The 72,089-nt window shown below is 47.2% G+C and overlaps 1 protein-coding gene across 1 annotated transcript; it reads left to right on the forward strand.

Annotated features, from left to right (window-relative positions):
- Nucleotides 1-29,631: 29,631 nt before the first annotated feature.
- LOC144097580 (uncharacterized) lies at nt 29,632-43,136 on the forward strand. The gene is made up of 5 exons (XM_077630253.1): nt 29,632-29,842; nt 30,308-30,362; nt 32,653-32,747; nt 41,859-42,298; nt 42,904-43,136. Exons 1-4 carry the CDS (start codon nt 29,694-29,696, stop codon nt 42,154-42,156), a joined length of 597 nt encoding a protein of 198 aa, XP_077486379.1. The 5' UTR covers nt 29,632-29,693; the 3' UTR covers nt 42,157-42,298; nt 42,904-43,136.
- Nucleotides 43,137-72,089: the final 28,953 nt, after the last annotated feature.

Below are 72,089 nucleotides of genomic sequence, written 5' to 3' on the forward strand. Positions count from 1 at the left end.
TTGGCGAAATTGGATAGGGCGGATTTTGAGTCGGAGATAATTTTGGTGGCAGAGGTGGAGGTGAGAGGGAGTGCAATGGCCGCTTCCTCTGAAATTTTCGATGAGTCTGTGGTGACGGATCCTGATGCGATTAGTCGGGCCTGAGGATTAGCGACGGCGAGAACCATGCGGGAGCCCGACGCGTACTCTGCCGCGTCCACGTAGGCTACCTCGGAACTGTTGCCGTAGAGCTTGTGCAGGGCTTTGGAGCGGGCTGTCCTGCGTTCTCCGTCGTGCTCGGAGTGCATGTTCTTAGGGTTTGGAAGGATGGTGAGATGGGAGCGTAGGTCTGGAGGTCGGGGAACCTCCTCGGTAGGATGGGTGATCGGGGTGATGCCTAGCTGACAGAGTAGAGCGCGGCCTGCCGCGGTACTCGACAGGCGAGTCAGCTGTGCTGTTAGGGTGGTTTCTGCCAGCTCGTCGAACGTGTTGTGGGTACCGAGGTTGAGGAGCCGGGTAGTATAGGTGCTGGGGGGTAGACGGAGGGCAACCTTCGTGCAGCTCCTGATGAGCGCGTTGATGCGGTCCCGCTCCATCTGCTTTAGGGGGAGGTAGGGGAATGAGTACGCCGTGCGGCTCGTGATGTAAGCTTGGGTGAGGCGGAGATTTCCGCTCTCGCAGACCCACGCTCCGGTTCGCCACACGCCGAATGAGACGGGTGGCTTGCTGGGCTTGCGTCTGGAGAGTTTCGATGGCGTTGCCATGCGCGCCGTGGAAGAGAATGGCGAGGCCCAGGATGCGAATCTTGGAGACCAGGGGAATTTGGTGGTTTCCTAGAGTGAGTGAGATAGGACGGTTGGCAGGGTTGTGCTGCCTGGGGCGGTAGAAGAGTTCTGATTTAGAAGGGGAGCAGGCTAGTCCGCGCGCGCGAGCGTATGAGTGATGATGCTTAGGGCCGACAGGAGGTTGTGTTCCATGTCGGCATCACTGCCTCGATTAGCCCTGATAATGATGTCGTCAGCATAGAGGCTGAAATGTATGTCGGGTATTTGGGCGAGTTGCGGTTGAGGGGGGGGGGAGTTGGAGAAGGCTATTATAAAGAGGATAGAAGACAGTACAGCACACTGAGGGATTCCCCCGCGCTCCCAGTGAGACACCGAACAGCCGGTGGTCACCCATGGTGAGTGTGGCTGTTCGTTAGGAGAGGAAATTGCGGACGTAATTGTACATCCGCGGGCCTAAGGCTAGGGCGTGGAGGCCTTCTAGGATGGCTGCATGGGTAACGTTATCGAAAGCTTTTGTTAGGTCGACGCCGAGGATAGCCTTGGTGTCGCCCGCGGGAGAGTAAAGGATGTGGTGCTTGAGCTGTAGAAAGACGTCCTGGGTGGATAAGCCCGGGCGGAAACCAAACATGCACGAAGGCATACGGTTGTTGTTCTCCAAATACCGGCTGAGCCGGGCCTGGAGAATGCGCTCCATGAGCTTGCCCACACACGACGTAAGAGAGATGGGGCGGAGGTTAGCGGGGAGAATGGTTTGCCGGATTTGGGAATAAAGACTACTTTGGCGTCCTTTCACTCAGGTGGGAGGGCGCCGCGTGGCCAGCATTCGTTGAAGTAGTCGGTTAGGGCTTTGACGGAGGGAGAATCGAGGTTGCGGATTGTACACTCCGTCGGCCAGGAGCTGAGGACGCGTTGAGACGTTGAAGTTATGCCCTCACTTCCGCCTCGGTGATCGGTTGGTCGAGAAGGTCGTTGGGTGGTGGTGGTGAAAAGCCTTTATTTAATGAAAGAGGTGAGGCTCTTTAAAGATCCCCGCAATAGGTGGAGTCCTTATTCCGGGACCTCATTGGCCGAAGCCGCCAGCTTAGCCCTCTTAACCAAAGCCTTTTGGGACTGAAGGTCCGAACAGCCAAGCAGGGCCGCCTCCCATTCCTCTTTGGTAGCGTTAGGGTGGGGGGAGAGAGCTGAGTTGCGCTGGCAAGCCCAAACCATGTGGTAGGTGTCAGCCACCTCCCCACAGTGTTTGCACCTGCCAGTGAACGCGGGATCGAAGTGTTTTAGTACTGCCGGGCACAGCATTGTGTTCGTGAATAATCGGAGTAGAACGCGTTCGTTTGCTTTTTCCAGTTTCTTTGGAGGGGCCGGGTAGAGGCGATGCCTATCCTTATAATAGGATGTGATAGCTTTGAAGGAGAGTAAGTAGCTACCTTCAGGTTCCAGGTGCTCAGGAGCCAATGGGAATGCCAGGCGAATGAGTGCTCGGGCCGCCGCGTCTGCAGCTTCGTTTCCTGCTAGGCCCTAATGGCCCGGAGTCCAAACCAGGCAGCGGGGTGTAGGATCGGTATCCTGGCTGCAGTTCCTTAGTATTCGTTCAGCTAGTGGAGTTATCCAGCCAGCCTCATAATTGCGACATGCCGAACGCGAGTCTGTTATTATGTGTTTGGATTTTGAATCAGAAGCAGCTAGGGCGATGGCAACCTCTTCAGCTTGTGTTGTGCCTGGGGCTCGAAAGGAAAGCCCATCCACCTGTATTTCTTGATGTATGACCGCGGCCGTGTACCACCCTCCGTGGGTAGGCCCAGCTACATCTACGTAAAAGACACCATGTTTGTTGCCATAGTGGTGCGCTAAGGCTTCCGCCCTAGCCTGACGACGACCACTATGATCCTCCTTGTCCATCTTAGTGGGAAGGGGTCGAACTCTGACGGCGCGTACGTCTCCAGAGTTCGGGCACTCGGACCCGCTCCTGAATGTGAAAATCATGTTGGATGTGAAGGCGGGCTAGCAAGTGCCGATTCGACTTCGTTTGGGCTAGCCTCGTGTATTTATTTGTGAGATGGGCTTCCTTGAGTTCCTGAAAAGTGTTCACCACTCCCAATGCAAGAAGTCTTGCATTGGAGGTGGACACAGGAAGGTCATGTGCCCTCTTCATCATTTTGCGGAGAATTACCTCAACTTTGTCTTCGTCGTGTTTCCGCAAGGGTAGATAAGAGACCGAATAGAGGATTCGGCTGATTACGAAAGCATGGGCCAGCCGCACGGCATCCCTGCTTCGCAAACCCCCTCTCTTGTTGGAGACGCGACAGTCCTTAAGACCTACTTGGTCTCCAACTTTGCGGAGTTTGTGCAATGTTGAGTCTACGCTTCTTTGGTTATGGATAAAAAACCCGAGTATTCGAATCTCTTTGGCCTCGTGTATGGGGCCACTTGTTAAGGAGAGATGTATTTGGGTAGTGTCCTTAGGGGATGCCCTAAGGTGCACAAATTCAGATTTGTTGGGTGCGCATTGGAGACCACAGTGCCCTGTTTAGCCCTGCGTAGACAGAGTTGCAGCATGCTTGTCAATCTCCTTGTTGAGCCGAGCCAGTCGGCGTCTGAGTGTTCTACTCCAGCACTGATGCCGCCAGCTCTGTTCGATACCCGCCTCTGCTTCCCATAGGTGCAGGAGATGGGAATCCATCGCGTTTGCAGGGCAGTCCTCTGGGAGTTGGCGACTCACGGCGCGGACGTCACGCTGGAGTTGGTCGCACCAAGTGGCTATTTCTGAGATGATGTGTAGAGTGCGGGCTGCTTGGGAGGTGCTGAACTAGTCCCACTTTGTGATGGTAACATCACGAGAGGGTCTACGTGTTGGACGTGCTTGTAGGAGAATCTCGATAATGTAGTGATCCCTACTCAAAATTTTCTGGGTGTTCCACCACGTAGCGTGAGGAAGATGGTGGGTGAAGGTGAAGTCAGGAGTAGTGTCGGCGCAGACGCTGTTCCCGGTGCGAGTAGGGGTGGTGGGGTCTGTGAGAAGGGAGAAGCCGGCCTGCTGAGCTGCGAGCCATACCCTGCGCCCCTTGGGGGTGTCGGCTGTGTTGCCCCAGGCCGTGTGCGGGGCGTTGAAGCCCCTTCCAATAAGGAGGGGGCATTTGTGTGCGGGTCGCTTGGCAAGCGTGAATAGTCGGTGAATAAGAGGAATAAGAAGCGAGAATAAGAGGATGATGATGGACTCTGTCGAGCCCATGCATCTAAAGGTAAGGATGGGAGGGTTCCGCTCGTGACTGAGACGGTCCTTCTTGTCTTCGTATGAGTGGTCAAGAGGGACCTCATGGACCACGCCGCGGGCGCAGTCCTCCGGTGCCACTTGGTAGGTGTATATGTCGTAGGTGGTCCCTTTGATCAGTATGGACTTGATGTCGAGGTAGCGGAGTCTGCGCTGCAGGTCGGGAGTGTTGATGAGGATGAGATATTGGAGGGTGTTCATGATTACAGTGTTGGGCTTGGCCTCCTGAGGTCCGAGGCGGGCTGCTTGCACAATGGCATCGCGAATCACAACGCCATTCACGCTCGGAAGGTTGAGGCCACGTAGGGAAGACAGTTGCGGCGGCCGGTGCTTGAGGCAGATTCGGAGTAACAGTGGGAGGGGATTTGCGATTACAGCTTCTCTTGTCGTGCGCTGATTGCCAGCCGTTAGTAGAGGTAAGTTCCGAGGGAGATATGTCTTCTCCCTCTACTACAATGGGTTCCATGCCGCCATCGAGGCACCGACGCGCCGGTGCTCCGAGCGCGAAGCTGCTTCTCTAGCGGCGTTCGGTATCGGCGGCTGCTGCGCCGCGAGGCTTAGCCTCAACGCAGCGAGGTGATGAAACGATATGGACTTGTCTCTTAATGTAGTGGTCCAAATCGGGAAAGGTTGGTATCGGCAGGTAGCTGATGAGAAGCGGAGGCTGATGACACTAGTTTCAGACGGCTAGGATGAGTAAATACGGTCCTAAAGGACAAACCTTCCGGAGCGCATGTGAAGCGCGTCCGCTCGCCTGGCCTCCGAACGCCGTTCTCCCGCTTAGGATGTGCGCTGCGTTGTTCGCCGCTCACCGCGTGATTCCTGCGTGCCCACACGGCCCCACTGCGCCCGAACGAACCGAGCGGGAGGTGCCGCCGTCGCGCGCTATCTGTTGGGCCAGTGGCGAACATCGCTAGGAGGATGAGGAGGAGGCACTTTAAAGCGAGAGCTTTACTGGCCGCCTAACCCACTGTGGTGGCTCAGTGGTTAGCGCACTCGGCTACTGATCTGGAGTTCCCGGGTTCGAACCCGACCGCAGTGGCTGCGTTTTTATGGAGGAAAAACGCTAAGGCGCCCGTGTGCTGTGCGATGTCAGTGCACGATAAAGATCCCCAGGTGGTCGAAATTATTGCGGAGCCCTCCATTACGGCACCTCTTTCTTCAAAATTTTTTTCACTCCCTCCTTTATCCCTTCGTGTACGGCGTGGTTCAGGTATCCAACGATATATGAGAGAGATACTGCGCCATTGCCTTTCCCCCAAACATATTATTATTATTATTATTATTATTATTAATATTATATTATTATTATTATTATTATTATTATTATTATTATTATTATTATTATTATTATTATTATTATTATTATTATTATTATTATTATTATTATTATTATTATTATTATTATTATTATTATTATTGTTATTATTACTGGCCGCGGACTTCCGATGTCGCCGTGGCTGTGCTCCGAGGAGGCACATGACGTCACAACGCGCGCGCCTCTCACCACCGCAACATATATCAAAGCACGAATGAGGCGTCCGCATATCCAGGGAGCCAATTATGCACCCTTCTTTTGCTCAAAGCTATCGCCGTCTAGAATATTGTCGACGCCAACGCCAATGAACACAGTGAATGCCGACACCTTTCGCTTTGCATACCCTAGATTAGCTGAGCTCATCCACATTAGTTTTTTTCCTCACGGCCAACAACGCCTGTGCCGACGACATAGACTTTTCTGTGACACAGTGCACTTAAAGCTGTCGCGTTAAAATTGCTGATGGCCTAGCTCTGTTAGCCCTGGATATACGTAGCGAAAGCGCGGAGACTTCTGCATCGGAAGAGTGCATGCGCTAGATGCGCCTTTATTGACGGTTAACGCTTGAGCCGTCGTGGCGGATTCGCGTTTGAACGCCTTGTAAAATTTCGTTTTGCAGCTGTCATTTTACAACGCGTTTGGGAAGAGTGATTTAGAATGGGTATTTTACTACCGTCTTTTTCTCCTGCGCATACAGTACTTACACCGAAAACTGGTAATCCTGCTAAGCTTAAGCGAGTTACTGGTTATCGGCCGATAACGCTTACCAATGTCGATTATAACATTTTTATGAAGGTATTAGCCAAACGTTTAGTCAGTTATGGACAGCTTGGTTGCCCCCCACCAGACGTGAGGAATTCAATGGCGGACCATCTTCACGAATGTTCATGTCACTCAGGGTATACTGGAATGCTGTGATGCTGACTTTAGGCGAGTCGCAATGTTGCAGAATTTACAGAATTGATTTTGGGAAGGCCTTTGACTGTGTATGTCATGACACTCTTTTTAAAATCCTCAAACATGTCTTTGTTGGGGAAGTTATTTTAAAAGGGATTAAAATGGCTTACAATAGCTGTACCACGAATATGGTTGGTTGTTGACCGAGAACTTCTGTGCGGCAAAGCTGCCCATTGTCATCGCTACTTTTCGCTCTGTACCTAGAGCCAATTTGCCGGACATTAATAAACAGCCGCTCTATTCGTATTTTTGAACTCGAAGCATGTGAAATTAAAGTACTGGCTTATGCCGATGATGTGGCAATTTTTTGTAGCTACAACAGCAGCATAGAACACGCGATGTTGGTTGTTCGCAGGTTTTGCTAAGTAACCAACAGCGTTGTTAATCTGGACAAATGTGTTAGGGCGCTCGACTACTGATCCGGAGTTCCCGGGTTCGAACCCGACCGCGGCGGCTGCGTTTTTATGGAGGAAAAACGCTAGGGCGGCCGTGTGCTGTGCGATGTCAGTGCACGTTAAAGATCCCCAGGTGGTCGAAATTATTCCGGAGCCCTCCACTACGGCACCTCTCACTTCCTTTTTCTTTCACTCTCTCCTTTATCCCTTCCCTTACAGCGCGGTTCAGGCGCCAACGATATATGAGACAGATACTGCGCCATTTCCTTTCCCCCAAAACCAATTATTATTATCGCGAAGCTTCCGACTTGCTGCCCGTTCGTTCGGTATGCTGGCGTTCGTGGCATCGGGTTTGTCGAGGATGAGGTGCCGATTAACTACGACTGCAACTTGAGTCCCGCGAAATTCGGCAAGGCGCCTGGCAGCACTTCTTTGTGGTTTTCCGCTCCGCGCGTCCGTTTCACCGTACGTAGCAGAGCGATTCGTCTAATGGGCAAGGCGTCGCGCCGAACGGGCTATGGCGTTCCGTGGACTCTCTGGCAGTGCTGCAACACGCTGTCTCGTTCCACTCTATAAGGCGAAGCTTTAGCGTCCTCCAATTTATTGCTTCCAACTGTGCCACTGAAAATGTGTGCACGAGATCTTTATTGTAAGACAGCAAGCTTTGTATCACGATGCAGTCTTTGCTGCGTTTTCTTTGTTAGCTCCCACAACTGTTACATATCCAGCCTCGTACTTTAACGGTGCTTGCAAGTGGATCTCATCCTTCCTAAGTGTCACGAAGCGCTCTTAGTCATTTAGTGTTGATGTAAACCTTTTTGCTTAGGAAAGGAAAGAAGCCTCTTGCTTCTCTGTGGATGGGATTACGCGGTAAGACGCACATATGCGCGTTATCGTGGGGGGATTTGGGAGATTTAGCTTCACTGAGCTGCTTATGAATCTGTAAGCCTGAGGAGATATTGTGAACACGAGCCTGCAGAACACAAGCGCACCCACTGGGTAAGTTGGTGTCTTCCTTAAGAGGATGTTGAAGTTCCTGCTTCACAAATTTAACGATTCCTTAGGATGATAGTTGGTCTTGAAGTTCCACTCCATGCTTCAGCAGAACTTCAAGGTGCAGTTAGTTCTTTTCAGCATCACTGATGCAGTCTTCTAGCACGGTTAAAACTTGGTCGATCCGTCTCAAGTCAGAGATTTAAGAAGAAGCACAAGGCTTCCTTGTTTTTCTACACTCATTTCCCCAAAGCACACTCTCAAAGAAAGGTCTGAAGATACTGTCACTGCACAATGCGAGACTGGGGCATCTTGGTTTTTGAAGCGCAGAAAAAGTACGCGTTTTTCAGCAACCGCTATGGTCCAGACATAACTCACAGTGACTCCACTAACAGCTTATAATTGGTCTCGGAATGTGCTGATGACATTATTCTCTTCTTCAGATGTGTTAAGACTCAATCGGCAAGCGTATGCCTGCCTGCAGAGCTTCGCCCTCAAGTCGAGTGCGCTTTTCTTCTGGGATCTCACGAACTAACGTTTCTTGACAAGACAGGTAAGCTGGACAATTCGGAAAGACGCTTGGGACCACACCGGGATTCAATTTCTTCAGCGGCGGCTGCGTTTTTATGGAGGAAAAACGCTAAGGCGCCCGTGTGCTGTGCGATGTCAGTGCACGTTAACAATCCCCAGGTGGTCGAAATTATTCCGGAGCCCTCCACTACGGAACCTCTTCCTTTCTTCTTTCACTCCCTCCTTTATCCCCTCCCTTGCGGCGCGGTTCAGGTGTCCAACGATATATGAGACAGATACTGCGCCATTTGCTTTCCCCAAAGAACCAATTATATTATATAGCGTGAGCGGCACCTCGATTACCTGCCTAGTAATGTGTGCTCACAAAGCTGCAACGTAAGCACGAACAAAGCTGTGTAAGAGGGAGCAGCGATTGACACCAATATAATAACGCAGCAAGCAGCTAACATGGCCGGGTATATGACAGGGGCTGGTCACTTAAACCAGTTATTTACTACGGGAACTGCAATGACATCGCCGGTCACAAAGCAATTTTTTTTCTATAAGGAACTAATTTAGAATACAGAAAATTTTTTCTCCACACTCAAAACGCGCTGAATGATACCCGATTATTCGTAGCTATGCTGTCTTAACTATACGCTAGATATGGGCATTCGTACGCAACTCACCTAATGGTGACATGAACATTCTGGGTAAAAAAGTTTTCAAATTAAAAAAATTGTCAAATACTCTTATTGAAATATTGGAGGTAATGGTTCATTCTTTTGATACGTAGCTAAAAATCTTTCTTTTCGCATATTTCTACCGATCGCACTGAGCAGTTAAAACTGCCATAGAAAACAAATTGGGAACAATTTTGACGATAGCAAGAACGCTAATACAAAACAAAATACAGGATTGCCGCTCAGTGGTCTGTGGATATATTGCTTGTTATATCGAAATCTTACATTATATGAATAAATTGCGTTCATTAACTGTTTCCAGCTCAAAACTGCTATTTTCCATAATTGATGGGTATTATAGCAGCACGAGCATCATGCAAGCAGACAAGAATGCCTTCTTACCACAGTGCACTTTGTTAGTGTGAAGTCTTTCCGCGGCATAGCCTTTGCCCACGCTGTATTTTGAGCCGGTTCCTGCGGGAATCTTCACACGCGTCTCTGGGCTCATTGGCGTGGTCAGAGCGACAGTTTGGGGCAGAGCAGCAACCAGGCATTGTAAACTACCTCGCTCGCAAACGTCTGTGCAGTACTGCTCAGAAACAAACAAACACAGCCCAAAATAACACGCACTGACAATGTGAACCGCGACATGCAACTGCATTCCGAAGTGGCGTTCCGTTTCGAGTTGTTCGCGTTGACACTAGCCTTCCATTTCGCGTTCATTGCGCTCGCCCCGCCCATCTCTCTCTTGTTCTCACTCTCGTGACACGTGACTGTGGAGAGGGGGACATACGCAGGCCTTATAAGGAAGGGATAAGGAGTCAAGAGGGACATTTGACAGCGAGGAGACGCGGGTGTCTGCTTTTCGGGAGACCTGCACGTTCCGACGTCTGGACTGTTCGCGCGACTTGTGCTTTATTTTGGAAACTCTCTTAATACTCATCTTTGCTGCTTTAGTGATGTAAAAGAAAGTGACTTGTAGCAATGACAGCAGTCCCAAGTGATTGGCAAATACAGTGAAAAGGGAACGGACTTATTCGAAGACAAGAAGTGAATATATCGCCGAGGAACGCCCAAGTTGAAACCTCGGTAAGCTGCCCTCGACGATATTCTGCCACAGTGGCCTACATTCTCTTACTCTTTGGTCATCAAGGACACGGTATTAATGCCATGACCGCACAGCGCTGCCTGTCGTGCAAGTTCAACGATCTGGGACTGTTTTCTCGCACGGCGTCCCTTGGTGCCAGTAGCGTCCAGTTCCAAAAGCATCTGGCCATTTCTTTTCAACTTGCTTGGTGGAGCCGTTTCAAAAGATTAAATAGCGATAGCCAAGTAACTGCAACAAAAATACAATTAGAGAAGCTTACGCAATGGAAACAGCCAGCTATTATCTTATTATCGCGAAGAAATCAACGCAGTGATGACGCCCCGCATGACGGAACCACGATTGTGTGTGTGTTACGGGAGGTTTATAGTGAGCGCTTAATTGTGTGTGAAATAGTTAGACACGTGTGTGTGGAAAGGACGCCGGGACATAGCTTTCTTTGGGAGCTCCACCCTTCCAATGGAAGCTCCATCGAAGCACCCTACCAAGGGATGTCGCGCAGCGCGTTTGCGAGACGCCTATCGAAAGCATTCGTCCTTAGTCCCATCTCGCATTATGTTAGGATATAAAAGTTCCAAGGAAAGCATGTCGGTGCTTTTGAAGAGAAAAGTTTCGCTACGCCAGGTAAAGCAGACTTCGGGTAGGCAGCGAAGCAACTTTGAACGACCTTCAGCCCAACCAAGGATAGTTGTGTATGAGCACATGTGGTATGGTTATGGTGTCCAACCCTGCACTTCTTACCTTGGCCCATGACAATTAGTTTACCTTTAACATTGGCTGACCATTGGGTTGACCATTGACCCTAGGAAAAAAACGATGGAGTGATGTGAAGCCGCGTGATGAGTAACAATGTGTGCAGAAACTTTTCGCTGAATTCCAGGGTTAGCCAAGTTAAGCCACTGACAATTTTTTGGTTGGAACACAGACAGCTCTTAAAAAAGGTGCATTAGTTCAGCTAATGCAGGATAAAAAAAACGACAGCTGCCCGAGTCCATTGTGTACATTGGCGTTGGCGTTGACAACGTTCTAGACGCCGATGATTTTGAGAAAAGGAAGTGCTCTTAACTGGCTCCCTGGGTCGGTGGACGCCTTAGCCGCGCTTTGAGGTACGTGGCGGTAATCACAAAGACCGAGAGAGATATGTGGGCTGCATGCATTAGCATTTACAACGTTATGGCAGATACGCGGCACAGCAGCAATAGGCCGCAGCGTTCATCAACCCTCGCGATCAACCATTAACTGCCACCTGCCAGTGTAGCAGGGAGGGCGCGCTGCCTGACATGTGCGCGGAACGCACTCCACGTTGCAGACGCCAAGCCGCGTTTAGTTTCCCGACGCACCACACTTTTCGCTCTCTATCCAGGTTCAGCAGTAGTTACATCGCAGCTAAGTTTTCTGTGCAGAGTGCACGTAAGGACAACTCCTGAAGTTTCGTGTCACCGGATTTTCAGAACGGGGCTTCAGAGCCCTTTCATGGGCTGAACGGTTTCCTCCGCGTCGGCCTCTATCTCGGCGTAGCCGGTAGAGCAAACGAGAAAGGCAGCGGTGGAATAAGGTACGGCGGTAGCAGAGACCAAACGAGTAGAAGAGCGGAAGATGGTTTGGTCCTAGGTTTTATGCGGTTTAACGTCCCAAAGCAGATAAGGTTCAGCAGGCAGTTTTTCTCGTGGTATTATTTTTTGTTAAAGTTTACGGTCGCTTAAAAGTTTAAAAACATTTAAATTCAGGTTTCCCATGTCTGAAACTTCGTAACGAAAGCAGCTTCTCTGTGGGAACCACACGAAAACAAATCTACCAAATTAACAAATCCGCCAACGCAAATACTGCACAAGTTGCTAAACTTGCTGACAAAGCGAAGCTACACATTTGTAAAACCGTGTCAGGATTCCGCGATTCATTCCAGTCTTTAACTTGAAATTCACGGCCTCTAACAAACTAACAATTTTATGCTATTTGCTATCAAAAATTGATGGCCTTGCTCTGTTAGGCCGCGATATACGTAGCGAAAGCGCGCAGACTTCTGCATCGAAAGAGTGCATTAACTGGATGCGCCTTTATTCATGGTTAAAGCTTGAGCCGTCGTCGTGGAGTGGTAGCGTCTCCGCATAAAACTCCAAAGGCCCTGGTTCGATTCCCAGCCTCGGCACAAGTATTTTTTTTATTCAATGAGTGCGCGGGGGGTTTCACTGGCTCCCATAGATGCCGCCACCGAATACGTTGGTTAGCGGTTAAGCGCAGGCTCCGTTAAGGCGCGTTTATACGAGGGCGTAACGGGCGCGCGCGCGCTGCACGGCGACGTCACGTCGGCCAAAGCGAGAGCCTCTATAATCCAACTGCGCATGGCCGCCGACGCGTTCGGCGGCTTCCGCGCTTTCTGACCGCACTGCGGAGACTTGGAGCACGAGACTATTTCGCGCAGAGTGCGGCCAGACCGCTTCGGCACCGCGGCGATGCGCGCGTTGTGACGTTATGTGACTTATCGGAGCGTCGCCAGGGCGAAATCGAAAGTTCGCAGCCAGTAAAGCTTTCGCATTAAAACCTGGAAACCTGCATTGGCAGATTGAACACAAATCTGAGCACACAATGTTTAAGCGCATCATTTCCACGCATTTTCTGTTTTCGAATAGGACAACCAGGATGGGAGAAGGAAAATTGAAAATTGGTTTTTAGGAAAAGGAAATGGCACAGTATCTGTCTCACACCTCGGTGGACACCTGAACCGCGCCGTAAGGGATGGAATAAAGGAGGGAATTAAAGAACAAAGGAAGCAAGAGGTGCCGTAGTGGAGGGCTCCGGAATAATTTCGACCACCTGGGTATCTCTAACGGGCACTGACATCGCACAGCACACGGGAGCCTAAGCGTTTCGCACCCATCGAAACGCAGCCGCCGTGGTTCTATTCGAACCCGGGAAACCAATTTTCAATTTTTTTCGTCGACTGGCCCAGGGAGCCAGTTATGATCCCCTTCCTTTGCTGAAAATCATAGTCTAGAACGTGGTCAACGCTAACGCCAATGAACACAATAAATGCCGACGGCCTATAGCTTTACTGCTGCGATTCTGCCACAACGTTGTTAATGCCAACGCATGCGGCGCACATTTGACGCTACTACTACGTAGCGCGACTGGGGTGTCTTATGCGTCTTTTCTGTGCTTTCGAAGCTTCCGCTCTTTATCGGTTTAAGCGCAGCTAGGCTCAGAGACGTCCCATGGTCCTCCTCGGTCGAAGCCCATCTGAAAAACAATCCGAACAAGCTACGGAAGAGAGTAGTAAATTTTTCACTTTAGAAAGTTACCTGCGGTTTAACTACTCCTGAACCTTGTTAGAGAGCGAAAGCTGTGGTGCATCGGGCAAGTAGAAGCGGCTTGACGACTGCGTTGTTGAATGCATTCCACACACTGGATAGGCAGCGCACCCACCCTGCCGCCCTGACGACTGGCACTTGAAAATTGAATTCTTTTTTTTTTGGTGGGGGGGTATAAATGGTGCAGTGGTCTTTCTCAAAACTCGGCGGACACCTGAACCGCGCTGTAAGGAAGGGTATAGAGGAGGGATTGAAAGAACAAAGGAAGAAAGAGGTGCCGTAGTGGAGGGCTCCGGAATAATTTCGATCACCTGGGGCCCTTAATGGGCACTGACATCGCACAGCACACGGGCGCCTTAGCATTTCGCCTGCATCGAAACGCAGACACCGCGGTCGGGTTCGAACCCGGAAAACCAATTTAGATTTTTTTCCTCCATTGAACCAGGGAGACAGTTATGATCCACTCCATTTCCTGAAAATCATCGGTCTAGAACGTTCTCAACGCCAAAGAACACAATGAACGCCCACGACCTGTAGTTTCCGTGCCCAGTTTCTGCCACAGCGCTTTCGGTGGTGCCAACGCATGCGGCGCTCATTTTACACTACCGCCACGTAGCGCGACAAGTGTCTTATGCGTCTTTCCTATGCTTTCGAAGTTGCCGCTGTTTATCGGTTTCAGCACAGCTCCGGCTCGCCGACGTGGCGTGGTTCTCCTCGGTTCAAGGTCATATGAAACACACGCCGAGCAAGCTACGGAAGAGAAGTAAAGCTTTCAATTTAAACAGCTGGCAAGGCTTGTGGTGAGGCCAGAATTGTGACCAGCGCAACGCCGTCTTCGGCTTCTTCCATCGCCTGCATAGGATGTGGCGTGGCGGACGCCGCGTCGGCGGTAGGCTTGCCGCGGCGGCTGCCGCTTGGTATTTTCAAAGGATCGCTCCGAGCGGGAAAACGCTCCGATTATCGAAATATGGGCGTTGGTTGAAAGCTGGGAACTTGTCGGGAACGATTTTGAAGATATTTTGGGGCGATGGGCAAAATTTCCAGCCTGTTGGGGCAGATTAGACGGAGCTCTATGAGAGGCGGTCTTGCCGAGGTCATGGAACGCCGGAGAGATTTGTGGGCGCATTAAATTTTGCAAGGGATAGTGACTGCGGATGGCACAGCACAGGGTTAATTTCAGACAGTTGTTCAAGTACTAATAAAAGCGCCTTTCAGCCAATGGCCTTCAGGGTCATAAGGGAGAGGCCTTTGTCCTAAATTGGGCATAGACAGGCTGCTGCTGCTGCTTCTAATGGTTCACCCGACCGCGGCGGCTGCGTTGCGATGGAGGCGAAACGCTTAAGCTCCTGTGTGCTGTGCGATGTCAGTGCTCGTTAAAGATCCCCAGGTGGTCGAAATTATTCCGGAGCCCTCCACTAGGGTACCTTCTTTCACTCCTTCCTTTATCCATTTCCTTACGGCGCGGTTCAGGCGTCCAACGATATATGTGACAGATACTACGCCAATTACTTTCCACAAAAACCAATTTTCATTTTTTTTGCTGATGGTTCCTTTCTTCTTTCTTTGCTTGAACAGAGAGAGAGCGGGGCGGAAACGCGCAGCGCAGTGTCGTCTGATAGGATCAGTCGGTGTCGTGTGGTCACGTGCATCGTTCGTGTGTGAGCCGTATTGGCTGTTCGCTCGTAGCTTCCGGCACGCGAGAGATGCTTGGGAGAGAGCGAAAGCTTGAAAAACCAATATAACAAGGCCACATTGGTTTTTTTTCTTTCTGCAGTCTGTATTGCAGTACGCGTTGCAGTAGCTGTCTACAAAGAAGAGAGGCCACACCGTCGCAGAACATGTTGCAGTAGCCGTGCATCGAGGAGCGTCTGTCGCGGATGTGGTTCGTTGCGTTGCTCGCTGGTAAGTGGCCGCTTTTGTATCGTACGTGTTCGGTGCTTTGGTCCTGCTTTTAGGAACGCGCTGCACCATGTACGCACAGAGTGTGGCGCGTTTCTGCCTGGGAAGGCATGCAAGCGCGGGAGGGAGTCGATCCATCCATCCAGCATAGTAAATTCTTTGCCTTCGCGTGAGCAGCGCGTCATAGTCGAAAGACCTTGCTAGGCAGCGTCACGGGAACCTAGCAGACCATTCGTTTTTTTTTTGAGAAATGCGTTTTTGAGGCGCACATCGCTCTGTCGGTGTACGCGTCGTGACAGAGCTGTAGAGGTTGCTGAAGGACCTCCCTAATCGGCTGTACCCTACTCAGGTCTAGGGTGCCTCGATGCAAGCGGTGCGCTACACCGAGGCGCCTTACTTATCTAAAGCCGCTCAATAAACTAGTTTATAAGCTAGTTTATTGAGGGGCTTTACCTTACTGGGGCCTGTAGGGCAGCGCCCTCTGGGTATCGTATGATCGTCCGAGTGTACAAGTAAGGGCACTTGTCCGATTTCAGTGCATGTTAAAGATCCCCACGTGGTCGAAATTTTTCCGGAGACCTCCACTACGGGACCTCTTTCTTCTTTTCAATTCTTTCACTCCTATTCAGGAATGTGTGCGTACTTTTATTCAGGAATGTGTGCGTACTTTGCCGTGTTTCGTTGCCACGTATACACAGCGGGCAGTGTCACTACCAGCCTCTATGCACAGGTTGCGCTACTCTATTAGTAAGCACTCGCGATGCAGCAACGGTGGCCTATGACGCCTGCGTCGCTTCAACTGAAGTCCTCTCCGTCTTGGCGCCTGCATTTATTTTCATGTTTGTTTTCTCCGTCTTGGCGCCTGCATTTATTTTCATGTTCGTTTTCTATTCGGTCGTGTCAAGCACACCAGGTGAGGCCTGTCACAGCCACCAGGTGAGGCATGTCACAAGCACAGCCATTTAATGCATGTGACGAACTGTGAGATCATGATGAAGATGATGATATTAGCGCAAACTATACTTGCACCGCCGCGCGGTTGCTTTTGACGGTGGCTATCCAGAACGACTGACCACGGCGGAAGCGTTTCGTTAGCGTTCCGAAGTGTTTCCTGGCGCCTGACGGCTGTGGTGGCTAGGGCGCTCGGCTACTGAGCCGGAGTTCCGAGTTTCGACTCGGGCGTGGCGGCCGCTTTTCGATGCAGGCGGAACGCAGAAATAAATTAATGTGGATTAGCTCAGCTAATCCAGGATATACAGAACGAAAGATGTCGGCGCTCACTGTGTTCATTGCCGTCGGCGTTGACAATGTTCCAGACGGCGATGTCTTTGAGCAAAGGAAGGGCGCATAAGTGGGTCCCTGGATATCCGGACACCTCATTTGTGCTTTTATACATGTCGAGGCGGTGAGAGAGAGATGTGGCCTGAATGCATTAGCGCTTACAGCGTTGTGGCTGACATGCGGAACTCCATCAATAGCTAGGCCGGAGCGTTGATATGGTGGTCAATCTCTCGCGATCAACCATTAACTGCATGCAACCTCCCAGGGTGGCAGGGAGGGCGCGCTGCCTATCCAGTTTGCGGAACGCAACCAAAGCATGCTTTTGCAGTTGGACACCAACGCCACGTGCTACATGAAAGCGAAATTGAGGTCTCCACTGTCCCACGGAGCCGGTTGTGCACCTTTCCTTTCGTGAAAATGAACGGCCTTTGCAAAGTTGTCAACGCCAAAGAACTCTATGAACGCTGTCGGCTCACTTGTTTTGTTCGGTTTTTGAGGAAAGGAAATGGCACAGTAACCGTCTCACATATCTCGGTGGACACCCGAACCACGCCGTAAAGGAAGGCATAAATGAGGGAGTGAAAGAAAGACATACGCCGGCTCTCTCGAAGCGCGGTGTTGACTAGCGTACTGAAGCTTTCCGCTTCAAAAGTTACCTGCGGTTTAGTTACTCCTGAACCCGGTTGGAGAGCGAAAACTGTAGTGCATCGGGCAAGTAGACGCGGCTTGGTGTCTGTGTTGTTGAGTACATTCCACACACTGGATAGGCAGCGCGCCCACCCTTGCCGCCCTGGCAGGTGGCAGTTGAAGTGAGTGAAAAACTTTATTGAGCTCTAGATTCGCTGGTCTTCTACGGTCTTCAGATGGCTTCGTCCATCTCCTTGTAGAACGGTCGGTTGTCTTTAGTCCAAGGCTCCACTGGATGCTGCTGCCATTTGTGCTCGCCGAATCAGACCCTCTTGGTGGACCTGGCGATCCCTGGAGAGCACTCCCTCCCATTGCTCTGCACTCGGATTTGATATAACGGGTACCACGTGTATTTACTGGCACGCCCACGTTATGTGATACAGCGCGGGTGTTACGTGGCACCAGGGGCATTTGTCATTGTATTGTGTGGGATACATTTTGCTGAGTACGTTTAGGTTCGGGTACGAGCCCGTTTGTAGCTACCTCCACGCGACAGACTCCTCTCTGCTAAGGGAGTTGTGCGGTGGTGGATAGTGCTTTCTGCAGCCCTTGTAGTTATTTAGTATCGCCGAATAGTCTTGGGGAACAGGTTCGGCCCCCTCGAGGTCGCCTATGTTAGATGCTCGGTAATAAGTGTACCCTCGAGCTATCCTGTCCGCCTCTTGGTTCCCTGCTACTCCCGTGTCTCCCGGCGTCCATACTATCGTATGCCTAATTTGTTCTTCGTTTGGTTGTCGTGTTACGTTGTCTCCGAGGCGGAGTATGCGGAGCGCTCCGTGCCCTATTCTGCCGCGTAGGTAGTTGCGGCACGTCGTTTGTGAGTCTGTAATGATTGTTAGAGACCGTTTAGACCAATAGCCCTCCGCTGCCGCTAGAGCGACGGCGTCTTCTTCAGCCTCGACTATCGTACAGTCTTGTAGTGATGCGCCGGTGATCTCGCGTAGGTTGGAATCAATCACTGTTGCTACCGCATTGCTGTTTCTCTGTCCCGCTGCTCTGGCGTATGTGGCTGTGTTCACGTATACCGTCGTTTCTTGGGGTGCTAGTGTCTTTTGTAGGTATTCAGCCCTCGCCTCTCTGCGTGCTTTGTTTAGGTTGGGATCCATGTTCCTGAGTATGGGTGCTATTTTTAGCGTGTTGCGATACTCGTCCGGAATTGTTTCGGTCCTCTGTATCTCGTGAAGTTGATCGGCGCAGCCTAGTTTCTTCAGGAGCTCCCTGCCAGATAAGGTCTGCTGTAGTCTGCGCAGTTGGGAGACTAGTTGCGCCTCTCTCAATTACTCGTAGGTGCTGTGTAGTCCTAAGGCTAGGAGCTTTTCGGTTGAGGTGTTGGGGGGTGGTCTATGCTTTGAAAATTGCAGTTGAAAATTCTAAGCAGTTGAATATTGTTTTTTGCTGGGATGAGGGAGGGAGAGGAAATGGCGCAGTATCTGTCTCGCATCTCGGCGGACACCTGAACCGCGTTGTAAGGGAAGGGATAAAGGAGGAAATTAAAGAAGAAAGGAAGAAAGAGGTGCCGTAGTGGAGGGCTCCAGAATAATTTGGACCCCCTGGGGATCTTTAAGGTGCACTGACATCACACAGCACACGGGCGCCTTAGCGTTTCGCCTCCATCGAAAGAAACGCTTCCGCCTTGGTCGTGTTTGACCCCGGGCACTTGTGATCAGTAGCCGAGCGCCCTGCCCACAGGACCACTGCGGCGGGTACCAATTAATGGTTGCTCGCGACAGATTGGCCACTCAATGAACGCTGCAGCCTGTTGCTGAAGTTCTGCGTGTCCACCACAACGTTGACAGCGCTAATGCATGAAGCCCTCATCTCTCTCTCTCATCGCCAAGTACCTCAAAGCGCGATTCGTCCACTGACCCAGGGAGCCAATTATGAGTCCTTGCTTTTAAAATCATTGGAGTCTTCCCCTATCCTCTCTTATTTCCGCTTCTGCAGCTAAGAACTTCAGTATCGATGGCAGATGCCGGGGCTAGCAAAAATTTTATCTTTCCTTTTTATTATTATTTCAATAAACCACTACTACTTGGAGTCTAGAACATTGTGAACGGCAATGAGCACAATGAACACCGACGTGTTATAGCTTAATTGTCGCATTTCTGCCACAGCGTTGTCAACGTCAACGCGTGCAGCGCACCTCTGTCACTACCGCTACGTAGTTTAAAGCGCAATGAGGTGTCCACCGTCTGAACGGGGCCAGGTACCCAAAGTCTCCTTCTCCCGCGCAGATCTCGGAGAAGACGGCCCGACTTCGTTCTCATGCATGGCCAAGCTCGCACTGACTAGAACAGCGCTGCGTTCCTGTTAGCCAAGCACACGGTGAGTCACGCGGTCATGCGGTGAACAGCTGCGGAGAGCGCATGCGCCAAGCCAGCAGTGGTGCTAGCGCACGCGGCGGCGTCGTTGCGAAGGCTACGGCGCAGCTGCGGTAAAACGAATGCCAAACTGCAGCCCATGGTGAAACTCGGCTGAACTATCAGCATTGCAAAAGGCAGCATAGCGGTACAAGGAGACACCCTACATCCTGTGAACTATCTCTGAGTCACATTAAGGAACTCGCATGGGACTGCAGAAGAGGTTGGCAATTTCTATCTGTGCAGTTTTCAAGCATTCGTAACAGCGTCAGTAAGCATTTTTCCTGACAATCTGTTTAAGAAAGCACACAAAATTGTTATCCAATGTCGCCTCATAGCATCACATAAGGCTTCTATAATTATGAAAATTGTTTTTTTGAGGAAAGGAAACGGCATGGTATCTGTCACATCTCGGTGGACACCTGAACGGCGTCGTAAAAAAGAATAAAGGAGGGACTGAGAGAAGAAAGGAAAGATGTCGTAGTTGGGGCTCCAGAATGAAAATGAAAATTGTTTTTTGGGGAAAGGAAATGGCGCAGTATCTGTCTCAGATATTGGCGGAGACCTGAACCGCGCGGTAAGGGAAGGGATAAAGGAGGGGGTGAAAGATGAAAGGAAGAAGCAGGTGCCGTAGTGGAGGGCTCCGGAATAATTTCGACCACCTGGGGATTTTGATATCGCACAGCACATGGGCGCCTTGACGTTTCGCCTCGAACGAAACCCAGCCGCCGAGGTCGAGTTCGAAACGGGGAACTCCGCACCACCTGGAGATCTCTAGCGTGGACTAAGATCGACTGAGATCGCACACCACACGGGTACTTTTATGCGTTTTGCCTCCATCGAAACGCCAAGGAAATGTTGGTTGTATACTGGACTCTATGAACATTTTCTTGGCAAACAGAGTTTGCATACACGAAGTACCTCCAGTACCCAAGAACATGTCCACCCACTCCCATTATTGCCGAAGGACATCCCAGAGTGAATTACATGAAGAAACGACAGGGAGGAGCGTTAGGGCAGTCGACGTAGACGGAGCCCTATTTCGCTCTCCACATGAGAACACAGCGGTAGCTACCGTAGTAAAATCCAACTACCAACAACAACTCGTCACCCTTTTCATACAGAACTGTACCATACTAGAGGCATAAGTGACTGCGATAGCCCTGGCCATACAGTACGGTAATGCTACCGGCCGATCGTACCACATCGTGGCCGACTCACAAGCGGCTTGTCAGTTCCTCTTTGCAGGCAGAATACATTGCTCCCGCTATTCACGTACAACCCCGAGTCAAATACATCCATCAAATATCAAATAACTTGGACCCCCGCATACTCAGGCTTGGAAGTAAATGAGGTCGTGGATGGCCTAGGTCGAGATTTCACAAACTGAGCGGGCCTTAATCCGATCTCTCCCAACCATTCGCGAATCCAAGCAATGTTCACAGCCTACAACACTAGACTCCACCATCAACGCCTGATGCGTCCATTTCTACCACCGCCTCAAAAACAACTGACTGCTGGAAGGGGTCCTTTGAAAGGGAAAAGCCACTTCTCTCTTGAGTTGTATCCGACTGAGCTGTGTGACTAAAAAAGTCATTGAAGGTAAGAACCCGTAGCGGTCCTTCTATTCAAGCAGTAACAGATTGCTCATGCCCGCTTTTACCGGCCTCCGCCCCACCTTCAGCTCATTGTCAGCCTATACCTGCCTATGTACGGGCATATAAATGACCAGTGCACGCTCTGTCATGAAATGTGTGAGCAAGCAGCACGCGCCTGTTCGCCTCGCACGCGGGAGGCAGAGATAGAGCAAACTTTATCGCAACAGACTTTTGCCTTTGAATAGCAGGACAGGTGACCAGTGGCGTAGGTTAGACGAGACGCATCAGCCTTTGAGGGTGAACTTCTTAATTCCGAAGCACAGCGCTAGCTGCTATCTCCCGCGCAGGGCGGATCAGAGGAAACTGGTGGCCGGGAGGGAAACGAACAGCGTTACCACGTTTTTCTCGCGGGGGGGGGGGAGGAAATGAATGATGCATGGGTAAGGGAAGTGAGGGCGAAGAGTTCCCGAGCATCGCTTTGCCGTGTACTAAACGGTCGCCGGACCTGCGCACACTGATGCGACTAGCTTTGAACACCTAGAAAAGATCAAGTATTCGTTTTTAAGAAGCATTCGCCAAGCTCACCTGCCCTAAGACTCCACAAAACTGGAGTTTTCCTTGTGTTATAGAACAAGAACGGTACACTTTGGAGTCTGACTCTTACAGTTCCTGCTCCAAACACAGCGGATGCCTGTCGCGAGAAAACTTTTTTGTGAAAACACAAGCCGTCACATTTGCTCTGGCGCAGACCGAAAACGGAAAGCCAGCGGGGTGGACGCATTGGAAAACAACAATCCCGGACGTGTGAATTGGAAATGCAAGCTCCAGAGATGACCGACTCGGATACCGTAACTACGGCTATGCATCACGAATCGGGGGCGGCGGATATGGAACAGCTTTCCGCCGAGGTGAGTACGACAGCGATTCCACCACGCGTCCGGGGACACTGCAATCCGTATGGGGAGCGCACCACTCCGCCGAGCCCTCACTGCTTCCCCGATGTTATAAGCGCGGAGGCGGTCGAGGGTAAAGAACGGCAAACTTTCAGAAGTGGTGGCACTATATTTATCGCTTCCAGCTAAAAATTACCAGGGCACTTGTCTCCTTACACGGAGGAGTGCGAAAGCATGGAACTTAATAGAACGGGGATTTTTTCCACGACGCCAGTGCCCGATCTATTTATATTTGTTATGTTTGATTTTGTTATTTTCTTTTTCATTTTTATTTTTCCTTATTTGTATTGTTTGTTTATTTTACTTATCACGACCAAGTGCTATGTCGGCGTCCATGGCTATTGTGTCGTCGAAGTTTAATTAATTAGGTAATTGCAATCCATCAACCAAATATTTTCTATACCAAGATCTCATCACGCACTATCTAGCGCAGTCAAAGTTGTGCACATACATCTCCACAGAACGACGTAATCCTGCGGAGAATGTTTTCCTGACACGAAACACGCACGAAAACACGGGCTTTGTAAGGTAAAAGTGTAATTTTCATGTCTAATTAACTTATTAAAGTTAATCTACCGAATTTTCCGCATTGCCTGACCTCATAACGCACTATATAACACAATTAGGCTTTTGCACATGTATCTTTTTAGAACCACACAATCGTTCGGAGAAGCTATGTCGACGTCTGTGGCGATTGTAACGTCGAAGTGTAATTTTGGCGTTTAACTAATCTTGCTACATCCACCAAACCTTTGCCACAGCGAAATCTCATCACATACTATCTAACACAACTAAACGTTTGCACATTTATCGTCACAGAACGACGTAATCATGCGGAGAATGTTTTGCTCACACGGAACTCGGGACATAGCCATTTAATGCTAACGCCTTAAAAACAGCCAATTTAACATGACACCTCGCTATGCAACTCACAGGTGGCACGTTTTAGAGTGACAGTATTTCTCCTGGATATTATTCCATTCGAGCATCTGTAGCAGCTGAAGGATTTAGTTTTCATTGGCGGCATACCACGGACCCGACAGACGCGGATTCGATCCTGGCCGCAGCGGTCGCATTTCGATGGAGGCGAAATTCTAGGGGCCTCCTCCTCCTCTAGGGAACGCCTCGCTTGCTTCTAGAGTCCGCCATTTAAACGACTTGGTCATATTTTTGTCATATTTCGCAGAGGTGTTCTAAATGATTGCTGTTTTCGTCGTCTATGATGGCTTGCAAGCATCCTGAGAGCTTCATGTTAGAGCGCCAGATTGTAGTCTTGCACCACGCGCGTCCTTCCTTCTTGTTCCATCCTCCACGCTCCTCTCTTTTTTTAATGCAGTAGCATTAAAGTTATCATCATGCCATAACCCCGCTGACGACTAGCGTGACGAAGTTTTCTTATTGTTCGCTACGGTGATAACGGCACCTGATGTCGTGCGTCCACAAAGGACCATTCAAAGAGTGCCACCCACTGGAAGAAGATTCAAACCACTAAATGTTAAGTAGACTGTGGAGGATTGTGCGACAGCATTAGTGGGCTTGATTCTTGTGAAGAGCAGTTGGCCGTCCTGGTCGTGAAAAACTGGCATAAGTCTAGAGTAAGGTGATATTGAAAGAATGCGAAAGCATCCTTTGACCTTATGACATTTACCATAAAGACCCTTCACATAAAGGCCTTCAACCTAAAGTCTTTTACCCAGAAGGCCTTTACCCAGAATGCCTTCACCTTAAGTCTTTGACCTAAAGGACTTTACCAGATGCCTATGACGTCATTATCACTGTGAACATTTTCAGTGCATATACTCATCGACTAATTGCTTTTTTCTTGTTTTGTGACGACTTGATGTCGAAGGAACTCCAAAGCTATAGCCTTGCATACAGGGCGAAAAAATTAGGATACCTGTGCAGTACACCTTAAAGCGCCCCTGCCTCCAGGAGTTCACGTTTACTCCAGACGGGCCAAGCAAAATGACATGACGACAAAATGGCTACGTGTGGCCATACGCTCACGTGATCTCATGTGAGTCGTCCTGGTGGGCCTGGTTGCACCTTAAGAGATGCACAGGCCGGGAAGTGAGCCCTCTAGGCGACGTCATTATGTCACGTGATGTGTGGTAAGATAATTACATTGCCGAAATTAACGTGACATGCTCACGCTATCTACAGCGTCCGTCCACGACTCTTGCAGCCTTGGCCCACATATGCAGCGTGCTTTCTGGCAGTAGAAGAGCGTTTTTTTCGGTTGCGACATATTACAATTTCCAGGCCATTCCGCTCTGAGACCTACCTCCGTGCAGTTGCGACAGCAGTAAGTTATTCTCGAGCCGATCTCCGTTTTTTTTCAGTTTTAAAAGCAGTCTATTACAGAGAAGTACTCGTGCTGAGGAGAGTTCGCGAATACTTCGTTCATTTTCGGCTGCTCGGTGAGGCTTCATTAGTAGGCTTAATTTATAGCTCCGTTAGTAGAGTTTCTCTTTGCGGCTGATGTTTTGGCGAGGCTAGCGCATTGTGACGTGTCTTCGTCGTCCCTGGCACAGGTCGAACAGGAGACCGAGGCGCTCTCCGTTGCCTACGTGTCCAGCATCATGCCGGACATGAGCACCGTAGTCCAAGCAGCGAACGACGTTCCGTCTTCTGCTGGCCGCCAACACCGCTGCGACAAACCAAGCACGAAGAGACGCTGTGGTGAGTGAGAGCAGTGCGCCACTTGCGCTGTCCGGTGCACTCCTGTCGGCCATTTAAAATCCCATTTAGGCAGTGTTACCGACCATACACATATCCGCATCAAGTCTCCAAGGTGAGCAATATGTAGTCTCTGGACCAATGTAGGTAAGGGACGTCGGCAGAATGAATTCGTTACCATGAAAACAGGATGGTAAAACCCCTCACCTTAGGTCCTCTTATGAAAACGATGTGTGTCTCGAACAGTGCCCGTAGCGGTCCCTTTATGTAGACGCGGAAAGCTTCCAAGCTCTGCCGTTAGTAACGGCTAACGGCTGCTAAAATTAGAGAAATTTAGAATAGCGCAGACGTATTAGCGGGGGCGTACATCGGAATATCAAATGTCTACTGTGCACTTGCACCCGCAGATGCTCTCCCCACCTAACCACATAGCTACCACTTCACGTGCATGGCATGCAGCTTGTAATCCGGTTTACCGAATTGCCTTTAACTTGGTAAGGACTGTACTCCCCCGGTAACACATGTACACGCAATCCTAAAACTACAGTGACGATTCTCGCTCTGATGCTCGTCAAAATGCGCGCATGGGTGTGTGTGTTTGCATTTGAGCAGTTCGTGCTCGACCACTCGCGAAATTGATGGCTGTGCAGAGCAAACTTGGCCCACAGATACGGGATGCCGCAATGTCTTTGTCCTTCAATTAGAATCAGCGAAAAGAGCGAATGCTTACGGTTGTGAGGTTGTATATGTACTGACGCAGAGTCCTGTATGAGTGCGGACATGTATGCTTAGCTCATGCTCACGCCAGAGTGGCGCCATGCAAGTGCACAGTGTCATGGCGCTGATAAATGAATGCCCAGTTGACAAAAAACTTACCGAATCGTGCCCAAAATACGACAGTATCTTCTGTAGGTTTGTAGCAATAACAGATGATTTTTCTGTAGTATTGTACCATTCTTCTGTAGCACTCCAGTAGTTATATCTGATACTATTCTGGAGTTCTTTCAAACAATGAACACGGTAAAAACACAGTACAGTGTAGTGATGGGAGACTTCTATGCGAAAGTGGGCAAGAAGCAGGCTGGCGACGAGCCGGTAGGCGACTATGGGATAGGTTGTAGCAATGGCGGGGGACAGCTATTAGTAGAGTTCGCAGATAAAAATAATTTTCGCATCATGAATACCTCTTTGCGCGAACGAGAGAACAGGAAGTGGATCTGGAAGAGCCCTAATGATGAGGCTAAAAACGAAATTGACTTCATACTATGCGCTCAACCTGATATCGTGCAGGATGTGGAAGTCCTAGGAAAGGTGCGTTGTAGTGACCACAGAATGGTAAGGTCTCGAATTAGCTTAGACTTGAAGAAGGAACGAAAGAAGCTAGTAAAGAGGAAGTCCATTAACGAGCTAGCGGTAAGAGCGAAAATAGATGAATTCAGGATATCGCTGCAGAACAGATATTAAGCTTTAACTGAGGAAGACGATCTGAATGTTGATACAGTGAACGATAATCTCACAGATATCATTACGGAGTGCGCAGTAGAAGTAGGCGGTAGGACGGCTCGACAGGATACCGGCAAGCTATCTCAGGAGACGAAAGATCTGATTAAGAAACGTCAAAGCATGAGCAGCGTCTAGCCCTACAGACCGAATAGAACTAGCAGAGCTATCGAAGTGAGTAAATAAGTGTAAGGTAGCCGACATAAGGAAGTTTAATATGAAGAAAATCGAGCATGCTCTAAGGAACGGAGGTAGCCTAAAAGCGGTGAAGGGGAAACTAGGCATAGGTAAATAGAGATGTATGCGTTAAGAGATAAGGAGGGCAATGTAATTAGCAATATGGATAATATAGTTAAAGCAACCGAGGAGTTCTACACAAATCTATACAGTAGCCAATGCATTCAGGACGTTAATGATGGAGACAGTAGCGCACAGCAATGCGTCATCCCGCCAGTAAGGAAAGAAGAAATAAAGAAAGCCTTAGGAGCAATGGAAAGGGGAAAAGCAGCTGGTGAGGATCAGGCAACAACAGATCTGTTGAAAGACAGCGGGGAGACTTTTCAAGAAAAACTATCCATCCTGTATGCGCAATGCTTTATGACCTCGACCATGCCAGAATTTTGGAAGAACGCAGATATAACCTTAATTCCTAAGAAAGGAGACGCGAAAGACTTGAAAAATTACAGACCGATCAGCTTACTGTCCGTTGCCTACAAGGTATTTACTAAGGTAACTGCTAATAGAGTAAGGGCAACCTTAGACTTTAATCAACAAAATGATCAGGCAGGCTTTCGTAAAGGATATTCCACAATGGATCACATGCACACTATCAATCAGATTATAGATAAATGCGCAGACTATAACCAACCCCTATATATAGTCTTCATTGATTATGAGAAAGCATTTGACTCGGTGGAAACCTCGGCAGTCATACAGGCATTGCGGAATCAGGGTGTAGGTGAGCCTTATGTCAAAATACTGGAAGATATATATAGGAACTGTACAGTTACCGTAGTCCTCCATAAAGTCAGCAATGAAATTTCAATAAGGAAAGGCGTCAGGCAAAGAGACTCGATCTCGCCGATGCTATTCACAGCCTGTTTACAGGAGGTATTCCAAGGCATGAATTGGGAACAGCTCAGGATAAGAGTTAATGGAGAATACCTCAATAATCTGCGATTTGCTAATGAAATTGCCTTGCTGAGTCACTCAGGAGATGAACTGCAAATCATGAATAATGAGTTAGACAGGGAGAGCAGAGTGCTCGGTCTAAAAATTACCACGTAGGAAACCAAAGTAACGTTCAACAGTCTAGCAAGAGAACAGCAGTTCACATTTGGCAGCGAAGGGCTGGAAGTGGTACATGCTTCTACTTAGGGCAGGTAGTGACCACTGATCGGGATCATCTGATCTGGAGGGAAATAACTAGAAGGATAAGAATGGGGTGGAGTGCATATGGCAGATTCTCTCAGATCATGAATGGCAGGTTACCAATATCCCTCAAGAGGAAAGCGTACAACACCTGTACCTTACCGGTACTCACCTAACCTAGAGGCTAACGGAAAAGGTTCAGATTAAGTTACGGACAACATAGCGAGCCATGGAAAGGAAAATAGGTGTAACGTTAAGAGACCGGAAGTGGGCAGAGTTGATGAGGGAACAAACGCGTGTTAATGACATCCTAGTCGTAATCAAGAGGAAGAAATGGGCTAGGGTAGGGCATGTACTGCGGAGGCAAGATAACCGCTGGTCCTTAAGAGTAACGGAGTGGATTCCAAGAGAAGGCAAGCGTAGCAGGCGGCGGCAGAAGGCTAGGTGGGCGGATGGGATTAGGAATTTTGCAGGCATATGGTGGGCGCAGCTGGCAAAGGACAGGGTTAATTGGAGAGACATGGGGGAGGCCTTTGCCCTGCAGTGGGTGTAGTCAGGCTGATGATGATAATGATGGTTATGATGATGATGATGATGGAGTTCTTTCCGGTACGACAAAGGACAGCACAATACTACTGAAAATTTCATTGTCACTAAAAAACATTTCTGTTGCTAAAGTTCACGGCCAAAATACTGCAGAAATCTGCTTTGATGGCAGACATTTTTCGGCTGTGTTTTTATACTGGTTGCGTCTTTTATCCGACCCACTTAACAAGCGCAGCGCAAAGCGTGCGCAGGTATAGTCTCCGCGACGTCACGCGGCATTGGAGTGAGGCTGCCGTCGTTCTTGCGTATTATTTACTTAATAATAATTAACGAATTGCCCCACTACCCTGTACTTTTCGTTGTTAGCGCTGTGGTGGTTTCGGCCGGCCACTTTTAATGCACTAACGAATTTAGCCCTGCAGTCTGGGTATCGGGTTGTGTCTTCTAATGAGTGATAAGATTGTGGTCGTCTTTCTCGCTCTAACAGGAACCACTCTCCCTATATTCTGAGCATCTGACGCATGAGTCATTTGCCAAGTCGTCCCCTATGCTGACAAGGCGAATTTGAGGCCACTGGACAGCCCTCCACGTGCACCTCCATATCCTGTACTAAATCCCATACATGTCCGCGGGAAACGTTACGACTACCGAGAGGTTTTGATAGAAGCAGCACATCATGTTTTCCTGCTTTTTAAAACATCGGGATCTCATCCACGCGTAACTGCGGATGGGCAGGAAAAATAGTTTTAAATCATTATAAGTAATAAATCATTTATAAATCGTGTGAGGTAGAGCCGCTAGCAATATGTTTCCCACGTTGTGAGTACTTGAGCTGAGATAAAAAGGGTAATAAACGCTTTTCGATCACCGTTAAGAAGTTTAGCATCGTAACTTTTGCCACGAAGCAGCACAGATTAAAAAAAAGGTTTGCGTTGCCAAAACCAACACTGCTATTAATACAGGAGGGGGCGGAGGGGGGTGAGAGAAACACATACAGAACGCAAAGGCATGTGCTATAGTGCTACGCCACAGCGCTGGCTTTTGTCTTTATATCTGGACTGGAAAGATCAACAAAAAAAAATGACATCCAACACGAAGCCTCTAGATTAGCAAGTGATTGGAGGCGGATTTTAAAAACTATTTCATATTCACAGCCTTTTCCATCAAACTGAACTCTGAATTACTCCCTTTGTCACATTGGGCTTGGTCAATACTTGGCAGGAAGACGGGAGAGCGCGTATTGCTGGATGTCGCCTTGAGTTCTTTGAGCGCGGTTCTGTCATTGCCGGTGCTAAAAAAGTGATACTCGGGGGAAATGGCGCAGCTCAAAGGAATGGTAAAGGAGAAAACGGGCGCAATTTAGAAGAACTGTGCAGGAGACAAATGGCGTAGCTAAAAATAATGGTACTGCTGGGTGGCGCCACCATCATTCGTTGCGGTTGGCCGTCCGTCGCAGGAGCTGCCTTACAGTCGACCGTCAGGCGGCGGAAGCTACCGGGTATTGAGGACACATGCACGGTGGACATGGCGCCACCTGGTCCTCTGGGAGAACTTCTGCCCATGGGCACCTGCCTTCGGAGGCCGTCAGGCTTCTTGGTGCAGCATATCGCTAACGCTATCCACAAGAGTCCGAGGCGAATGTTGCGCGTGTCACACATCTACGAGGCACTGAGGTGAGCCCCTCTTCACACGCATGATCTAGAACATATCTTGCCTGATCGCGAAGACCTTAGGTTGCACCACCCTCTCCTAAGTTTTTCAATGCTATTAACTAGCCAAAAATGACGAATCAAGACCTTTCCTTTCCCCCACTCCCGCACTTTCCCTTGCTAAGTTTTGGTCTCTCCCGGCTCAGTATGGTCACGTGGGGTCCTGACGGACTGCGCCGCGTCACGGAGACTGTAGGAGGCAGCAGTGCGGGAGGACCCCACATGACGTGCACTTCAGGTTACATCGCATTTTGTCTCGCGTGTCAGCGGCTCTCTTCAAGATGTGCCCAGCTTTAAACGTCCTAAACTACCTGCGCTTCTCAAAACGAGTGATATGAGCAACACATCATGCAGCTCGATAACTGAAGTTACTCTGCATTGTCGCTCGTCATTTCGGTGTTCCCTCTTACCTTTCTCCCGAATGCGCAGGAACAAGTTCCCTTTCTACCGCTTCGTGGATGTGGACGCCCAGGCCACTTGGAAGGTGAGCGCGACTGGGAAAGAGATAAAGAAGAAGAGTGAATGAGAAGGGCGTCTTCTTGACAAGACTACTTTTTGAGAATGTATTTAAAACCACCGACATACTGGTCTGCGTAGGACTTGAAGAGGAAAAATGCACAGAAAAATATTGCACAAAAGATAGTTACAGGAAAGTATTCTGCTAACGGGAGCTGCTATTCTAGCAGCCTCTCTATTCTATCAGAAATACCTTCTTGTTATTCCTCTTGTTATCTTTCTATCCTTTTGAACTCATTGAGGTCACATAATCTCTTAACTACGTGGTGGTCTACGTAGCTATGAGCTAAAGATGGTCATGTACCCAATGTGCGCTTACAAAGAAACCCAAGCAATTTATCATTATCTAGCTGAGGTTACCACTTTTGTTGTTCAACTGGTGATCTGCAGTGCTGACGAAAAACTGCTGCCGGGGAAGCCGGGCCTGCAAACCCTAGGATGCATTACTGCATACACGAAGCATTTTCTTCTCTTGTCCTGGATGCGGGATGTAAGCATTGACTACAGTTCAGTTAACAGTCCACCTTTCTTAGTTTAAAACGACAGCAGCGAGAGGCTCGTTCCCTAGGTTTAGCGCCGTCGTAGTAGTAGTACTAGTACTGTCAGTAGTAGTTGCAGCCGACGCAACAGGAGGGTGGCAACTGACTCCACTGGGCGGACCTAACCCATTGACGTGACGTGTGACAGCGTAGTTCCTCTCCCTCGTAACTCCTCTAACTGCTGTGACGACCTCCCGAAATGCATCATAAATTTCGTCTCGCATAACTATAAATTGGTCCGACACCTCGAAAATATCTGGCCATTTCTCAGATCGCGACGCTTCCTTTGTGACTATCAAGGACTGAGAGAGAAGCGCCACGAGAGCGAGTATGCCTGAAAAATGAAAAGAGTGGTCTATAACTCTACAGATATGCTTGGCCTTCTCAATTTCGTTTCTTCAGTACATTACGAAAACAGAATATCTCAACATATCACCCCGAATCTCGCATTATACAGTGGTAACACTCTTGACAGTTTTCGTGTATTATCATTAGAACTGCCATCAAATATTTACCGCCGTTGCAAGTTTAAAGCTTCGAGTCGGCAGAGGAGAGGGAGAAAGCGTTGAGTATATTTGGTTTTTGAGGAAATGGAAGGCACAGTAACTGTCTCACTCCTCGGTGGACAACTCAACTCCGCCATTAGGGAAGGCATGAAGGTGCTAGCAAATGAAGAAAGATATAGATACAGGTGCCCTGTTGGAGGGCCTCGGAATAATTTCGACCATCTGAAGACCTTTAACGCGCACTTACATCGCACAGTACACGGATGCCTTTTGCAATCCCCCTCTAACGAAACGCGACCGCCGCAGCCAGGTTCGAAACCGGGTACCCCGGCTCAGCGGCGCAGCGTGAAAATCACAGCGCCCGATCACGGCGTCCACTCAGAGCCGGTGGGGAAACGATGAGCTCGCGGGTGAGGGGTATTGGGGGATCTTTTGGCTCGCCTTCGACGCCACGTCATTGGAACATGGTCCGTACAGTGCCAGCTCTTTACAATGACCGTTCGATGAAACGCTTTCGCGTATTCCACCAACGCCGTCGCTCGTTCGGAGCGGCGTTGTTAGCGATTTAAAGCGGGTACACCAGGGCGACTCCCGCAGACCCGATCACAACAGCCTTGAGTGAATTCAGCTAACACAAATCGGAGTATCCGGGTTCCAACCCAACCGCGGCGCCCGGGTTTCGGTGGAGGCGAAACGCAAAAGGCGCCCGTGTGCTGTGCGATGTCAGCGCACGTTAAAGATCCTCAGGTGGCCGAAATTATTCCGACCTCGTCCACAACGGCACCTCTTTCTTCCTTTCTTCTCTCACTCCCTCCTTCATTCCTTCCCTTACGGCGCGGTTCAGGTGTCCAGCGATATATGAGACAAATATTGTGCCATTTCCTTTCACCAAAAACCAATTTTCATTTGCCGGCGATGTGGGACACCTATGAATGCATAGAAAGGCTTTCTGCATATATGGGAATTAATCCACTTTGCCATCGCATCATGTCCTTGCTGCCCAGAGAGAAGTCTAGGAGGCAGGTGGGACGCCTATGAATGTATAGAATGACTTTGTGCACATATGGGAATTAATCCAATTTGCTATCGCGTCATACCCTTAAGGCAGAGCTTAAGTGTGCCCTCCCGTTTTTTTTGCCCTTTTGTAAATCTGTCGCGAGCAGCCAAGATTTTTTCTTTTAAATGTCCTTCACATTGCGGTGAACTATCGCAGAGTTCGGTGCGCCATGCCCTCTACCAGAACTGGTTTATCAAGGTGCCCTGCAGCAGAGCCAAAAACAGCTTCTGGTCTCTCAACTACAGTGAAAGGTACGCATACGTGTCTCTGTCGCGCGCTGTGTGAAGGAACTCCCTCACAAGTTTATTTCCTTCTAACTGAAATCATGAAGCGGAAATGGGCATGCGCAGGACTCCCACTGCTGAGGACAGATAAGCAAGGGTTGCTTGGGGGAGTGCAGTGGCTTCTAATTAAAGGCAAACAAAGAAGTGCACAGCCTACGGTCCGGTGTAAGGATGAAGTTGGGAATTCCGCGCTGACAGGCTAACAGCCGCTCGCGCTGGAGATCGTTAAATGGAGATATTGAGAGAGTAAACTAAGACAAATTTATTGTAATAGTAACAAGTACTTGACCGACAATTTCAATACTACTTTATGCGAACTTTTAGCGCAGCTTTATTTTGCGACATATTCGGGCAAAATACTTGGATGGCTATTACTATGACTAGCATGCCGTTGCTCGCACAAGGCCTCTTATCTACCGCATTGAACGACACATCCTCAGTGGTAAATAGCGGCACGGTGCAGCCCTTGCCTTACGGCGTCCTCTCCCTCGTCTGCTGCTCCCTGCGAGGACGCGCTGCAACCTCATACCCGCCCAGACGAACACTGGTGCTCTTGTCGAAACGTTGGCAAGCACCCTGAGGCTTTCGCCTCTCTTGTACACTTTGTGATTAATTCTGGACAAAGGCATTTGTGAACGGGAGTCTATGAGCGCATTTTTTTAATACATTGTATTGCCGCGAATATCTGCAGTGTTTGTTCGTTTTTCAAATCTTCCGCCACATCACTTTATCGCCTTGTTTGCGACGCAAGACTCGACTAGATTTATCTCGATTGATCGCAGCCAGGCAGTGCTGATTCTACGTTGTTCCGGAATGTTCTAGTAACTTTGCGCTCTTTATCTCGAAAGTTCGCTATCAGCTTTAAATTGAGCACGGCCGACAGCGGCCGGCATTCTGTTCGACGACCGCCGAGCACGCTTGTCGCTTCGCCGCCTTCGAGTGATTAAGTCCATTTTGGGTGCAAGTCAGCCCAATAAAGTTCATTTAGAAGACCCTTTCGTCCGTCTTCATCGCTGCTTCGACTGCCGTCACCACTACGTGACATCTGGTGGAGGTGCTGCGTAGCCTTCCATGTTGCGGACGCCGCCTTCAAGTCGTGAAGCCAGCCCTGAGCGCTTCGCACCCGAGGACGAGCCAGCCGACGTCTCCAGGGAGAGGAGCCTGAGTTCGGGAAACTGCCAGATCACACCAGACAGCGAAAAGACGCGGATACGAGCACCGCAACCTCGCCGAAGATGTTGACACCGATCATACTGCAGCAGCCGCGGGTGCCGCCAACTTTCAATGGATCCCTAGGCGAAGGCCCTGAAGAAGGGTTGGATCAATTTTAGCGCGTGGCGTCATTCAACAAGTGGGATGATGCGGCAAAAATTGTACACCTGTTCTTCTCACTGGATGGCTCCGCACGCACGTGGTACGAAAACTACGAGTCATCCCCTACGACATGGGAGCTATTCAAGAGAGAACTATTGAAGGTATTCACAAGTGTCTTGAGGAAAGAAAGAGCCGAACGACTCCTCGAGTCCAGGATCCAGCTTCCGAATGAGCCGGTCCGCGTTTACGTCGAGGAGATGACGCGCCTATTTCGCCGCGCCGACCCCGGGATGGCCGAGGAAAAGAAAGTTGTTTTTAATGCGCGGCGTAAAGAACAACTCTTTGGCAGCCTCGTCCACCAGCCGCCTGAAACGGTCGAGGAATTCATGCAAGAAGCCTGGACGATTGAGAAGACCCTCGACGTCCGAGCTCGGCAGTACAACCGCCCTTCCTCTCCCTATGCAATCCTTTCGAACTCGCCGGCCACCACCGCCGACAGCTTGCGGGAAGTTACCCGCGAAATCGTCCTGAGAGGAGCTACGCCGATTACTGCCATCCTCCCTACAGCCACAAGCAGCGACTCTGATGGACGTGGTATGGGAAGAAGTGCAACAGGCACTTGGCACCCCGACGGACACAGAACCCCAGGCCATGACCTACGCCGCTGCAGTAAGGACTGCCCAGCCCCAACGACAACCCCCACGTCCTCCCCGAGATGAGCCACTTGTCCCACAACGCCGCCTCCCAGTCCCCGCCCGCCCAGCCTATGACCGACGCTCAAGCCCCAGGAAATGCGACGCCTGGAGGACTTCCGACAACCGGCCGTTGTGCTTCCATTGCGGTGAGGTCGGCCATATTCTTCGTCACTGCCCGTACCGACGTATCGGTCTTCGAGGATTTGCCATTAACGCCCCACGACCACGCTTCGGGCAACGTCCGCAGGAAATAGACGAGTACCTGCGTCGAGAAGAGTACACGCCGAACCGCTTTTCGCGCTCACCATCGCCCTCAACCTCGCGCTTTGCGTCGCCACGCCGCAGCTACGCAGCCGCGGTACGAGGAAGGTCTCCCAGCCCCCGTAGGGGAAACTAAAGGCAGCAACCTCTGGAGGTGAGGTTGCTCAAGAGCGAAACGCCGAAGATCCTCCACCGACCACGCCCCATGAAGACGCTGCCCCCGCGACGCCGCATGAAGAACCGGCACTCGCTGCACCGACGCCGCACACAATGAGAACCCCGACCCCGACGCAGGCTGTCTTGAAAACGAAGCCGCCACCCAGAAGAGCTTCGACCACACGCTCCACCCGCGACTCGCATACGCGACGAAGCCGTGACCCGACACCGAGAGCGACGTGCAATGCAAGAGCCAGGACCTCTGACTGAGAAGTGACTATCGACGGCCGGAAAGTTACCGCTCTAGTCGACACAGCAGCCGATTACTCGGTGATGAACGGAACATTCGCTGCGAAGCTGAGAAAAGTCACAACGGCTTGGGATGGCCCACAAATTCGCACCGCAGGGGGCCACCTCATTACGCCATCAGGACGATGCACAGCGCGAGTGACTGTCAAAGGACATACCTATCCTGCGACCTTTGTTGTTATACCGCAATGCTCCCGCGAAGTGATCTCGGGTATGGATTTCCTTAATGAGCATCAGGCGATCATCGACCTGCGATCCAAGCTCATCACGCATTCGACGGACGAAGCCATCGCTTCGATGAAAACTCGGGAAAATCACGTTGCCCTGAGTGACCTGGAGGAAGAAGTGAGCGTCCCACCCCGATCAAGCGTTATCGTGACCGTAGGCGCCACGAAAGCCATTAACGCTGAAGCCATCATCGAGGGCAACATGCAGTTTCTCCTAGACCGAGGAATCAGCATCGCAAGAGGCATCGCACATTTGCGCAATGGCCAGGCCGAAGTACTGCTGACTAACTTCAGGGAAGAATACGGGCACATTAAAAGAGGAACGACGATTGCTTTCTTCGACGAAATATCCGGCGTACGAGACTCCTTCGCCCTCTCCGACCGCTCCGCAGAAGATTCGCCTGAGAACTCGCCCACTTTCGACATCAACCCGGCCCTGCACTGGAACAAACAAGACCAGATCCGCAATCTGCTTCAAAGCTACAGTGAGTGTTTTTCGACATCGCCGAAGGTGCGACAAACGCCAATTGCCAAGCATCGCATTATAACGGATCAACACGTCCGACCTCTCCGTCAAAGCCCCTACCGTGTGCCACCGCGAGAACGACAAGTCATCAGGGACCAAGTCGAAGAAATGCTTCGCGACGACGTCATCCAGCCTTCAAACAGCCCATGGGCGGCACCGGTTGTTCTAGTTAGAAAGAAAGACGGCGCACTTCGATTCTGCGTGGATTACCGCCGCTTGAACAACATAACAAAGAAGGACGTCTACCCCCTACCCCGCATCGACGACACACTGGACCGCCTCTGCAACACCAAAAATTTCTCATCGATGGACCTCAAGAGCGGCTACTAGCAAATTGAGGTCGACGAAAGAGATCGCGAGAAGACAGCATTCATCACTCCGGATGGGCTGTTTGAGTTCAAGGTGATGCCATTTGGTCTCTGTTCCGCACCAGCGACGTTTCAGCGAGTAATGGATACAGTGCTGGCAGGCCTGAAGTGGCAGATTTGTCTGGTATATTTAGATGACGTCGATGTCTTCGCCTCGAACTTTAAAGAGCACCTCAAAAGACTTCGAACAGTACTAGACGCAATCAAGTCGTCTGGCCTAACCTTGAAAGCAGAGAAATGCCACTTTGCTTACGAAGAGCTGCTGTTTCTAGGCCACATCGTGAGCAAGGAAGGAGTACGCCCAGACCCGCAGAAAACAGCTGCTATTGAACTGTTTCCACCGCCGGCCGATAAGAAAGCAATGCGCAGATTTCTCGGACTGTGCGCATACTACCGACGATTTGTGAAAAACTTGTCGCGCATCGCCGAGCCCCTGACCCAACTGACGAAGGCAGACGTGCCGTTTAAATGGGAAGCGCCGCAAGCAGAAGCCTTCAAGGAACTTCAGCGTCGATTACAGTCCCCACCGATCCTTGCGCATTTTGATGAAAACGCCGATACTGAAGTTCATACCGACGCAAGTAGCGTGGGACTAGGCGCCGTCCTCGTTCAAAAGGCGACAGCCTGGAGAAAGTCATCGCATACGCTAGCCGTTCCCTTTCCAAGGCCGAGGCTAATTATTCGACAACTGAGAAGGAGTGCCTTGCCATCATCTGGGCTACGTCAAGATTCCGCCCGTACCTCTACGGACGGCCGTTCAAGGTGGTCAGCGACCACCACGCGCTCTGCTGGCTTGCCAATTTGAAGGACCCCTCTGGCCGACTCGCTCGATGGAGTCTACGTCTCTAGGAGTTTGACGTCACCATCGTTTACAAGTCCCAACGCAAGCACTCTGACGCCGATTGCCTCTCACGAGCCCCTGTAGATGCACCGCCGCCGGACGACGATGAGGACGCCTTCCTGGGACCCATCAGCCCCAGCTCTTTTGCTCAGCAGCAACGCTCGGACCCCGACATAAAAGGCCTCATCGAGTACTTGGAAGGCAAGGTTTCTTCACCCCCCGCTTCATTCAAGCGAGGACTGTCTTCCTTCTGTGTGCAGAATGAGGTCCTTGTGAAGAACTTTACAGCGAACAAAACAGCCTACCTCCTTGTTGTACCTACTTGTCTACACGAAGAAGTTCTACAGGCTTCACACGACGAGCTGACAGCTGGACGTCTCGGGTTTACTCGCACCCTCCGCCGCATTCAAGACAAGTATTACTGGCCCCGACTGCCTGCCAATGTCGCACACTATGTGAAAACCTGCCGAGATTGTCAGCGACGAAAGACTCCTCCCACATGACCAGCAGGGTTTCTGAGCCCCATTGAACCTCCCTCAAGGCCCTTTCAGCAGATTGGCATGGACTTGCTTGGGCCTTTTCCAGCGTTAACATCTGGAAATAAGTGGATCATCATAGCGACTGACTACCTGACCCGCTACGCCGAGGCGAAAGCCCTACCTAACGGAACAGCAACAGAATTCGCCAAATTTTTCGTGGAGTGCATTCTTCTTCGACACGGCGCCCCCGATGTGCTCATCACGGACAGAGGAACAGCATTCACGGCGGAACTAACGCAAGCCATCCTGCGCTACAGCCAAACCAGCCACCGGAGGACAACTGCATACCATCCGCAGACCAACGGACTGACCGAGCGCCTGAACAAAACCATCGCCGATATGCTCGCTATGTATGTCGATGCCAAACACAAAACCTGGGATGTCATCCTGCCTTACGTCGTCTTCGCCTACAACACCGCAGTGCAGGAGACCACCCAGATGACGCCTTTTAGGCTCATCCATGGCAGGGAGGCAACGACCACGCTAGACGCATTGCTGCCCAACGTTACAGAAGAAGAGAACGTCGACGTTGCCGCCTACCTTCAACGCGCAGAAGCAGCTCGAAGGCTTGCCCGATTACGGATCAAAGATCAGCAGCGGTCCGACGCCAGACGCTACAACCTACGAAGACGCAACGCGGAATGCAAGCCAGGAGACCAAGTCTGGGTGTGGACGCCCATTCGCCGCCGTGGATTGAGTGAAAAGCTTTTGCGCCGCTATTTCGGCCCGTACAAGGTTCTTCGTCGGCTGGGTGAACTGGATTATGAAATCATCCCTGACGCAATGACTGCATCCCCGCGACGCCGCGTACGACCTGAAGTTGTCCATGTAGTCCGTCTGAAGCCGTATTATGCGCGCTAAAGGCCGCTGCATTTCCATGCTCTTATTTTCGCAAGATCAGTTTTTTTTTTCTTACTAGTCGCATTATTTGTTTTAATGCATCAGGTCGATGCTTCTTTGAGAGGGGAGTAATGCCGCGAATATTTGCAGTGTTTGTTCGTTTTTCAAATCTGCCGCCACATCACTTTATCGCTTTGTTTGCGACGCAAGACGCGACTAGATTTATCTCGATTGATCGCAGCCAGGCAGAGCTAATTCTACGTTGTTCCGGAATGTTCTAGTAACTTTGCGCTCTTTATTTCGAAAGTTCGCTATCAGCTTTGAATTGAGCACGGCCGACAGCGGCCGGCATTCTGCTCGACGACCGCCGAGCACGCTTGTCGCTTCGCCGCCGCCGAGTGATTCAGTCCATTTTGGGTGCAAGTCTGCCCCATGAACAATTCTTTTAGAAGACCCTTTCGTCCGTCTTCATCGCTGCTTCGACTGCCGTCACCACTACGTGACAGTTTGATTGCACTATAACAATCAATATAACTGGAGATCTCCTGTCATCAGGCTTGATTTTCAGGCACAGGAACTCAAAAGAGTTCCTCGTTGGTTCTTTGCATCAATTTTAACTGCTTACTGTAATCAATGGAAACTCTGTAAAAAGAAAGATTTTGCTACATATCTGAACAATTGGCCAGTTACCTTCAATATGTCTATAGCAGTGCCTTACAGCTCTCCAACAGTAAAAAAAAAATTCCAAGAATGTTGGACATGGATTCTGTCATTGCTTCAAGTAAGAACGCTGAAGGCACAAAGAACGAGTCTTCGTCTGGAGCGGGCCACGAGGCGAGTGGCCTGCACATTCAGAGTAACGCGCGCCCGTTTCCACGGGAAAAAGCGTGTCTGCCATTAAAGGCACCCATCGACAACCCCATAGACGCCCCTGTATTTGCTGGTTGACGGTTCGACAGAAGATTCAAGGTTGACCCAAGTTGAAAGTAGCAGTTTAGTGGTAGATCTTATATTGATTTGAGTTTAATCAGCCACGCTCGTGAGCGAAAATCAAGAAGCCCGCAGTCCTAATTGCGCCAGGAACCGCCTCACTTGGGCAAGGCAGTACAACGTTTTCAATGGACCTTCCAATTTAGGCCGGCGGTAACGGAGCGGTTCCTGACATATCTGCTTGATACCGCATCCCCCACAGTTGCTTTTGCTGCTGCGTTAGTGTGTTTCCCATGGTTTCATTTGTGATATGCTTCTTGTCTGTTGTTCTGTGTGTTCCCCGTTGGAACTCCGCGTTTTCTTGTTAATGTTAAATAAACTTCTTGTAACCAGTTGCTGTTGAGCAGGCTGTTTCAGCCAGGTGGTAAGTATGACGGCTATCTGTAAACTCAATTAGGAAGCCACTGCGCAAAATTAGCGCGACCTCTTTCAGCCTCCGCCGTATACTTCATCTTCACTTTCCATCTTAAGCTTCTACCTTTCTCTCTTCCGCTGCTACCTTTCCGCATTCTTCGCTGAGCTCATCGCTTTACTGTAGCTGCCGGTTACGCCGACGACAACGACGACGAGGCGCAAGCCAGAAGCGGGCCCCTAAAAGCTACTCTCTAAAAATATATGTTTCAGGAACCTCATGCACACTTCATCGCCACACAAACCCCCGTGGTCGTAGCATACTCTTTATAGGCTGTCTTCTCTCCATCTGTGCAAATAAATATGCATGACTGCCTAGCCAGGCTAAGCGGGCAGCTTTTGTTCCTAGCCCATTCGTTTCTAGCACATAGGAAGCCGGAAATCCTTGAGAGGAGAGGAAAATATTCAATATGCCCTTGGATAATCCTTGTCTGCCTTTGCAAGATTCTTAAAAGTACCTCGCTGTTTATGGCGCTTTCATTCTACCCCGATGAGTGTGGCTCCCTTCAGGAGGCAAAGCCAGCCTTTGGTCGTTCCATGATCAGTGACGTGTGTAATTGAGTCATATTTTGACGAAGGTAACGAGGCAACGGGGTTTGTTTGCAAGCCATGTTGCGGAGTACTTATGTCATCCCTTTAGCCATAAATCTATGTAATGTAAGGAGAACCCTTTTCCTGACCTCCTTAGAACGTTTCGTCTTTAAGGGCACCGTAAGAGCTCGGCGGTATGCCCGAGAAGCAAACCCCGTTTGCATGTTACTTTTGCCAAAGACAGTATAATGGCGGGATGCTCTAGTTCGCTCACGGTAACCGCGGCCAGGAGACTGTGCTTGACTGTGATACAAGCACACAACAAACAAGAACATTTACACGTTCTTTCCAAGCCTGTTATTCGAGTTACATGAACAACCGCTTCAGCTCATGCATGCCCGAAACCAAAATCCGCCGTGGTACGTGGTGTCCCTCAAGGGTGGCTACCAGTGAGGCTAGACATTTCATTGCTATGGTTAGCAGGTGTGAGTGAGGCATCTGTGGTGTCCACTAACGGACATTGTCGCCGTAGAGAAGCTTCGAGGGGGAGCGCGATGACGCCTGCAGGCGGCGACCACGTAGGTATAGGCTTGTACACAATCTTGGTTAACGTACGTCAAGCGGACAAACGGATGTCATTGTAGCCACCGAGGTACCCGGCGAAACACAACTTGTCTCCAATGTAAACGTCCGCGCTTTCGTTTCTATCCAGAATGACATCCGCAAATGAGAGCATTTCCTGAATGGTAGCAGACCGCAGCGCGTTTACGGGTTCCGTCCAAGAAAGCCTCAGAGACCGCTTAGCGCTGCAGCGACATTTCCCTGGCCTTTTAACGTCGCTCGTTTCAAGTGCTCCCCTCGGTCTTCGCAAGTGCATTTCTGCCTGCTATATAGCTTCAGCAGGAGAGTCTGTCAGATGCGAAAACGGCACCTTAGATTAACGGCGCCTCGAATCTTTGTTGAGACGCGGTGGCTAAAGTACGACAGGACCTGTCATCTCGTCCCCGGGCTTCTTTGGGTCCGAACTCCTCACAACCTTTTTTTTTCTCCTGCTGGTTCCCTAAATACAGACCTCGCGATTGGATCATGCCCGAGAAAGAAGAGCAGGGCCAACCACTTGAGACAACAGAGGCATTGACTTTGGCTAGCGACCTGGGGCTGGTGCCGTCCGCAGCGAGGACACCGCCGAACTTGGAATCACCAAGGGACATCAGAATGTCGTCGGTGCCCACGGCGGGGGCGTCGCAGCTGCCAGTGGTCTCATCGCTGAGCCAGGAAGAATCGAGTACTTCAAACTCGCCTCAGACGGTAGGTACTGCTGCCGCGGTCGACGCAGGCAAAGCCGAAGTCGTCTCCCTCGAGTTTTAATCCACTCTCACCGACGCCACAGCACAGGGACACCGGTGTCTCGAGCTCGGCTCCAGCTCGTACAGAGCCGACACCGGTGGGCATGTGCACTGGCCTCAAAGACACTACGACGGTCAAATATCCAGGTCCGTTACCGGTGCAGGTACGTACTATCGGCACCCTGAAAACCGCTTCACTCTTCCACTGTGCGCAAGCCAGAATCACGCGACTCGTTTGCAGAAGCAGACGCACGCGGCAGCCTCGTGGCTTCAGTTCGCTCATTTGCATATCATTCGGTACCACATGGTCGAACGTTATGCCTGACTCTCCTTGAAAAACGTGTGGACGTTTCCTCATTCAGCATGCCCATCATAATTCGGTTGTGGTCATAAATTGCTGGTTTCGCACTTGAAGCGCTGCAAGAGGGTGGTTTAAGCTCGAAAAACGTGCTTTTATTCTCGGAGTGCCTAAGGCAGCCTTGGTCATAGGGCTGAATTTGGTATATAATATTCACTCATAATGGTGGTTCTCGGCTGAACAGCCAGGAAAACTCTCGTGTTTCATCCAAGTGAGAACCTGTCCTTCATTAAAATAGGCTTCAGAGTTACCTCCTGGATTTCCATCGACAAGGCACTTCGCACGGCGTCTGTTCACATCTTTCCGGGATGGTTGACCCCCGTTTGAAAGGGGGTCAACCATGCGTGCATCCATTTCGGCCACCTTTTTTAACTTCCCCACCGAGTGCCATCGTTTGTTCACTGCGTGCAGGAACCAGCGCCAAGGCCCAGCAGCGCCCCACCGCGGCTCGGCACGGCCACGTCTCAACAGACGGCGCTTCCGTTGGGTGTCGGTCGTTCAAGAGAACAGCACCAGCTGCAGGCAGGCGCGCAGCCACAGCCGCAGCTGCAACCGCAGTGGCAGTTCGTGGCATGGCCGCATCGCAACGCGGGAAGTTTCTACGTACTGCACGTACCATCGTTGCAGGACTGTGCTCAGCAAGATACGCAGCCATCACACAGACGCCGATGTAAGCACCCGTACAATGCCCCCTTTCTGTGTGGACGTATCTGTGGCAAAACTACGCCACGAATTTTAATTATTCGGCTTGAAGGCTGTGGAAAGCATGTGATGAGGTGTCATATCGTCGTGCCCTATAATGTGGCGCACCAAAATTGTTACAATATATGACCTATGGGTATACAATAAAAAGAACACTAAGGAGTACATATGTGAGATGAACGCCAGCGCGCGCGAAGTGAAAAGGATGAGAAACTCAGTGTGTGCGTGCTTCCGAGCATGCCAGTCACCTTAGTGTCACATCGTTATTGAGGCAGTCCAGTCTTACGTAGATGTCAGGAAAGAAAATGTATTCAAAGGAGCCCTTTATGTTGACACTGTTACTGTCCAAAAACAAAGCTTACCTCATGGCGCAAGCTATTGAGAGGGAATACGCAGTATGTTGCTCTGTACGTCATTAATGCTAAAGCATATTTTGGCTGTATCGGCGAGGTCATGTCATCAAAACGCTTCCGCATACGTTGTGGCGGTCTCAGAATAGGTAGGATCAAATGAATGGTTGTAATCGAAAGAGCACGATGTGAGGATGATGAGAAAAAAAATATGTCGATAGGATTAATAGTTGGAGCCGCAAATGTCGAAAAACCGTCGAATTACCGCGGACGTAGATATAGTGAGTGGACGGGAAAACTACAGTGGATGGCAAAATGATGGGAAAATAGGCGAAGGAGTTGAATTAAAGTTACAAACGAACTGAAATGTGTTCCATGAGTGATAATTAAGCAAAAACGTTTGAGTGATATAGAGTAATTAGTTAAGTGTTAGGAGCAAATTGCGTTAGGCTGGACGGTGATATAGTAGGCGGACGGGAAAGCAGATCTGGCACCAAATTTGAAAACGAATGTGTGATTGGAGTAAAAAAAGATGTAAATACAGTAAATGTGATTAATTAACAAGAGTAAAAAGGAAGAAAATTGGTAATATAATTGCATGCAATAATCGTAGCCAATGAGGACGTTTAATTGATAGCGATAAACTGAAAATAATCTCTTAACTAATAAGTTCCTTAATGCTAATATGGATGTGTCGACTCGGGATTTGTACCTTGCTCTAAACTTGCTGCGAGAAACAGCTGCATCGTTCGTGTTTCGCAACATGTCCTTGAATCTGCGTAATCGTCAGATTGTTGTAGTAGATGATTAAATTTAGAGTGCCGAGGAGGCGTCAATGCTTTCGCGTTCTCCCGCTGCTGGTCGCCGCACTATCTCAAAACTCTAGTAGAAAACTAGTATGCAATTTTTACTACGCTAGTAAAATATAAAGCATCTTGAGCCTCTAAACTTGGCTTGTTATCGCAACCTTTTTCGCATTGAAAAAATTTTGTGGTTGTTTTTGCTTTTGATTTGTATACATTGCATTAACCCCACAATGTCTCTATCTTGACTATGCCTCGCTCTTCCGCACCGCAGGGCCAGGTGACAACTAAAGCCTCAGCTGGGACCTACACGTCAGAGTCATGAATGTACTTTCCGAAGACAACTTTTATTCGTGTCGTCCCTACGGCACTCAACCTCCGCCAAGACCGCAAACCATAATTCACTCGGCACAGCATATGCCAGAATTGCGATGGACACCGACGGACGCCAGCTTCGTACAGCTGTTGCCTCAAAGAGGACCGCCGCTGAGTCGGCAGGAACCTCTGTCACAACGGGAGAGACCGGCTCACAACAGGCCCTTACAAAAAATTTAGTAACATTCTTTAGAAAGTCTTTAGACAAATGTTAAAACGGCCTATCGACATTGAATAGAAAGTCTTTTAAATGTGTTTATAATTTGTATTAATCCCCTATTAACCTTCTTGCGACGATTGGCCACCGCTATCCAAATGAGTCAAGTACATAGAAAGTCTTTATACTTCCTATCATCCCCTTATCGACAGTTTCTACATACTTTCTATCGACCACTTACCGACAAAGTCTACCAGCACCCTATCAACGGTCTTCCGACAATTGGCCACCGTTATTCAAAAGACTCAAGTACGAAGAAAGTATAATTGCCACCCATCAACTTATCAATGTCTGGAAATGTGTGTGTTACTTACACTGTATGCCATTTTGATAAACATTGTTTTATCACTTCAAAATCCTTTTGTGAACTCCGTATCCTAGACTGTTAAGGAATAACAGAAGCAAAACACAAATTATTACATTAATTTCTTGCACACAAGCACTAACATACATAAGCACTGCAAGATATGCATCATACATCAAAATATTTTACAGAGAACAATAGGGGAACTGAATACTCCCTTTGACACAGCAGTTCTAGTCCCCTCAGTTCCCTCTTGCTAACAATGATTGATACACAGAAACTGTCTAGCGATTTTATACCCTTTATGCAAAGCCCGCATCCACCACTAATAAATGTTATTGTCTATAGGCCTTAGAGGTATAAATGGCTTCATCTTAAGAATATGAAATCTCACCATATATATATATATATATATATATATATATATATATATATATATGTATATATATATATATATATATATATATATATATATATATATATAAAGGCAGCCAACAGTCACCGAAACCAAGGTGCATAGGGGAATGTTTTATATTTTTTAATTTCTAATGCCAATCAATTGTTTCTTTTTTTAAAGAAAATTATTTATAAGCCAGCAGAAAAAACAACCATGCCGCCGGTGGGATCCGAACCCACGACCTCCGAATATCGCGTCCGGTGCGCTTACCAACTGTGCTACGGCGACGGCTGTCCAATCTGCTGCTTTCGTGGGTATTTATGTTTTGCGTGTAAGCGAACCTTGAGAGTGTTCACCAGAACATAAATACCCACTGTTGGCTTAATAACAATAATAATAATAATAATAATAATAATTGGTTTTTGGGGAAAGGAAATGGCGCAGTATCTGTCTCATATATCGTTGGACACCTGAACTGCGCAGTACTGGAAGGGATAAAGCAGGGAGTGAAAGAAGAAAGGAAGAAAGAGGTGCCGTAGTGGAGGGCTCCGGAATAATTTCGACCACCTGGGGATCTTTAACGTGCACTGACATCGCACACTGTTGGCTTCCTTAATATGTTTGTCAAACGAGCCCCTCATTTCATTTGCCATATATATATATATATATATATATATATATATATATATATATATATATATATATATATATATATATATATATATATATATATATATATATATATATCGAAGGTGATTTCTTGGCAACTGATTGATCAATGCAAGAAAATGTCAGCAAGCATAACAAGATTTAAATCACGACATTTTCGTAGAATCAGCCTTTTTCGAGTGTATACAGCATTTCAAACAAAAGCTGTGTGCTACGAATGCTGTAATAGACTTGAAAAAGGCTGGTCCTCCAGTTGAGATGTCATGGATTAAATCCTGTTATTTTTCTTAAATACGAGATGTTTCAGGGAAGACTAAGCAATTCTCCAAACAATAGGTTTTTTGAGGTAAAAATATGGCTTTTCAACACAGTATTACCAGTGTTGGGGGGAACCAGAAAACTGGCGCAGCGTCTTTAGTAGTTAGCTGGTTAACTAATTTTTAAGAGTGATTCCACGAGAGATCAAACTATTCGAATTTTTGTATATTCTTGATTGTGGTATGCACTGTACACACATTATTCAGCAGGCCAAGTCTGAATTTAGTTTCACGAAAAATGCAAATATATCAGGAGAAAAAACTATAAATGACGTCATGGCTGAGGCAGCGTTTTTACAGAGCTCAATTTCGCGAATTTGCTTGATGTAGGAATAAAAAATATGAAAACCAGGATGGATATATTTTGCTTGCTAAAAGTACGGTAAGGAAGAGTATGTCAGGCTTATTTCTACCATTGTGAAGAAGTTGTCGCTTACTAGAAAAAATTTTGAAAAGACAAGTCTCAAAAGAGCCAATTTTCAAGATTTTTTTCCTCTGCAAATATAAAGCAGATCTTCAAATTTGCATATAAGCATCAGGTGCAAAACAGTGTACTGACTTTCAATTTTGTATAATACAGAGAAGTGGAAGAAGTATCAATTACCCTAATTCCGGCATTTTTGAATAAAATATTGGTTTCAAAACCACCTCCAATTTTTCTTATAACTGCTGAAACCAATCTCTCGAAGGAGGCGAAAAATAATATTAAAGAACATATTCCATTAATTTGTTTCTAACACTGACATCCAAGCTAAAACTTGTAGCTTTTTGAGCAGCAGCAGGAGCGCCTAACTCCAAGTTGCTACCTGCATTCGACGATAGCGTTGCTACCAAATCCTGCTTACGTCACAGATCAGTGTTTGTCTACAAAATGTAATTAGGTATGCTCTATCTAGATGGAAAATGTTTCAGCCTTGGGATTTGGGGAAATTTACAGCAGCGGGGGGCGCGTTTGCTGCTTCCCCACCCTCAATTAGGCACTCCTGCGGATGCTCAAAATGCTACAAGTTTGAGCTTGGATATCATTGTTAGAAAGAAAATAATGCAAAACGTTCTTTCGTATTCTTTTTCGCCTCCTCCTAGAGACTTGTTTCAGGAGTTTTCAAAAAAATTGAAGATTTTTTTTTTCTTTGATTTGGAAAACCACTACTAGAGTCAAAAATGTCAGTTAAGGCAATACTTCATGCACTTCGCGGTACTATATAAAAATGAAAGTCGATACGCTTTCTTAGCCCCACGATGTTTATCCAATTTGCAAATTTGAAGATGCGCTTTATATCTGCTGAGAAAAAATTCTTGAAAATAGCCACGCTTAAGACATGTTTTCAATTTTTTTCCAGTAAGCGACAACTTCCTCAAAATGGCGGAAATAAGCCCAACATATTTCTTCTCATCTGTACATTTAGCATGAAAAATACATCATGGCTTTCTTATCTAGATGCTTACGTCATTGCAACTTTGCAAAATTGAGCTGTGCTTGAAAACGCTGCCTTCGCCACGTCCTTTATTTTATTTTACACATTTTCTCCTGAAATATTAGCATTTTCAAAAAACGTAATTCACTGTGGGGCTATGTAAAAATGTGTGCATAAAATATAAAATACTCAAAAAAATAAAATAATGAAATATTTAGAGTTTGATCTCTCATAGAATCACCCAAAAACAAACTTTTTAACTATTAAAGTTAGATGTCTAGCTGCAATAAAGAAATTTGCAGCCAATCATTATTAAAAGCCATATCAGTTTTTAGAATTTTGAAAACGCAATTGCCTTTGTGCGGTGGCTCGACATATTTTGGCTTTTTTGTCTAGTATAATGCAATGGAGCAGTTGCTTTGCCTGCATGCTTTCAAAACCGCATGTATTTTTGCATGATGCAGTCAAAATTTGATGAGCCACAGTGGTGAGGGTAATCGCGTTTTGTAAATTCTAAACACTGATATGGCTAATACTAACGACAGGCTACAAATTCTAATTGCAACCAGTTACTTACCTGTGATAGTTAAAAGTTCATTATCAGAAATTTGTTAACCAGCTTATTAAATACAATTCACTAGTTTTCCACCGTCTGCCAACACTGGTAATACTAAGCTGCAAAAGCCATATTTGAACCCAAAAAGCATATTTTTAAAAATTGCTTCGTTCTCTCTGAAACACGTTGTGTGTATACTATTACTGCTCACTTTCCTGTACAACAGAGAGGTGAAATAATTTCTTCTGGAGCATGAAGGTTCCATTAGCCACATAACAAACCTTTGGAAAAACTCTGTGCATGCACACACATACATACACTGCGAAGCACTGTTGCTTAAACAGTAAGAAATCAAGGTTGTTTTCCTTCTAGCTTCCTGACGTGCCAGTCAATCCAGAACAGTCGAGGCAGCCAAATAAACTCGTGAAAAAATGATAGATGTGAAGCACCCTGTAGCGAGCTTGAAGTGCAGCAACTTAGGCCTGCAGACATGCGATTAGCTCCATGTAACTAGATGTGGAGTTTTTACCTTTGACAAGCATCAAACCTACATGCTTTTTCAACAATTGACAGCACTACAATATGCACATTTAGACTCATATTTCTAAGGATGTGATTGTTTACCTCTCTAAATAGCTAAAAAATCTCTCACAATGAAACAGTACTTACACTGTCTTAAGACTTACATTCAAGGCTGCAAACACTAACGAATAAAAGTCCTGCTAAATAATATGCTAGATGTCCACAACGATGTAGATATCAAGCTTTGAGGTGATTTTAAAAACCATACATTAGCACAAGGATACTGAAGTGACCTGGTTAGTCAGCTATTTGGTGCGCCATCCTGTCACTTGTCCGCAATATCAGCCGTCCCCCTTGTCGTTACTGGTCTGCATTACCAGAAGGAAGAGGTAGAGTCCTAGCCATGAGATGTGTGCATCAACAGCGCCAATAGGTAGCTTCCTCCATGGCGGAATGCAGCGGCAAAAGAACTGCATAAGAAACAGATTCGAGGTATACAGTTATATTGAATTCTTTCATAATCAAACCTTGGAAAGGCAACAATCAGCTAAATGTGCACTCAAACGTAGCACTCAGAGCGGGTTTGATAAAGTTGCTGAGTAAGAGCACAAGCAGCAGACACAACAATAGAAATAAATGCAATGCTTCCTTGAACAAGAAAAAGCCATAACATGCTGTTGTGCTCAACTCTACCCCCACATTTGAAGACTGATATACACAGGAACCGACATTAGCATGTTGTGCCTAATTTGGCTAGTATAAAGAGATATTTAGTCATTCTAGTCATTTGAAGATAACTTGCACACCATCAAATGTGAAAATTATTTCATGTTTCTTGGCTGGTATATACCAAACTTCAGGCCGCTTTTGCTCTCAAAAGCGGTACCTGAAAAACACTGCAATATAACTTGCATACCTTTGTGTCTCTTTGAGCAGCTAGGAGAAAGTAACTCAACTTTACATGCTGTTCAGTTTATTTACCTGTCTATAGATAATGCATCACCATTTGGTGCTATAGCAGGTGTGGGGGGTAAAATGGATGACCAAAATAGAACAAATAGTACGCAGATGAGCAAGGTTGTCGGAGTGCCAGAGTGGCCCTTTAAAACAAAACATAAAGGCACAGACTGTGTGAAGCACAATGCTTGTAAGTAACGCCACACAGACCTACGAGTGCGAAAAGCCTCAGCAAAGTGCCCCTAAGGGAGCAGCTGGACTGACATTTCTTTACTTGTCCCGCAGCACATCACTCCAGTGCTGGGCATGCTCAATACAAGGGAAACAAGTAAACAAAAAATGTGTTTCAAAGAAGATAAAAATGAGCACCCAGGTAATTAGGCAATTACATGCCACTAATTGCAGCAATGCCTCTTGAAAGGAATGAAATAATTTGCACAGCTTATAGCAAAACTTGATGGCTCAGGAGGGGGACAACGACAAATGCGTCGGTTCAAGTAAAACAAGGGGCATGGTTAAGGTCATGGAAATAGTTGTTGATGTAAGTTCAGCTAGTCTAGTACAACCAGTAATTGAATGTTGGTATGAATAAAGGCAACAATGAACAAATATTCAAGATTACAAATTCATTTGAACAGTACAGTGCAGTCAGTTGTGACAAAGGGAGTGTGAAAGAACAATAACCTTAGCAACACTCATGACATATTGAACAAATGCCTTTCTTCTGTACAGCTTCAACATAAGCTTCACAGGGTTTCACGTAATGCAAGGATAATCTCGTATCGTACGAATTATTCATGCTAGCCACACCTGTGCTTCTAAGGCACAGTGTTCCACTTGAACGCTAATATTCAGTAATGTATTGCCCCTTTTGCTATGTCTTCCAGTTATCACACTACTGCTTCGCTTCAAACTTGCCGTGCCTTGAAACAGGTAGGTACTGGTGAAGTAAAGCTACGATGAAATTGAATTGCTGCTTTTAGGCTACTGTAGAAAAATCATGAAGCACATATATTTTATTTTATTTGTTCTATACAATGGTCAAGATTCCCAAGCAGAAGAATGAGCACAAAAACTGTAAACAAAGCATTACACACTACAACACAATGCGTTTGATTAGCGAAATGCTCTCATGGTGCCCGCAATACCGTTTTCCTTTCTTCTTAATACTCTTTCAAAAGATAAAAAGAAACAAATGAAAGACAGAGAGATATCCCGGACCAAAATACTTTCATCAGGCTGCAAGCAAAGACAAGAAAAAAACAACGGTCTGTGATACCCATACATACCTATTCTTTTACAGGTGACATGCTTGTTATCCGGTATAAATGGCTGATAGGCTGCACCAGCAGGTCGATGATGCAATTAACCTCAGGTTGAGGTAGTGTTGGCTCAATGATGGATGAAAGGAGGTGCAATAGCAGCGTGATGATACCAGTGGGATAGCTGTACAGTCCTCCACTGCGGACGCATTTGAAGAAAGGTTGAATTAGAGAGATGCTTTTGTAAATGTAATCAAAGAAGCAACATTCCATTACAGCATCTAGCGGTTCAGTCCAATGTGTTAAGGAGTGGAGGCTAATGATTAATTACATATGCATCCATTAGCCTGCATAAAAATGGTTTACAAAGGCAGTCATATTTTCCTTAGAGCTATTATTCGCGAATCACGTTATACTGTTATCGCTTCAGGCTGAAAATGGGGAATGACATTCAGTATATTCAAAGCAATTCAAATAAAACGACAACATACCTTCCAGTGTGCCATTACCTTATGTGCACTGCAATGGAATGGTTCTGCTATTTTTAAACGTAGTTTTGTTGACCAAAGGTATTAAGAAACGCAGCACTTCATACGACTGCGACAAGTGCTCCTTCATACTAACAAACATTTTTCAGCAGTCACTTGACCAGGGTTCGCTACCTGCCGCATGGAAGGTGGGGAAGGTGATTCCACTCCACAAATCAGGTAACAACCATTCTCCACTAAACTACCGGCCAATTTCTCTCACCAGCATTCCTTGTAAACTTCTCGAACACATCTTGTTTTCTCACCTGGCTAACTTTCTAGAATCGAACTCTTTCTTCTCGCGATTTCAACACGGATTCCGAAAATCATATTCATGCGAAACCCAACTTGTATCCTTTACTAATAAGTTGCATGTTATCCTTGATCGTAACTCACTAACTGACTGCGTGTTCACAGATTTCGCGAAAGCATTTGATAAAGTGTGTCATAACTTACTACTATACAAATTGCAGCAACTTAACCTGGACACAAAGATTCTAACCTGGCTTGAAGCTTTTCTTACAAACCGTCAACAGTTCGTTTCTGTTAATGATCTCACCTTAGATCCGAGTGTGGTTCACTCCGGTGTTCCGCCAGGTTCTGTGCTCGGTCCGCTTCTTTTCCTTATTTACATTAACGACCTACCCTCCTGCATTTCATCTCACATTCACCTATTCGCCGATGACTGCGTAATATTCAGGGAATTAACATGCGATAGCGACATACTAATGCTACAATCCGACCTCAACTCTATCTCAACCTGGTGTAAATCTTGGCTAATGGACCTTAATGTTAACAAGTGCAAATTCATGCGTGTGTCTCGAGTGACTAATAACTTGCCCTCTTATCACCTTAACGGTTTGACTCTAGACTCCGTACACTCTTATAAATACCTCGGTGTTCACATAAAACTAATGACCTTACCTTGACTGTTCATGTCACACAAGTCGTTAACAACGCCAACAAAACACTTGGATACCTTCGTCGTAACTTTGCTAAAGCACCATCACCGCTGAAGCTTTTACTGTACAAAACACTAGTTTAACCTAAACTCAAACACTAGTTTAACCTAAACTCGAATACACTGCATCGCTATGGAATTCTTATCACCAGAACTTAATGCACTCACTTGAGATGGTCCAAAATACAGCTGCTCGATTCATTCTCTCTAAATACAACAGAACTGCAAGCATAACCAGCATGAAATCTAGTCTTGGTCTCCCATCCCTTGCGTCCCGTCGTCGAGCACTTCGTCTTCGCCTTTTTCATAAACTTTTTCACCATTCTTTTCTACGCGAAGAACTTATTTCACCCCCACAGTACGTGTCATCACACATGGATCACGCCCACAAGGTTGGAATACCATTCTGCAGAACGAAAACCAACTTTCATTCCTTTTTACCCCGGACATCCGACGAGTGGAATCACCTTCCCGCGCCACTGGCACTAATCGATGACCACCGTTTATTTCAAGATGCCTTAGGTAACACTGTATAACTAGCAACCTTCTGTGATATTGTGCTCATATTTCTATGTTTTACTACATTGTATAACCACTCCCCTCTATAATGCCGTATGGCCCTGAGGGTATTTCAAATAAAAAAAAAGTTCCGCCAACCATTGGACTTTGCCGCCGCCGCGCGACCTCCTCTCCTTCTTCTCGCCGCTTCCCTGAGGGTCGGCTCTTCGCCCGATTTCCTGCCCGACGATTGGTCACCCTGCTGTTGCCCTTGGAAACGCTGGGCTCCGGCGTTTTGCTTGTTTTTCTTTTTCCGTCGCGCCATTTTTCTCCTAGGCTCGGCGTGCGAATATTACGCTCTGTGCTTTTGTTGCAACGTGGAAGCGCTATACCGTGCTGTTGCGCGTACAGCTGCAGCAAGCGGCCTGAAGATGGTTATGCGGTATTCATGATACGATATATATATCCACGTTACGAGATTAACCACGACGTCATAAAAAATGGTTGACGCCGTTCGTTGGAAGGCATCCTTCGAGGGTTGTTTGCTGCCCCGTTTTTAGGTTATTTTGCATGCGAGGCCAGAACAGAACGAATCTCCAAAGCATCCGCGCATTGCATCTTCTCTGCAAATAGCGACTGGGCTCAAAACGTGCTAGTTCTTGAACCTGCAGCGCCGTCTTTATAACAACAAATCTGCAATTTTTAACACAGTAGCTTTCAGCGTAAGATCCCATTGTCCGTCAGCGTTCGGTTGCATGAAACTGCTGTATACATGTACAAAGTGACGTTGATTTGAGCTATATCATACACCACTGTTGTATTTCCTTGAGCATGTTTTTTCTCAACTGTCATCAATACTGCATAGTACATTTCTGCGCTAGCGTAGATGCTTAATATCATGTGATTGTCCCGTATGTTACGTTTATCTTGTCAATCAACGTTCTTGTGCGTGCGCGATAATAAATCATCCTGCTGACCATGCTCTCATTTTCTTTAATGATACATTTTTTGTGATGCCTAATCAACATACCAGCTTCATATCCTCTGCTACTTAGTGAAACGAAATTTCGGTGTCAAGTATAAAATTACATTATCGAGAGGCGTGTATCTTTCCTAGAGATATAGAATGCCTTCTCTCATAGTTATACCGAGTATATTCTTGAGCTTCCTTGACACCAGTGCCTAATATTGTTCCATGAAATGCGGTCGATGACTGGTTGTCCGCGCTCCTTGATCGCATTGAAAGTGCGCAACTGTTTTATTCAGTGAACAGACTAGAATGCAGACTAGAACAGACCAGAAAGCCACTTTCACACTGATGAGACAAACCTATGGACGGAATATGCACTCATGACTAATGTATTCTAAGCAGGTGCATGCTAAATAAGACCTACTGAACGCTAGTATGCCCAAGCAAAGAAAAACATTTCGAAGCAGTTCGTGTTAAGCCTAGTTAGAGTGTTATCTCTGTTGTTGTGAGGTTTTTCTTTTAGTTTGGCTAGCATAATGCGTTTACACTTGCATATAGTTTTCCATCTATGGAGCAAAGTTTGGATTTACCTGCAGTTAAATAATTAGCACTGATTAATTCGTGTCGTTAACTAGCACAGCTCATTTGCACTGTACCTAAGCTCTCGAAAGTATATGACTCGATGCTGCAATGCAAATGGTGGTTTTGATTGCACTTAGCTCATTAATGCTAATTAATAGAGATCGCTAACTAATTCAGAGCATTTGCATTCATCCTAAGGTTTTCAACGGTATAGGACTTAATCGTCTACCTCAAAGTTTGGTTTCATACAAAATTAATTAATTAACGCAAATTAATGCGGATCGCTAACTAGCACCGCGTCATTACATTGGCCTAAGCTTTCCAACGGTATATGACGATGCTGCAGCACGAATTTGGGTTTTAATTGCAATTTACTAAATATCAAATAATTTGGCCCAGTAACTGGTGAAAATAAGTGTATAAGTAACCAATGATCCAAACTCACGGTTTATCACGTGATATATACTATTCTTAGACAGATAGCTTGACAGTAGCGTAATAGACTAAGTCCCGCTTCGACCTTCTCTGATCTTGAAGTTCAAAGCACTTCCCTGGGTCGTTTTCCGAAGTTTTACCGCGGTGACAGAGTTCACACCCTAAAAAAAACACAAAGTCAGACGCAGTACTAGATCAGGTGCACAATGTCAAACACCTTGTCATGTGACTTAAAAAGCGTCTGCAGTACCGAACTCGCCTGAAAGCTTTGTTTACATCGGTATTCCCCATTCAAAGAGTTCTAAGAAGAAACCAATCTCTTCATGAAAGTACTTTGGGCATTCTCAATGCTTTTCTCGCAATTTTTCAAATATTTTGCGCACACCTGGAGAGCAGACCTGGCCCACAAACACGCGCTTCACTCACTGCTGCGGCCGGCCGGCGGGCGCGAAGGAGAAAAAGCGTGTCGTGCGAAGAGCTTGCAGCGGCCGCGCGAGGAGAATCGAGGAGGAAAGCGCGGCGCGGAGGAGTGTGTCACTACTTTCAAATTATCAAGGGGTTTTAGTTGCGCCAACGTTTGGCTTGCGGCGTGTGCGTCGGTGGCTGTTTTTTTTCCTGTTGCCACGGTTTTTTTTTGCGTGTTTGTGTCGTTTTAGTTTTCATTTAATTTGCTTTCGTGTTTGTGAACGTGCGACTGCTTCGTGAATTTCGTTAAAAGTCAGCCGTTTGCCGTAACGGAGTGAGAAGCGAGTGATTTGGACGCTGCAAGAATTTGTCGATTTCCACGTCCTGCTACTGCCGTCCAGCCGTTTTTTGCCACCAAGAGCTGCACTCATCGACCTGTTTTCCCTTTTAACTTCAACTGCGTTGAAATTCAGCCAGTATGCCTACCTCCTGCTTCGTGCCTGGTTGTACGAGCGGCTACCGAAGGAACACAGAAAAGAGGAACTTTTTTGCTCCACCATCGGACCCGCTGCTTCGTGAGAGCTGGGGCAGAGCGATCCCCCGCGCTGACAAGCTACTCAGCAAAACATGCAAAGCGTGCGACGTTCATTTCCAGCCGTCAGACATCGTCAAAACATTCGAGCACAACATCAACGGTGAGGTTGTGCTCGAATGGTGCCATTCCCACGCTGTTTCCCAATTTGCCCAGTCACCTGTATTCTGCAGCCAAAAGGCGGCGATCACTGAAGAAGAGAGGCGAAACTGCTTGGAGTGCACAGCTGGCTTGTCAGGTCACTCACAAAGAATCACAAGAGCTGCCGGGTGATTTCGATAGCACTGACAATGCAAACATAATCGAGAATGGTGCGTCGTTGCAACTGCCTCGAAACTGGCAATTTTCAGTTGTGGTGGAGGAACCTGGTGATCGTCAGCAAGCAGTTTTCTACGAAGCAGGAATGAAAACAGGTGTGTTCTCCATCGTCAAAAGCGTTGTGGTAAGGTAGAACCTTACATACATTATTTCAGGGAATGGAAAACTACTACAAAGATCGCTTGTCGATGTGCAGATGCGCTCGCTTATAGACAGACGTGGAAGCGATAGTGCAAATTGTGAAAATTGTGAGGAATTTACTGCTGAAGTGATCCATTCTTATTTAGTCACTCGTATGCACTTCTTTGCAAGAGCAAAGTGCCAAGAGAATGACTCTGCAGTGAAGGCACAAAGAGAGAGGAAAAAGGCAAAGCTCGTCTAAGAATCCTCAAAGCCTGTTCTTTTCAGCAAATGTGTTAATTAAGCGTTTTTGTTTTTGAATAACATTCACCCAGTTCTTGTTGTCGTGTTTCTTGGTACATTGCGTACATTATGTACATTGGTGTTGTAAAGTGTGGATAAGGCTGCACAGTAAAGACTACAGAACGAAGGTGGGCTGCGGAGGTCGTCAGCTGCAAAACATTCCATTTCGCCGACTTGCACCTCTCCTTGAGCGCCTTGAAGTTGCGCGGGCTTGCGGTCAGTGCAAAAGGAAGGCGAATGGTGCACGGTATCAGTATGAAATTTTCGTTGCGCATTTCTTCATGTAAGCGGGAATTGATGCATCAAGCGCTGCATTTGGAAGTAACATAGTTTGAGGCGCACTACTAGCCACAAGAGCGTGACTTTAATGACTGTAGGAAAGAAAACGGACGCAGTCAAGTCCGCCATCCTACGCAGGCGCGACGCGCTTAATGAGCGGCACGGCTTTTAGCGACGATAAAACGCTCACCTACCGCGGCTTTGAAGTCGCAGGAGAGTTGTTCTGCAATAGGCGACTATTCGTATCGTCGCATGTTCGTACATAACCGCTCCTTCAATATGCACCGCGCTGGCGAACGCACCGAGCGCACTCCACTACGACGAAGGCTGGAACGCGTGAATGTGGACGACAGAAAAGCTCGAACTTTTCGCCGCATGATAAAATTTCCGCAAATCGAAATGGTTAGCGAACAAAAGTCAGTTGTACACGCGATCTAGCAGCGCCCTGCACGGGCAAAACATTGGGTACTAGCAGACGACGCTTGCTTCCATAGCGCAACCTTCGACCGCAGCGCCGCGGTGGCAGGAACCGCGGCGGACCGGCTCCTGCCAATGGGCGCGGCGGAGAGTTTCGAAACTCAAGTATATCTATAAACGTTGACGAAGACTGCGTTACAGCGTACTCAAAGAAGTAGTGCAGCACACGGCCGATAGTGCGCATGGGGCGCTCAACCCCGCAACCGGGGAATCAAAAGGCGACACTAAAGTCGCGTAACGTTAAACGCTTTAAAAGAAAACTGGTAACGTTATTTTTGCCACATGCGTGATGCAATAAACGACGCAAAATTTTGTTTGAATTACGAAAGCAGTTGATGGTTAGGGATGTAGTAAAAAAAATGCGACTACTCGCAACCAGCTGTTCCTGGCGGCGCTGCGAACGAAAGCTTTCGAAAGCGGTGCGCGAGGTAGCTGCAGGCGACGCAGCTGGGCTCAGGCGGAGAGCCGCGGTCGCTGCACGGCGGCACTATCTGATTCTAAGGCTTCAGCTATTTCGCCGTAACTTCGTCGCAGAATCAGGAATGATGATGTTGGCCAGCTACACTGGTTTCGGTTTTTAATTTTCGCATATTGTGTGGCTTGCTGTACTCTGCACAGCTTGAAAATGAACATTCGTTTTGAGGAAAGCAAATGGCTCAGTGACAGTCTCACTTATCTCGCTGGTCACCCGAACCGCGCCATAAGGAAGGGATAAAGAAGGGCGTGAAAAAAGAAAGGAAGAAAGAAATGCCGTAGTTCAGGGCTCTGCAATAGCACACGGGAGCCTTTTTCGTTTCGCCTCCATCGTAACGCGACCGCCACGGTCATGCCTCATGCCATTTAGTGTACGTGTGTGTACCCTGAGAACGCGAGCGTCCGCGCGCTGCCCTAGAGCGACATGCAAAACAGTGCAAGCCCGCGCTGCCGCATCGCCTCTGTTTGGAGCGCGCGTGCATCGTCATTGAGCGCCTTGCACGCTTTTTGCTCGAGCGAGGCCCCCTGGCAGTCTCGCTACCGTAGTATTTAGTGCGCTACCTTAATTACTTCCTCCGCCTTTCGTGGTGTCCGGCTCTGCATCACGTCCGCCCCACAATATGCAGTATTTTTGCTATTCGAAGGAGTGCGTATAATCATGAATCAAGGGAAAGGAAGGCAGTATTTAAGTAACGCTGCTTACCACGTTGGAAGTGCGAGCAGGGAAACAAAGAAAACCAAAACGCGCACACGCACGCGCTTACACACACACACACACACACACACACACACACACACACACACACACACACACACACACACACACACACACACGCACGCACGCACACGCACGCACACACACACACACACACACACACACACACACACACACACACATATATATATATATATATATATATATATATATATATATATATATATATATATATATATATATATATATATTCTTAGTGTGAAGCCTTGGAGTGACTCGAGTAAGCTCAATCAGCTTAGTTCGTAGGAGCGTCGAGCCATGTATAGCCAATGGGAAGAGGACGTCACGCCCGCTGCTGCCGAGCAGAGAGTGTGTGAAGGTGAAGAGCGATCGAGAACCGCGTTTGTGTGCATATGCAGATGCCAGTAAGGAGAGGCGAAGAATGAACACATGTTTCGCACGTCTGCTTGGTTTAAACTTTAAAACTCCACAGTTATTTCTCGGGCTCCTTAGAGTCATTGCAGTACGGGAAAATAGAAAATACAATTCTCACCGCATTTTCCCTGCCACATATCTTCGTACCGTGTCTGCGTTGAAGGAGATGCTACTGGAACTGCAGAAGACGCACTGCGACGGTGCTTTAGCTGTGCTCAAAGCGGTTCCTGCTCACATTCTAGATTATGGAACCGAAGCTCTTACAGCTTTTTCGATAATAGGAGCTCCTCTGTCGCTTTGAAACGCAAAAAGCGTCCGTGTGCTGTTTTATTTCAGTGCACATTAAAGACCCCCAGGCGGTCGAAATTACTCCGGAAACCTCCACTACGGCACCTCTTTCTTCCTTTCCTCTTTCACTTCCTCCTTTACCCCTCCCAGTAGGGCGGGTTCGGGTGTACACCGAGATATATGTGCCAGTTACTGCGTCATCCCCTTTCCTGAAAAGCAATTTTTTTCTAGTATACTTCTATTGACAGCAGTGCATAGAAAGCAGTAAGAAAATTGTATCAACTTCATATCAACAAATATTAATAGAATACGCTCGGCTAAGAAACTGTGACTGCTAATATTTCTTTCGTGTCCAAGGTTGCTTTAGTTGCTTTGTCCTGTTAAGCTGCAGTACATAATTTAGGTATTTCTTCGCATGATAAAAACTCTCTCGGTTTCTAGTCTATTTCTACTGACAACAGTACATAGAAAGCAGTAAGAAAAGTGTACCAACTTCCTATCAACAAAGGCTAATAGAATATGCTAAGCTAACAGAATGTGATTGCTAATCTTAATTTCGTGTTAAGGTTGCTTTAATAGCTTTGAAGTGATCGGCTATAGTACATGATTATTTTAGGTTTTTATTCGCATGACTAAACCTGTTTTTTCGGTTTCTAGTATATTTTTCTCACAACCGGGCATTGAAAGCAATAAGAAAAAATTATTAAAATAGAATATCTTCAGTTTTGAAAACACATTTCTGTATCCTGACTTGATTCCGAATGAATTTGCTGCGACAAACGCTGGACGCTCTTCGATATAGGGAAATTGTTGACTAGCTGCAACAGATTTCACTGGCACGGCCGCTCGATGGAGGCGCGCTGGGTGCGCCTCCATCGAGAGGCCGTGTCACTGGGCACTCAAGTGAGATGTCACGGTTATGCGAACAAGAGTTTTAATCACATTGAGCCCCATGCAGTTTGTCCCTCATTTCTCTCGATGTGTCGAACTGCACCTGTATTTTATAGTAACTTTCTATTGACAGCAGTATATACAGGGAAGTAACGTTCTACTACCTTTTATTAACAAAGGTGCATAGAATGTAAAAATTATTTTCTAGTAGCTTTCTACTGACAGGAGTACATACAAAGAAGTAACTTTCTACCAACTTTCTATCAACAATTGTTGACAGAATGTAAATGTAACTACAAGGTTACCAATGCACATAGACAGTTCATACAAATTCTACAGAAAGTTCATAGCTATTTTTGTAAGGGGGAACTGTCGTCACAACAGGATCGACAGTCACTACTGCAGGAGGAACTGCTGCACGAACAGCCACTGCTGCGCTTGTCGGCCCCAACAGCAGGGAGTGCCACGGGTAGTGTTGAAAGTGATTCGCCTGAATGGCAGGCCGTATGTAGTGCGGAATGCGAGGCGCTCCGCGGACGACCCTCGCGCGGTCATCATCGAGTGCTATGCAGCGCTGGAGCGGCCGACTAATACTGTAGTTACACGGCCTACTTAACCGCGATTAAGTTTGATTCAGTTAATATTAACCACAGTTGTGCGCTGTTAGACGGAGAGCCTAACCGCAGTTATGCCACTAACCATGGTTATCGGTAAGTGAGGTTGGCTACCTCAATCAAGCGGCTAACTGACAAAATGGCTGCCACCATGTCGGCTGAGCTCGCGATGCCCGCTGCCACATCAAGTGAACAGAAGCTTGTGAAATGGTCTGTTGCCACAAAATAAGCACTGATACGCATCTGGGAGGACAATCTCTCGGCTCTGTGGTCAAATACGCGCAATGCGAAAATATACAGTGCCATGGCGGACTCCCTGAACGCAGGCCTGCCAGCAGGCAAAGGGCCGTAATCAGCAAAACAGATTAGGCAGAAGCTGGAAAATCTCAATAAGCACTACCGGTAAGTACGAAAGCCATTTCATATAATGGTGTAGTTTACAAGGTATTTTAGTGTTTTTTAATGCTGGTATCCGGTGCGCTGCACGTGCGCACTAACATTCGCCGTGCTGCACGGTGCTTCGTCCGGCATGACAGCTACTTTGCTGCAGAATACATTAGTCTTTTTTTCTGGCTGACCTGTGATATGCGCGAATCGTTACTGCGCTGTACTCGGCTCGTTTGAACTGACCACTTGCATGTCTACTAATGGTAACCGCGTCAAGCGCAGTGTTTTTCGGCAGCGTCTCCTGAATTGACTCCTATATCGTCCAAAGTGATGTGCGCCAGCAGCACGCAGGTCTGTTTCGTTCTTAATGCTCTTTGGAGCACATAGCATCGCATGCATTCACCTGGCAGTGCGAACGTCGCTGACGTAGTTTGCACGCGCCGATAACCGATGACGATAACCGGGGTTAATGGTGAGTGTTCGCGCAACAGTTGAAGGTCCTGCCTCGAGCTAGCTTAGCTTGCTACGTTTTTCGCAGCCTGTCGGCGTTCGCGCGGTATTAGTAAATACTCGGAGGCTGTATAGAACTGGCATTCACTTTATCTTTTCCGTCCAAAATTAACGGTAGAAACGGCAAGGTAATCTCGATGTGAAATCAGGTACCTGCGCTAGCACGGTTGACACTTGAGATGTACTACTTTATCTGCTGAATGTGCTCACCAGCATGCTTGTCCTCCGATTCTGCACCGTTTCAGTCTAAACAAAAACAGGCGGGATATGTACTTCTTCCATGTGGGTAGCCGGTTCTCTCTTGTTTTAATTTGTCTTTAAACGAAACTCTACCTGCCTATAAATTTTCTGATGCAAAGTTTTATGGAATAAAACTACCTTTGTTTCTAGGAAGCTGAGGAGATCTGGCTCAAGCACTGGATCAAAAGGCATTGAATGGCCATTTTACTGGCTGAATCACTCTCTTCTTGGAGCGCTGCCAGTGAATGACAGTAGCCTGGTGCAGGAAAGTGTGGAGGTAATCTAGTTTCACTGGTTCAGAAAAACTAAATATTACAGTGCCTGCAAGCATGTATATTTTCTTCACAAGTATTGTAATCCACCATGACTAGCAACGCTGCAAGAAGGAAATGGTTTTTTTGCCTCGGCAAGATGACGTGTTATAGCCATCACAGCTAGGTAGTTCGAAAACACTACACAACACAAAGCAAGTGACTAAAACTTCGAAAAGACATGTCTCATTCACTTTGTTTTATTACAGACAATAGAATAAACTCATCTTAATATATATGCACTTTGCTCCAAAGCAGGCAGTGAGAAGAGAACATGAAAGAATTTGAACATGTTCAAGAGCCAACAAGCAAAGAAAACCTGTGTAAAACGACAAGGTGAACAAGATGAGGTGATGCATAGGTTTGTGAAGTGTTTCCAATAAGGTGCACATGATTTGATCGTGTTTGTCATCACACATAACACAATTACAACACACTTCACTATGCGCTGTGAGAAATATTTGCTGTCAGACTGTACTGATACTCTCCAAGACGAACAAATTGCGGTGCAAGAAATGTCTTGCATAATGGGACTGCACAACACTATCTGCACCCCGGTTAATCCAAAATCTTCCCTTGTGTCCATTGTTTGCAGCAGCTGGCCGCAGTTGAAGGAATAGGGTGAGAGTATTTGTAATTTTCTAAAACATGTGGCAACCGTATTATATTACTGCATAGGTTTTAAGTATAATGTCAAATATTTCACAAAAGGAAGAATCCACACTGCATTTCCCATCATAAAATGGCTTCTGAGTTGGAAGTCGTCTTTTCTACCTTTTTTATCCTCGTCATTTCTCTGAGCTTTCTTGATAAGTTATCAAAAATCTGTATTTTGGGCCTTGCCTAGCAGCTTGGTTTCATATCCTGCAGCTATGTGGCATACATCTTTATAGTTTTTAACTTTTGCTTGGTATTCGCTGGTGCCAGAGGGTCCTGAAGATGGAGCTGGAAAGGTTCTCGCAACCTTTACACTTGATGCTGACCATGATACAGCTGGAGACACCATGGCCCAGAGAATCATGGCCCAGCCCAGAGAAAGCAGCGACAGCACCACAAGGCGCCGAAAAAGACCTCCGAGCTCGCCTTTGCAGGAGCTACTGACAATGCAGCAGCAAGCCGACGACCGGACAGCCGAGACCGCCAGATAAAGTACCGAGCTGAGAAAGCAGCTCTTGGAACTGCAGAAGGAAAGCAACGACATTCAAAGAGGAATGCTTGATGTCATAAAATCGTACTTCACACCAAATAAAAATCAGGAATGAAATAATCTGTCCCCTCTGAAATAAGTGATGTTTTACCAACTGCGACAGACAGTGCAGCATGGTCAAATGCTTAAGCCGAATCTTTTTTAACTACCGTCTAATTTGTCCACATCAATAATGATCAAATCAAATCAAATCAAAGTTTATTTCCCATCTAGCACTACAGATGGAGGAATCGTAGAAAAAAGCTGCCCTTGGGCAGCTTGACGAGTCTACAGGGAAGGCAACACAAGAGTTTATACAATTTTTAAAAAAAGACAAGCACACCAAGGAAGCACCGGAGAATACACGAAACAGCAATATGTATACATAATGAAACTTAAACAATGTTATTCAAAAACAAATTATGTAGTTCACGACGTGAAAAAGAAAACAAATCGAGGTTAATGTGGATATACCTATTTAGAAGAGATGGAAGTGTGTACTGAAGGCATTCCCTACCAAGGTTTAGCCGAGGTGTTGGCACTGTCCATTCTTCGCCACGTCTTGTTGGATAGACTGGTTCTTTTTTCCTTAGTTCTGCTAAATTTTTAAGATTTGTTACATTCTTCTTGATTTCTGTTTTAAAAGTAACACTGAGGCGATATTTATAAAGATTATGTGCTTTAATAACTCTGGAATGACAAAGGAAATCTGCACTTGGATGTCGGAACGGTAAATTATATGCATTTCGGAGATATCTTTTTTGCATTAAATGAATACGTTCAAGGTTAGTGAATGTTGTAGTGCCCCACACCAACTGGCAATAGTTTAAATGCGAGTTGAATATTGAATTGTATACCAGCATCTTAGTTTTTGTGGGAAGTATGTATTTTAGACGGCCTATAACACCAGTGATTTGAGCTATTTTTTTCAAGATATAATTGACATGATAATCCCATGACACACTGGCAGAAAATATGACCCCAAGGCATTTAAACTGCTCAACAATTTCTACAGCCCGCGAGTTTAATATAATATTATCGTGCGGTGGGATAACTTTATTTTTCGGCCTAAATATGACCGCTTTGGTCTTGCTCTCGTTTATTTGCATCAGGTTAACTGCAGACCAGACCTTAAGGGCATTCATTGTGGCATTACATTGTTTGATAAGTTAGTTAGTTATATTGATTTTAATGGCGCAAAAGCAACTATGGCTATGATGCGCCAAACACAAGGTTAGGTTCTTGTTAAATGTTACACTTTTTATACCTAGAGTTTGTTTAAAACATTGGCTTCATTAAGAAACTTAAAAATACTTGAAAGATCAACCAGTGCTTGATCACCTAAAAGTAACTTGGGGTGCAATGGGATGTATTCATTGTAGAGTGTTGTAAAATATTTTTTTCTTAGTTGTTCCAGTTTTCTGCATGAAATTAAAATGTGGTTGACAGTGAGTACATCGCCGCACATTTCGCAGAGAGGTTTGTCTTGTTTTGTCAGTAAAAAGTTGTGTGTAAGGTGTGTGTGCCCAATGCGTAGCCGACATAAAATAACTTCAGTAAAACGTTCTTGATGTCTACATGATTTCCATTCTCCTAAAACGGGTTTTATAGAATGCAGTTTGTTGTTTGCCTGTTCATCCCATGCAGCCTGCCACTTACTTCTGAGTTTACTGTGCACTAATTTCAAAAAATCCCTGTGTGGTATGTTATCTTGTTTTATTTGATCAATTCGAGCTTGTGCTGCGCATGCATCAGCTCTCTCATTACCTACAATTCCAACATGGCTGGGCACCCAGCAGAATATAATGTTATGATTTTGTTTTTTTTTATTTTAATTATGTTATGTATGATGTTTCCTATAATGTCCTATAATTGGGTTCAGCGGCGTTTCTACAGTGCAGCGCTTTGAGCATACTCAGTGAATCGGTGTAAATGACGCTATTTTTAATGTTTTCTTTTACTTTTTGGTCTACGGCTACAAAGACTGCATAACTCTCGGCAGTAAAAACCGATGCATACTGTGGCAGTCGTATCATTTTTTTATTTTTGTCTTGAATTACTGCACTTCCAACATGATTTTCTGTTTTTGACCCATCAGTGTAAAATTCGGTGAAGGTGTCATATTTTTCTTGTAGTTCAAAGAATTCTTGTAGTATGAGCTGATGTGGCATTTCCTTTTTATGTAAGTGTGTGCGCACTGAAGGCAGGCTGTACCAAGGTGGTAAATTTTCATATTTTTGTGCAATATTCGGCAGGGCATCCAGTACTCCTAACTCTTCACATTTATCTTCAAAGCGCATTATTAGTGGCCGGATGGATTGTGGTTTATTGTTAAATAATCTTTTGGATGGGCACTTGGTAACAATGGGATGGCAGAGATGTTTAGGAAGAGTACGGGTTTTTAGGATGTATGCGCATGTCAGTGTGACTCTTCTATCCTCTAGTGCAGGCTCATTAGCTTCAATGTAAAGACTGTTTACCGGGGATGTTCTATATGCTCCAGTTGCTAGTCGCAGACCAAGATTATGAACTGGGTCCAGTCTTTTCAAGTAGGATGCTCTTGCTGAACCGTATACTATGCACCCATAGTCCAGCTTGGAGCGTACCAGAGAGCGATAGATGTGTAATAGGCATGTTCTATCGGACCCCCACCGTTTTCGCGAGAGCACCTTTAATACATTGAGGGCTTGGGATGCTTTCTTTTTAAGGTTGTTAATGTGTGTTAGAAATGTGAGTTTCTTGTCAAAAGTGAGTCCTAAAAATTTATGTTCTGGTTTAATTGGTAGTGTGGCTTGATTCAAGTATAGGTTGGGATTGAATTGTAGGCCTCGTCGCTATGAGCACAGAACAGCTACTGTTTTTTGAGGAGAGAACTTGAACCCATTTATCTCTGCCCAAGCAGCTAGTTTATTTAGTGTGATTTGTATTTGTCTCTCGCAGGACGATATGCTGGAGGAAGTGCATGCTATCTGTAGGTCATCTACATAAACCGAATACATTATGGACTTGGGTATTACTTTGGCTAACGAATTCATTTTTACTACGAAGAGTGTCGTGCTTAGAATGCAACCTTGGGGTACGCCATTCTCTTGGGTGAAAGTCATGGAGAGAGTTGTTCCTAGGCGGACCCTAAATGTGCGGTTAGCCAGGAAGTCGTTCAAGCAGTTCAGCATCCTGCCTCGGATACCTAGCTCTGCTAGGTCGCGGAGGATGCCGAACTTCCACGTGGTATCGTATGCCTTCTCCATGTCGAAGAAGACCCCGATACACTGCTGCTTGTGGATGAACGCCTCCCGTATGGTGTTCTCTAGGCGGACAACGTGATCGGTGGTTGAGCATGCTTTTCTGAATCCACATTGATGAACATCTAATAGTTGCCGAGATTCGAGTACAAAGGTGAGTCTAATGTTTATTACACTTTCAAAAGATTTAGCAATGCAGCTGGTGAGGGCTATTGGTCTGTAATTGTCAGGACTTGTTGGTGATTTTCCGGGTTTCAGAAAAGGTACTATTACTGCTTTCTTCCACTCCTCAGGTATTCTGCCAGTCATCCATATTTTATTGAAGAATTTTAACAGTGCCTGTACGGCTGTATCAGAGAGATGGGCAAGCATAATGTAATGCACATTGTCTGGGCCTGGTGCTGTCTTTTTACCGGAAGATAATACACTATTTAATTCCTGGAGCGTAATGGGCTGGTTGTAGTCTTCCTGCATGCCTGTTCCGAATGAAAGTTTTTGTTTTTCAGTTATAGCTTTGTGTTTCTGGAATGTGTTTGTGTAGTGGGATGACCTTGAGACTTCAGCAAAGTGCTCGCCTAATAAATTGGCCTGTTCTTCCAACGATGTTTGTGTACCGGGTGTTGTCAAAAGTGGAAGTGTGAAGGAAGTACGGTCACCAGTGAATTTACGGACTTTGTCCCACATTTTCTTTGATGGTATTGAACTATTTATAGAGGACACATATTTCTGCCAGGAGGTTTTCTCAGCATTCTTGCGCACATACCGCGCTCTCGCCTTGGCCCTCTTAAAAGTGAGTAAGTTCTCTGCAGTGGGGTACCGACGCAAGGTGCCCCATGCTTTATTTTGCTGTTTTTTTGCAAATGTACATTCTTGTGTCCACCATACTTTGTTTCTTCTTTACGAGTCCTGTTGTTTGTGGTATAGCGAGTGTTGCAGCAGATATTATGCATGTAGTAAACCTGTCATTAATTTAATCTATGCTGAGGTCTTCAGAAAATTCTTTATCTAGAGTGGCACTTTCTGTAAAAAGTGACCAGTCGGCGAGGTGAAGTTTCCAGCGCCGTGGTCTTGTGGGGATGACTGCAGTAGACGATGAGAGGCTGATGATAATAGGTAGGTAATCACTTCCCAGAGGGTCATTTAAAACATCCCATTTAAAATCGGTAAAAAGCGATGGTGATGCGAAAGCTAAATCGAGAAAGCTCATTTTTGCCGAGCTTGGGCAACAATAAGTTGATTTTCCTGTATTTAAAAGACAGATGTTATTTGAGAGGATAAAATCTTCGATTGTTTGCCCCCTAGAGTCGCAGCGCTCGCTTCCCCAAAAAGGGGAGTGAGCGTTAAAATCCCCAACTACCAGATATGGCTCTGGAAGTTCATCTATCAATTCTTCTAGATCATGGACTGTTAATGTAAAATGTGGAGGAATGTATACAGAACAGATTGTTAGTGTTTTATAGCTGACGATGCTGACTGCAACCGCCTCTAGTTTTGTATTGAGCTTTATTTCTCGAGCAGGGACGGCGCTTTGGACGACAATTGCGACGCCTCCCGAGAGTCGATTTGCCTGCTCGCGATCGCGTCTAAAAGTTTGATAATGTTTCAGGATATGCACATGTTGTGGACCACGATTGGTCTCCTGAAGACATAAAACTATGGGTAACATTGACCCTAAAATATGTGTTATGTCACTATAATTCCGCATAAGTCCTCTGCAATTCTATTGAAATAAAAAAACCATGCTTGTGGTTTTAAAAGAAAATGAAAGGAGATTTACTTATGTGGTGGGCCCGTTATGAGGGGCCTGTCTTTTTTTCGCTCAACAGAGCTGTTCCGCCGCTGTAATGGAGGCGGAGTGGGTGTTGTATCCATCACCTCAACAGAGGTGCTGGAGGACCGCGCAGCCGCGGTTGTGTTAGTTTCAGGCCTCTCCCGACGGGGGGAGGTCCTGCGGGATGCCGACCCATGGACCGGCGGTCCCTGCTTTGGCAGTGACAGGGCAGCTTTCGCTGACCCTGCCTGGGGCGTGGATGGCCCTGCCATAGGCTTGGTGGGAGCGGCCTTGGCAGGTGCCGGAGTGCTGTGTGGTGCTACGCCCCTGCGCACCACATCAGCGAAGTTTTGTTTTGCTGTGAAGGAGAATGTGTTTGTAAGCGCAAAACGCCGTCTCGCTTCTTTCAAAGAAATGTTTTCTTTGGTCTTTATAGTGATAATTTCTTTTTCTTTCTTCCAGGCCGGACACGCCCTGGAGTATGCAGCATGTTCTCCTTCACAGTTTGCACAGCACAGGGCTGCGTCACATACATCAGACTGGTGATCGTTAGAGGCACATTTTGCGCAAGTTTTACGACCGCGGCAGCTCTGTGAGCCGTGGCCGAACCTTTGGCAGTTGAAACACCTGCGAGGGTTTGGTATGTATGGTCGTACATTGATTTTCAAATATCCCACGTCGATTGTGTCGGGCAGGGTGCTGGTGTTGAACGTCAGGATCATGTGTTTTGTGTCTATTTCCTTGTTGTCCTTCCGGATTTTGATTCGGTGGACATCTATGACGTCTTGGTCGATGAGCCCTTCGAGCATTTCTTTTTCAGTTATGTGAAGAAAATCATTTTCCGATATTACGCCTCGGGCAGTGTTTAGTGAGCGATGAGGAGTCACGGAGACCGGGATTTCCCCTATGGACGTTAGGTTGGAGAGCTTAGAATGTTGGACATTGTCACACAGTTCGAGCAATAAGTCGCCGCTGGCCATTTTTGACAGCTTATAGCCAATGCCTAGGGTTTCAGTCAAGCACTTTGACACAAGGAAGGGGGATATTATTCTTGCCTGTTTATCTTGTTGTGCACTGTGGATCACATGATATTTGGGGAAAGTTACTTTTCTTTTTTGAAAGAAGTTGTCTGCCTCGTTCCGCCCTCTTTTGAGAGAGCGATTAGGTTTTGAAAGTTGGGGAGCCATAAAAAAACTTTGTTTTTCGGTCATGGTGCCAGCCACCCACCACGGAGTCCAACAAGGGGACGGGACAGGAACTTGAACGCAAGTCCTGCCCACGCCAGCTGTACACCTCAACTATAACCAAATATGACGCAACTCAGGGTAGTTGGTCACACAAGGTTAACCCTCGCCGCCAGGAAAAAAGGAAAAACCAAGAAGTGAGTAGGATATAGGAGAGTTGTGAGACAGAGATACAAAAGTTAAAGAAGAGGAGGATAGGAAAAGGCGACTGCCGATTCCCCCCGGTCGGGTCAGGCCGGAGGTGCCGTCTGCAGGAAGCTGGGGCCAAAGTGGTGTGTTGCTTCCGCCAAGGGGCCTTAAGGGTCCAAACGCTCGGCATCGGCTCAACCACCAGGATCCCCTTTTCCCCGGACACGGCGATGCCACGCACGGCGAGGCGCGGGTGCTCGGGTCCGTGGTGATGCACAGTTCACCATCATCCCCTTGCGGGGATGTCCCTGCGGATGCTCGGGAACCCGCGGTGTCGCCGCTCACCGTCGCGACGCCTGCAAGCTGCAGGCGCCCCCCTGCGGGGAACATTGTTTGATAAGTTCATGAACATTTTCACCCGAAAAAAATACGCTCGTATCGTCAGCATAGATGAAAAACTTTGTATTATCGCTAATGTTGACAATATCGTTTAGGTAAATATTGAAGAGTAGAGGCCCTAGCGTACTGCCTTGGGGGACACCGCAGAAGAGCGGCTTCGGTTCAGACCGTATACCATTTATGTACACCACTTGCTGTCTAAACGACAAATAAGAACTTAACAATGAGAGTGCTTTTCCTCGGATACCATAGTAGTGTAATTTGTTTAGTAAGATTTTATGTTTTACCAGGTCAAAAGCCTTTGAGAAGTCCACAAATACACCAATGACAATAGCTTTGTTTTCAAGTTGCTTTATTATATATTCCTTTTGTTGGAGTAATGCAAGTTCAGTTGATTTGCTTTTGCAGAAGCCAAACTGAAATGGTGTTAGCAAGTTAAATTTATGGATGAAATTTGACATTCTTAGATGGAGCATTTTCTCAAATGCTTTTGAAAACACTGGCAAAATAGAGATTGGTCTGTAGTTGGCGAGGGCGTTGCGATCTCCTTTTTTGTAAAGAACAACAACTTTTGCTAATTGCATTTTTTCCGGAAAAACTGCAGTTTCGAAACAGATGTTAAAGATGTGAGCAAGTATGGGAGCAATTATGTCAACTACATGCTTGACTGGCCGTATTTGGATATCATCAATATCACAGCTACTGCTATTGTTAAGATTTGTTATCACCGACACTACTTCGTCTACTGTGACTGGATGCAGAAAAATTGTTTCATCATTCTGAATTCGAACATATTTGCAAGCGTCAGATCCGGCAGCACGTGTTACAGCACAGGTAGCCAAGCTCGTTAAAAAAGTATTGAATACATTAGCCAGTTCAATGCCAGAAACTTCCTTTCCATCAATATTTAATTTTGTAAATGCAGTGCGGGAACTGTCCCGCTGCAGAAGTGTATTTAATCTCGACCATAGTACACCATTTCGAGCATTCTTAACATCTAGAAGTGACACGTGATAGGCTGTTCGTGCAGACCTTAGTTTTTTAGTCAATTTGTTCCTATATTTCTTAAATACCGCAAGGTCCTCAACCTTCCGGCTGCTCAAAAATTTTCTATACAGCTTGTCTTTCATTTTTATTTCTCTGCGAAGCTCTGGCGTTACCCATGGCTTGCGGATTCTGCGACTTTTCACACGTGTTACAAGAGGAAAGCAGTCGTGATATATCTGTTTAAAGCAATCGACAAATGTATTATAGGCAACATTTGCATCACGAAGTTCAGCTATCTTACTCCAATATACTTTCATGAGCGCATCCCTAAAGGATTTCAATGATGATTCTGTAAAAGCTTGGTATGTGATTGATGTGGACTTACTTCCTATTGTACTAGCGTTCTCAATGCAAGCAAACACAGGAAGATGGTCACTAACACAACAAGATAAAACACCAGA

This window comes from Amblyomma americanum, chromosome 1, assembly GCF_052857255.1.
Source record: "Amblyomma americanum isolate KBUSLIRL-KWMA chromosome 1, ASM5285725v1, whole genome shotgun sequence".
Classification (NCBI taxonomy): Eukaryota; Metazoa; Arthropoda; class Arachnida; order Ixodida; family Ixodidae; genus Amblyomma; species Amblyomma americanum.

What these genes read in the sequence shown, in the direction of transcription:
- LOC144097580 (XM_077630253.1), top strand. Translation starts at nt 29,694, where the DNA reads ATGGCGCCACCTGGTCCTCTGGGAGAACTTCTGCCCATGGGCACCTGC. An exon ending in CACATCTACGAGGCACTGAG is followed by an intron (nt 29,843 to 30,307) that starts GTGAGCCCCTCT and finishes CCGAATGCGCAG; the next exon opens with GAACAAGTTCCCTTTCTACC. An exon ending in TCTCTCAACTACAGTGAAAG is followed by an intron (nt 32,748 to 41,858) that starts GTACGCATACGT and finishes CCCTAAATACAG; the next exon opens with ACCTCGCGATTGGATCATGC.